The sequence below is a fragment of the Ziziphus jujuba genome, chromosome 7, assembly GCF_031755915.1.
Source record: "Ziziphus jujuba cultivar Dongzao chromosome 7, ASM3175591v1".
In the NCBI taxonomy this organism is placed as follows: domain Eukaryota; kingdom Viridiplantae; phylum Streptophyta; class Magnoliopsida; order Rosales; family Rhamnaceae; genus Ziziphus; species Ziziphus jujuba.
The window spans coordinates 8,833,553-8,905,641 of record NC_083385.1 but is presented as its reverse complement, the minus strand read 5'-3'; the positions used below and the strand labels follow the sequence as shown (position 1 = coordinate 8,905,641).

The window sequence follows — 72,089 nt, the reverse complement described above, 5'->3', positions numbered from 1 at the left end:
AGAACTTTGAGATAATTCATTGAGTGGAAAAAGGCAAGAGTGTGTGAGCTTAAAAGAGGGTAAAAGCCAAAACTAGTGAGCAAACACGAGTGTCGAGACCTTTGTTTGAGTGAAACACGTGAGGGAGTGAATATTGTGAGGATTCATTTTATTTTTGCAGTATTTTACTAACATGGCAGATTCTAGAATAAGAAGAGGAGATCCACCCGTGAGGATCAATGAGGAAGAGTCCGTAGCATTTCATGGCGATGACCGAGCTACCGGAAGTGGAGACCAAGTGGACTTGAGAACTATTTTGGAATCAATACAGCGGATAAGTGCTCAATTTGAGCATGTAAACCAAAGAGTGGGAAGATTAGAAGCCTCACAAGGAAGGCCGAATACAAGAAATAGGCAAGAATTCCATGGAGGACGAGGCCGAGGACGAGGAGGTCGCGAGAGGCCGAGAGAGGAATTTGATGAGGAGCCATTGGACGGTGACTTTGAGGAAGGTATGGACGAAACCTTTGCTGTCCAAGATAGAGCTGGCCGTGGGAGATATAGGAGGGAGGATACAGATGAAGATTTGGGAAATATCAAGGTTAATATCCCACCTTTTATGGGTAAAAGTGATCCTGAAGCTTATTTGGAGTGGGAAGAGAAAATGGAGATGATTTTTGACTGCCACAACTATTCGGAAGGTAAGAAGGTGAAGATGGCAGCAATGGAGTTTGGCCATTATGCACTCCAATGGTGGATAAATGAGCAAAGCACCCGAAGAAGAGTTGGTGATGACTTAATTACAACGTGGCGACAAATGAAAGGAGCCATGAGGAAGCGGTTTGTGCCATCCCATTACCATAGGTTGCTGCATCAACGGCTTCAATCTTTGTCTCAAGGAAGTAGGTCCTTGGAAGACTATTACAAAGAGATGGAGATGTTAATGATGAGGCTGAATATGAGGGAGGATAGAGAGGCAACAATGGTAAGATTTCTTGGAGGGTTAAACCGTGACATTGCCAACCAACTTGAATTACAACAATACTTGGAATTGGAGGAGATGTTGCATGTAGCCATTAAACTTGAGAACCAATTCAAGAGGAGGGGTGTTAGTACATGGTTTGGAGGAGTTTCTAGCAGTGGAAGGACAAGTTCAAGTGGCTGGAAAAACAATTCCACTTATGAAAACAAGTTGAGGCCGAAATTAGGAGAAGAATCAACCAACCGGCCAAGAAGGGAGGTCAAGACCGAATCTGTCCAAGCACTTAGAGGTGAGATAAAATCTGATCCTAAACCTCAAAAATCTAGAGAAATAATTTGTTTTAAGTGCCAAGGAAGAGGACACATATCCAGCCAATGCCCAAATAGAAGAATCATGGTATTAAAGGGTGATGGTGAGCTGGAATCCGCAAGTGAAGAAAGTGGCGCTGAAACCGAGCAAGAGGAGGAATGTAATGAAGATGAAACCGAACCTGTAGATACATCTAAGGCCGAGTTGAGATTGGTTTCAAGGAGAGTACTTGCTGTCTACAAAGATGAAGAGCAGATACAAAGAGAAAACATCTTCCACACTCGCTGCGAAATACAAGGTAAAATTTGTAGCATGATTATAGATAGTGGGAGTTGTACTAATGTGATAAGTAATCTTGTAGTTGATAAATTAGGTTTGAAAACAATTAAACATCCAGAACCTTATAGATTACAATGGCTTAATGATAGTGGTGAGATGAAAGTAAACAAACAAGCCAAAGTAAAATTTAATATAGGTAGATATGAGGATGTAGTTTTATGTGATATTGTACCTATGATTGCTGGACATATACTATTAGGCAGACCATGGCAATTTGATAAAGATGCTACTCATTTTGGTCGAGAAAATAGTATTGTTTTCAGGTTTAAAGGGAAGAAGATCAAGCTGGAACCATTATCTCCTAAAGAGGTTTACAAGGACCAATTACAAATGCAACAAAGGAGAGAAGCCGAAAAGCTCAAGGAAAAAGCAAGCATGGCACCAACGGCTTCACCATCCATTCAAGAAGGTAAGATTGAGGTTGCTGACCAAGGTAAGGTTTCTAAGGTTCATATTGAGTGGAAAGACCAAGAAAAATCTGAGAGAGAGGTGAGAAAAGTGAGCAAACCCGAGAGCATAAAAAAACTGGAAATTTCCGCCAATGAGAGCCAAACCGAGGAAGGAAAAAGAAAAGAAAGAAAAGAGAGGAAAAACCAGAATTTTTATTTGAGTTTAGGGGATATTAATAAGGTTATTGAGTGTAAGAAACCTTTGCTGGTCATGCTTTACAAACAAAATTATTTTAATGATCAAACTAATTTTGAAGAACTTGAATTGCCAAGTTCAATGATTTCTCCTTTGAAGGAATTTGGAGATGTCTTCCCAAGTGAAATTCCAAGTGGACTACCACCTATTCGAGGGATAGAACATCAAATTGACTTTGTTCCAGGGGCTGCCATACCAAATAAACCAGCTTATAGGAGCAATCCCGAAGAAACAAAGGAGCTGCAAAAACAGGTAAGTGATTTGCTTGATAAAGGATATATTCGTGAGAGTTTAAGTCCATGTGCTGTTCCTGTTTTGTTGGTACCTAAAAAGGATGGTTCTTGGAGAATGTGTGTTGATTGTAGAGCTATAAATAATATTACCATCAAATATAGACATCCCATTCCTAGATTAGATGATATGCTTGATGAATTGCATGGTGCTTGCATGTTTACAAAAATTGATCTTAGGAGTGGTTATCACCAAATTAGGATGAAAGAAGGTGATGAATGGAAAACCGCATTCAAAACTAAATATGGACTGTATGAATGGTTAGTTATGCCTTTTGGATTATCCAATGCACCTAGTACTTTCATGAGGCTTATGAATAATGTAATGCGTCCATTTATTGGTAAATTTGTGGTTGTTTATTTTGATGACATTTTAATATATAGCCGAAATTTAGATGACCATGTGGATCAACTTAGGCAAGTTTTGCAAGTTCTTAGAAAGGAAAGATTATTTGCTAACATTAAAAAATGTGACTTTTGCAAAGAAGAGCTTGTGTTTCTAGGTTTTGTAGTAAGTGCTGCAGGAATCAAAGTTGATCAAGCTAAGGTGAAGGCAATCCAAGAGTGGCCGGTTCCTACTTCCATTACCCAAGTGAGGAGCTTTCATGGCTTGGCAAGCTTTTACCGAAGATTTATCAAGGATTTTAGTACCATAGCAGCACCATTGAATGAAGTTGTCAAGAAGAATGTTGGCTTCAAATGGGGGGAAGTACAAGAAAAATCTTTTAATTTGTTGAAAGAAAAATTGTGTAATGCACCTTTGTTAGTTTTGCCAAATTTTTCTAAGACTTTTGAAATTGAGTGTGATGCTTCGGGTGCAGGTATTGGAGCTGTTTTAATGCAAGAAGGAAGGCCCATAGCCTACTTTAGTGAAAAATTGAATGGAGCTGCCCTAAACTACCCGACTTATGACAAGGAGATGTATGCTTTGGTGAGGGCTTTGGAGACGTGGCAGCATTATCTTATGCCAAAGGAGTTTGTGATTCATACGGATCATGGGTCTTTGAAGCATATCAAGGGTCAAGGAAAGCTCAACCGAAGGCATGCTAAGTGGATTGAGTTTATTGAAACATTTCCATATGTGATCCGCTACAAAAAAGGTAAGGAAAATGTGGTTGCCGATGCATTATCCCGAAGGTATGTGCTCTTTTCTACTTTAGATGTTAGATTGCTTGGATTTGAACAATTGAAAGAACTTTATGAGCATGATAGTGACTTTGGAGAAATTTTTAGAACCTGTTTGAAACATGGATTTAATAAATTTTACATATTTGAGGGATATTTGTTTAAGGAAAACAAACTTTGTGTGCCTAATTGTAGTATTAGGGAATTATTGGTTCGGGAAGGACATGGGGGTGGTTTAATGGGTCATTTTGGTATTTTAAAGAATTTATCCTTGCTGCAAGAACATTTTTATTGGCCTAACATGAGGAGAGATGTTGAGAGAATTTGTGAAAGATGTGTGAAGTGCCGAAAAACAAAATCAACATTGAAACCGCATGGATTGTATAAGCCTTTGCCGATTCCTACCTATCCTTGGATAGATTTGTCTATGGATTTTATTCTTGGGTTGCCTAGGTCAAGGACAGGTAAGGATTCAATATTTGTTGTAGTAGATAGGTTTTCTAAGATGGCACATTTTATTGCATGTAATAAAACTGATGATGCATCCAACATTGCTAATTTATTTTTCAAGGAAATTGTGAGGTTGCATGGAATGCCAAAAACTATTGTGTCGGATAGGGATGCTAAGTTCTTAAGCTATTTTTGGAAAACATTGTGGGCTAAATTAGGTACTAAGCTTTTATTTTCAACTACTTGTCATCCACAAACTGATGGACAAACCGAAGTAGTAAATAGAACCTTGTCTGCATTGTTGAGAGCATTAATTAGTAGAAATTTAAGGACTTGGGAAGAATGTTTGCCACATGTTGAATTTGCATATAATAGGTCTTTACATTCAGCAACTAAATTTACTCCATTTGAAATTGTTTATGGTTTTAATCCTTTGACTCCATTAGATTTAACACCTTTGCCTTTAAGTGAGCGTGCTAATCTAGATGGAAAACAAAAAGCTGATTTTGTAAAGCAGATTCATGAGAAAACCCGAGCAAACATTGAGAGGAGGACCGAGCAATATGCAAGGGTGGCTAATCAAGGCCGAAAATCAATGGTGTTTGAACCTGGAGATTGGGTGTGGCTGCATTTAAGGAAAGAAAGATTCCCCGAACAAAGGAAATCAAAACTCATGCCGAGGGGTGATGGACCTTTTCAAGTTTTGGAGAGGATAAACGACAATGCTTACAAGCTTGATCTACCGGGTGAGTATAATGTTAGTGCTTCCTTTAATGTTCCTGATTTATCTCCTTTTGCTGCAGGTGATGATTTCGATTTGAGGACAAATCCTTTTCAAGAGGAGGGGAATGATGCGAATCCACCCGAGACAGCTCGACCAACAACCCGCTGGGGTGCTGACCCATTACAAATGAAGGTGGGGCCGATCACTAGGACCCAAGCCAAGAAGTTCAAGGACAATCTTGCTGTCTTCATACAAGGAATAAGTCATAGTCAAGAGGGGTTGGCCATATCTAAAGAACAAAGGCCTGTTTTACTCATACAAGCAATAGAGGCCAAAACGGGGTCGGGTGACGTTTTTGGTAACAATAAAGAGGCCGGGTTGTATGAATTGGAACCCCATCTTTATGGGTTTAATTTATATGGGGGATGAGTCATAGAAACCAGCCAAAGCAGCTTCAAAGCCGACCAACAAGGAGGTTTGCGCACAAGGAGAAGGAAAGGCCGGATTTGCTGTATTCTTCGCGGGCTTTACTGTATTTTACTGTATTAGCCTTTTCTCTTACTTCCAAGCAAGGGCAACGTGAGGAACTTCACAATAAGCTTATTTGGCATCCTACAAAGCATATTGAAGCTGATTTGGAGCTCACTTGAGTCAAAGAATTGGTCAAAGTCAATGTAGTCAAAAAGCTAGTATTTTAGTTTCCTAATTTTATTCTACTTTTTGTTTTAGGAAACTACCATTATTTTTAGTTTCTATTTATTTATTTTCTGGACAAATAAGATTAGGAAAGTTATTATTTTATTATTTTCTTTGTAAATTAATTAATTCCTAATTCAAAATAAAGGAATTAATTAATCCAAATTAGATTAGGAAAAGGAAAGTTTCGGCCAAGGTAGAATTCTTCATTGAGTGGCCGGTTTTTCCTAGGGTTTTTAGGGTTTATTTTGTTTCTTTCAAAGCCTATTTAAAGGCTTATTTTTCATTAATAATATAACTTTAAAACTTTGATTTGATTAAAAAAATACTTGTGAGATTAATTATCTTTTTGTTCTTTGAGAACACCTAAAACACCATTAGAGAATTGGTTGTTTTAGCTTGACTTATCAATAGGTTTTCCATCCCCTATTGTGGCGTCTACATTATACCAAGGTTTCTAACCACAAGTTGGTTAGGGGTTGAGGTCCATTCCATTAGAACTTGAACTTAATTAAAGATCCGGGCTAATATAATACGGGTTTAGGAGCAGGTCGTCCTAGGTTCGTATCATTCAGTAAAGTGGTTAGTCCTTGAATTTAGAAAGAATATAGAAAAATAATACAGAAATACAATAAGAAAGAGTGCACTTCAAATTTATTTTTTTTTTTTAAAAAAAAGAAATTTCGTTTTATGATTGTTCCATGTTCATTGAACGAAGAAACTTCAGTTAAGTTGTGCTATATAAGAAAAAATATTCTTGAGTTTTCATTTTTTCCCTCTTGCTAGGAAAGCTGTCATTCTTCAGTTCTTGTTTCAAAATACTTCAACTGGTACACGCAAGAAATAGGCCAATTCGGTAGTTTTTTGCTCAATTTTTCATAGAGTCAAATTCTCATCAGTACGAGTCAAGCGAATGGACCCCTGGCCTCTGTTTTCCATATAAAGGGCATGAAGAGCATAAATACCCTCTTTAACTTCTATTATGATGGATTGAATGTCTTTCATAAGGAATCCGAGGAAGATGCGATGATTTTTTTCCAGGAAATCCCCAACGAAAAATACACATTGTTCTTTCTTTTATATTGAATCGATCATAACCACTACCTACATTCTGAAAGGATTAGGGCAAGGTTAATCTAAAGAGAACAAGGTTTTCAAAGTTTGAAATTGATTTGGAGTTTAGATGTACTCAGCTTGTTTGAATAAGTTGCTGGAAAATTTTCCAGTTTTGGCCGGTTTGTGTTTCTCTTGGTTTCAAAATGTAAACTAAGGTATTTTCTCCATAAATTTAATACTATATATTCATTAAGATGTAATACATATTTATAGCATACAAAAAAGGTGTGAAAGCATGCCATGGCCGGTTTTAGCACCAATACAAAACAAGTCCTTCATGGTGAAGCAAACCACATGTGCAAGGTAACTTTTCACCATGCTTCTTAATTTGTTGACAAGTGTTGCTGCCTCATTAGATGCTTCATGTTGAAGTAGTCCTCATGCATGATGACACATGTCCTTTCATGCATTGGATGAGAGAGAGGCCGAATGGTTGAGCTCCATGTCACCAAGTAGCTTTTATGTCACCATCCTTGTCACCAAGGTGCTTCATTTCCCTAAACTTCCTAAAACCCTAATTTGGCTAATACATTTTAATTGTACATTTTGGTATCTTTGTGCACCAACTTATCAAGCCTAGATTACACAAAAATGGCTTTCATAAAATACAAAAACAAACATGAAAGTGACCCTCGGCCAAGGCACCTTGCTTGGTCTCGGGTTTGGTGTGTTCATGGCTAACAATGCCATGATTCTCTAACACATTCCAAGAAATTGTGCACCACAAATAAGAACTAATAAAAAGACCTGCGATTTCGTAGAAAGACACCATGATCCTTTATGGAAAAAAAATTATTTGCTGAGAGGGAACTAAAGATATAAAATTCCTACCAAAATAACCGGAAGTTCCAAACAATAAAAATCCTAATGAACCTAAAAAAGGGATAAAGGCCAGCAGAAATTACTCATTTTTTGAGACTCCGTTATAAGTTCTATCCATATACGGTCTGATCGCCAACTCATACTGTACTAGATCTAGTTGCATTTTATTGGAATTGGGGCATAACCAAAAAAAAATTTTACTTTCATTTTTTTGTTTCCGAAGTAACTCTCATCAACTAGCACTGTTTTGATGTGACTTTTAGGAGTAATTCATCGAATTGCCTAGATCTAAACTAAAATATGAAAATCCCTTTCATATTAATGCGAATCCGCTCGAACCAGTACAACCGACAACCTGTTGGGGTGCCGATTCGTTACGAATGAAGGTGGGACCAATCACTAGAGCACAAGCCAAGAATTTCAAGGATAACCTTGCTGTGTTTATTCAAAGGATGAATCATAATCAAGAAGGAATGATCATGACCAAAGAACCAAGACCTTTTTGCTGATACAAGCACTGGAGACTGGTACGAACCCGGGTGACGGTTTTGGTACATTTTTGGAGTCTGGGAAGCATGAAATGGTTCCAATGATTTATGGGTTCAATACATATGCATAAGAGGTCATGGAATCAATTTAAAGCAACCTCAAATGCAATAAAAAAGGGCTTGTACGGACAGCTTCAACAATTTGGCCGAATTTGTTGTATTGCTTGCTGGCTTTACTGTATTTTACTGTATTAGCCTTTTCTTATTTTTCCAAGCATGGGCAACGTACGGGCCTTCATATTCAGATTATTTGGCATCCTACAAAGCATCTAGAAGCTTATTTGGAGCTCAAAGAAGTCAAAGATTGATCAAAGTCAACTTGATCAAAAAGGCTAGCATTTTAGTTTCCTAATTTGTTTTTACTTTTTGTTTTAGGAAACTACCATTACTTTTTTCCTTTTATTATTTTATTTTCTGGAAAAATAACTTTAGGAAGGTTTTTATTTTATTCTTTCCATTATAAATTAATTAATTCCTAATTTAATATAAAGAAATTAATTAATCAAACTTAGATTAAAAAAGGAAGTATAGTTTCGGCCAACTAGGTTTCTTTATGTGTAGTGGCCGGTTTTCTTTATGTTCTAGGGTTTTTAAGTTGTCTTTTCAAAACCTATTTAAAGGCTTAGTTATCAATAAGAATTAACTTTGATTTGATTGAGAAAACACTTGTGAGATTAATTATCTCTTTGTTCTTTAAGAACACCTAAAACACCATTAGAGAATTGGTTGTTTTAGCTTGACTTATCAATAGGTTTTCCATCCCCTATTGTGGTGTCTACATTATACCAAGGTTTCTAACCACAGGTTGGTTCAGGGTTGAGGTCCATTCCATTAAAACTTGAACTTAATTAAGATCCGGGCTAATATAATACGGGTTTAGGAGCAGGTCGTCCTAGGTTCGTATCACATATGATATTTTATAGATATCCACATACATATATTTACTTTACATTTCAAAAATTCAGCCCGATATCGATCCATTTGAAAATAGCTCTAATTCAGTTACTCATTTATCATATTTACACATTCATACGAGCTTATGCTTGGAAGAAGCCACACGTTATACCATATTCTAATAAATAGATATCCGTGCTATGATTCATGTAAGTCTTAAAAAAAAAAAATAGATAAGATTTTGCGCCATCGTATCTAAAAAAATTTGTTTTTTTGAACATGAAGAGATAAAGAAATCATTGCAATTGCCGGAAACACTAAACCCACTAAAGGCACAAAAATAGAGGGTAAGGTGTTAAGAATTGTCATAGAATGGGTACTAATATTTGATTTGTACCTGTTATTTATTCTTATATTAATGTTTTAACTGTTATAAAGATATCTTATAATTCATATAATAATTATTCTATTATATCGAGTATACCCAAGTGATATATACACTAATTAATATTAATTATTAATAAAGGGTATACAATGTAGATATACTAAGATATAATAAAATAAGATAATAAAATAAGGATATATTAAGGAGTCTATAATATAAGAGTCTATAGACTAATATATATATATATTAAAAAATTATTTAATATATATTAAATAAATAAAAAAATATTATAAGCCTGTAAGGTATCTAATAGACCAGAATATACTAAGTACGTATATAATATAATTAATGTAAATCAAAAGTGTAAATATGTAAATAAAATAAGTAAATAAATGGGCTTATTCATCTTTCTACATGCAATATATGTATGATAATTCACTTTTTCATTATGTTCATTATTTATTTTTATTATTCTTCATTTTTATTTTTCCCTTCGCGAAAAATTTCATTATAATACGATCCGAAAAAAAAGATTCTTAGTAAAATTGGGGATTCTTGAGGGATATAGAAAGATGCAAGACACCCTCACATAATTTCATGGACGAAAGAGATAGAATTCACTCTTTTTATTTTATTTGATAGAGATTTCCTGACTTGATTAGTAATCAGGGCTATCAATAAAAAAAAAAGCATCCACATGATTCTTTTTCCAATTTAATCTTATGTTACCAAAGAAAAATCCATTCTTGGAATTTTGACTTTGCTTCCTATAAACTAAATAACTACTTGGTTACCACAAAACAAGTAATAAATTTTGGAATTTATTAAATATTAAATTAAGGATAAAAGAAAGAACGCATGGAGCTGAAATAACTCACTTAGAACGCCTTTTAAAGGATTACGTGGTACGATTGGATTGAATAAGTCTTCATGGAATGAATATTCAGCCGTTTGTGCACCCTCGGGTACTGTCTTATTCAATGTTTGTTCAATTGCTCTTTTACCCACAAATGCAACGTAGACATTTGGTTTGGCAATAATGATATCTCCCAACATACCAAAACTAGCTGTCACCCCACCCGTAGTAGGAGATGAAAGGAATGACACAGAGAATAACTTATTATTTGATTGATAATAATATAATGCAGTAGATATTTTAGCCATTTGCATCAAGCTCAAACTTCCTTCTTGCATACGTGCTCCTCCGGAAGCACACAAGAGCTAAAAAATTATTGGTAGCATGTTCGATCAAATGTGTGATTTTCTCGCCCACTACCAATCCCATACTACCCCCCATAAATTGAAAATCCATAACCTCGATTGCTACAGGAATACCATTTGAACAGCATAAGTTAATCCTGTCATTCTTTGATTAAAATCAATACGATCTTTATAAGGTTCCTCTTGCGAATGAAATTTTATGGGATCCCTAGAGACCATGTCTTCATCTAAAGGCTTCTAACTACCTGGATCAACCAAACTTACAATTCTATCTAAACTAGTCATCTTCAAATGACGTCCACAATGTTCATAAATATTCATTTGAAATTTAAAAAATTTCTTATAATTTAATCCATAACAATTTTCGCATTGCACCCACAAATATTTGTGTTTTTTAGTTATCTCTAAATCACTTTTTCTATCTCTTATTTGTATTTGATTTAAAGAAAACGCTAAATCATTTTTTCTTAGTTATCTCTAAATGACTTTTTCTATCTCTTATTTGTATTTGATTTAGAGAAAATGCTAAATCATTTTTTCTTTCTCTTATTTTAGCTAGAGCTTTCTTTAATTTATTTTCTTTTAAAATTTTATTTAATTTTAATTTGTTTTCTTTTAGTTGAGTTAGAGCTCTCTCTAAATCCCTTTTTCTTTTTCTTATTTCAATTAAGCTCTCTCGAACTCTCTTTTTCTTAGAGTTTTTGCACTATTATCCGTACTAGTTCATATACTGGAACTCTCGCTTTTACTACTCTTAATGCTTTTGCCACGAATGTAACTATAAATGTAACTATCATTGGAATTGACACCACTACTTATAATATAACGATTAATACTGATTTGAAAACGAAGATAACTGTCAATGCAACTAGTAACGTGATTATTCCAACTACCTTTAGTATCATACATGTAATGATAATAGTGAGGATCGTCACTCTTAGATACATTATTTGGATAACTAGAATTTTGATAACTATAAAAAGAACTTTTTGGTGCACTTAGAAAAGAACGATCGGTGTCAGTCTAAAATATTCGATTTCAATATCAAAATATATGGAGTAATGGTCCCTATTACTATCCCTAAAAAAAAAAGTTTGATCAGATATGAAATTTCGAATGTACCTCCTGACACCGACTAAATGATCAACATTACTGTAACTATAATTGTTACTCTCAATCCCATTAGGAATTTTTTTATTCATATGATTTATAATCGGATTTTTATTTACACTGGTATTTTCATTTTCAATAGGACCACCAAAACTATCCATTGATTTACTTAACCCACACCTCTATTCTAACCCCCTCCTAAACAACATCGAATCAAACCGACATTTTTCCATAGAGCTTTCTTGCCCCTATTTACATGAAAAGACAATAAATGAATAGTAATTTGATAAAAATCATTTGAATATTCCGATTAGAATTTAGAATCAGAATAAGCATATAAATCCAATCGCTAGGATTATTAGCTAATAACAAGTAGATACTGAAAAAAAAAAAAAAAAGTGATTGTCCCTTGCGAGAATTTGGAGTATCTCTTCTCTATATATGATAAAATAGGATGAGATCTTTTTTCAATTCAAAATAATTGAAAAAGTTTTTTATTATTATAAATAGCAAATAGCGAGTTCCTCCATGTTGTGTCAAATTCACATCGAAAAAAGAAAAAGTTGTTTTCTCATATGAATATGAAGAACCTTTTTTTTGTAAAATCTCTCCTATAATCAGTTTTTATTCCAACATAGAATGAAAAGGATAATATACAAGATGGGTAGAAGAAATTGTGACACTCGACTCGATCCCTGATCCGAAACGGCAAGATATAATAATATATAAAATAAAAATATAATTATAAAAATGATAATTAAAATATATAATATAAAAAATAAAAAAATACACCAATCCTAAGGATCCATAGGATTAATTGTGGATCCAACACAACAATAGAAAATGCTAATATAATAGAAACGAACTATCTTTTTTGTATATTTTCCGTGGTTCCATTGCTACCGCAGGCTTTATGCAATCAATCGGATCATATAGATATCCCTTCAACACAACATAGGTCATCGAAAAGATCTCGGAGACCCATCAAAGCATGAAAGTCAGGATCTTTTAGAAAATGGATTCCTATTTGAAGAGTGCATAACCGCATGGATAAGTTCACACTAACCCGTCAATTTGGGGTTTTCCTTGGGAGGTATCGACAAGGAATTGGAATGTAATAATATCAATTTATATAGATACATTTATACAGAGGAAAAGGGTCTTTGTTGATTCAAATGCTGTACCGATGGGATAGGGATAGAGAAAGAGAAAAAAATCGAAGATTTCACATAATATAGTACTTTTGATCATAAAATGAATCTGATTTATTTCATACGTTTCGCTCAATGAGAAAATGAGTCAGATTCTGCAGGATCAAACCTCTAGCACTTAAGCAATGATGGAAAGGAATAAAATAAAAAAAAGAAATAAAAAAAGAAAAGAAAAGAAAAATAATAAAAAAATAAGTAAAGTAGAAGAGCCCAGATTCCAAATGAATGAAAACATGACTGAATTCATCCTAGTTACTCTTTGGAACGGAGTGGAAGAAGGGAAGAGATTCTTGAATGAGGAAAAGGATCCAATGACTTCAAAAGAATTAAATGAGGAGTTGTATGAATGGAGTGGTAGTAAGGGTGACTTATCTGTCAACTTTTCCACTATCACCCATAAAAAACCAAATTCTGCTTTACGTAAAATTGCCAAAGTACACTTAACCTTTGGATTTGAAATCATCGACAAGGATGTTCTAGTGCATTGTAGATTCTTATCCAAGACTTGTATCATTTGATGATGCCATGTGAATTGCTAGAAACATGTGAAGTGTATGGCTAACCCAATAATGAAAGTTTCGTAAGGGAACTGGAGCAGGCTACCATGAGACAAAAGATTTTCTTTCTAAAGAGATTCTATTCGGAACCATTATATGTCCAAGGTCCATTATTGAAATAATTTTAGAGGTTTTCCTTGACTTTGTCCCTGTCAACAAACAATTCAAAATGCATCGACTTTTTTAGAACAGGTCTGAGTCAAATAGTAATGATTCGAAGCACTTCTTTTTACACTATTTCGAAAACCCAAGGACTCAATCGTATGGATATGTAAACACAAGATTTCCAATCCTAGCAGGAAAAGGAAGGGAATGGATACTCAATTTAAAGTGAGTATATAGAATTGCATACTCGATCTCATAGATACATATAGAATTCTATGGAAAGTCGTATTCGATGAAAGTCGTATGTACGGTTTAGAGGGAGATCTTTCATATCTTTCGAGATCCACCCTACAATATGGGGTCAAAAAGCCAAAATAAATGATTTTAGCCCTTATAAAAAGAAAATTGATTCTTGAACCCTTTCCACGCTCTTGTCACATCGAGGTGTTGCAGAAGAAAAAACTGCAAAATCCAATCCAATTTATCGTAATCGATTAGTTAAGATGTTGGTTAACCGTATTCTGAAACATGGAAAAAATTCATTGGCTTATCAAATTACCTATCGAGCCATGAAAAAGATTCAACAAAAGACAGAAAAAAATGCACTATCTATTTTACATCAAGCAATACGTGGAGTAACTCCCGATATAGCTGTAAAAGTAAGACGTGTAGGTGGATCGACCCATCTAATGCCCATTGAAATAGGATCCACACAAGGAAAAGCACTTGCCATTCATTGGTTATTAGGGGCATCCTAAAAACATCTGGGTCAAAATATGTTTTCAAATTAAGTTCCGAATTAGCGGATGCTGCCAAAGGGAGTGGCGATGCCACGCAAAAAGGAAGAGACTCATAGAATGGCAGAGGCAAATAGAGTTTTTGCACATTTTTGTTAATCCATGAATAGGATCTATATAGACACATAGACCATGGACCCATACATCTCGATCGGAAAAGAATCAATAGAAAAATAAAGAATTAGAATTGATCGATATATTTCTTGAAACAAACGAAAAGGAAACGAAAGACGGAACATAAATTATGGATCAACTAAGCCCTCTCGAGGACTTGTTTATGAATAAGAAAGAGGAATCTCATGTAAACACCATGGAATAAGGTTTGATCCTACTCATGCAGATTCCGTAAAAATTCCATTCCAAAAAGTTTGGAACAATTGGGATTTTTTGGAGATTGGATGGAGTTACTAATTCATGATATATCATGTTCATAATGAAAAGTTCATTCTTAATTCTACGAGAATTTTTATGAAAGCCGTTCATTTGCTTCTCTTCGATGGAAGTTTTATTTTCTTAGAATGTATCCTAATTTTTGGCAAAATTCTTCTTCTGATGGTCGATTCAACCTCTGATCAAAAAGATATACCTTGGTTGTATTTCATCTCTTCAATAAGTTTAGTAATGAGCATAACGGCCTTATTGTTCCGATGGAGAGAAGAACCTATGATTAGCTTTTTGGGAAGTTTCCAAACGAACAATTTCAATGAAATCTTTCAATTTCTTATTTTACTATGTTCAACTTTATGTATTCCTCTATCCATAGAGTACATTGAATGTATAGAAATGGCTATAACAGTGTTTCTGTTATTCGTATTAACAGCTACTCTAGGAGGAATGTTTTATGCGGTGTTAACGATTTAATAACTATCTTTGTAGCTCAAAAATTTTTCAGTTTATGCTCTTACCTATTATCTGGATATACCATGAAAGATGCTACTATGAAATATTTAGTCATGGATGGGCCAAGCTATTCTATTTTGGTTCATGGTTTCTCTTCACTATATGGTTCATCTGGGGTAGAGATCGAGCTTCAAGAAATAGTGAATGGTCTTATCAATACACAAATGTATAACTCCCCAGGAATTTCAATTTCACTTATATTCATCACTGCAGGAATTGGGTTCAAGCTTTCCCCAGCCCCTTCTCGTCAATGGACTCCTGACATATATGAAGGAGTGCGGTTCATTCGATAAATTCCTACCTCTCTATCTATCCTTGAGATGTTTGGATTTTTCAGAACTCCATGGACATGCAGAAGAGAAATGCTATCCCCACTCGGACCAAGACATAACTTTTACTTATTCAAAAAACAATTAAGGTGAAGTAGGGTCAGGAACAACGAATCTCTTTATGATAAAGAGATCATTTTGCAAGTTCGTTATTACGGGTAGTGCCTACAAAGCATCGGACTAATGACATATACAATACTTGAATTCTCGATGTAAGTGCTACATAATTGGTTTTCATTCTTCAAAGACTACGAGTGTAATAGGAGCATTTATTGACAAAAGGATCACCCTAAGATGATCATCTCATGGCTATTAAGAACGAATCAAATCAGATGGTTCTGTTTCTCAATCTTTCTGACTTGCTCCTACGGAACCAAGGTTGAAAAGATTGAGAAAAATCAGTCATTCACAACCACTGATGAGATTCCTTAAAAATTTAAGGATTAGTAATCCTTTTTAGAAATTGAATGGGTTCTGTCTTATACATATGCGAGGAAGGTAATCAAAAAAGAAAGAAGATAAGTTCTTCTTTCTTTTATCACTTAGGAGCCGTGTGAGATGAAAGTCTCATGCAAGGATTTGAATGAGAGAAAGAAGTGAGGAATCCTATTTTTGACTCAGACTCTCCCACTCCAGTTGTTGCTTTTCTTTCTGTTACTTTGAAAGTAGCTGCTTTAGCTTCAGCCACTCGAATTTTTGATACTCCTTTTTATTTCTCATCAAACAAATGGCATCATCTTCTGGAAATCCTAGCTATTCTTAGCATGATATTGGGGAATCTCATTGCTATTACTCAAACAAGCATGAAACGTATGCTTGCGTATTCGTCCATAGGTCAAATTGGATATGTAATTATTGGAATAATTGTTGGAGACTCAAATGGTGGATATGTAAGCATGAGAACTTATATGCTGTTTTATATCTCCATGAATTTAGGAACTTTTACTCGCATTGTATCATTTGGTCTACATATCGAAATTGATAACATTCGAGATTATGCAGGATTATACACGAAAGATCCTTTTTTGGCTATCTTTTTAGCCCTATATCTCTTATCCTTAGGAGGTCTTCCTCCACTAGCAGTTTTTTTCGAAAAACTTCATTTATTCTGGTGTGGATGGCAGGCAGGCCTATATTTCTTGCTTTCAATAGGACTCCTTACGAGTGTTGTTTATAGCTACTATTAGCTAAAAATAATCAAGTTATTAATGACTAGACGAAACCAAGAAATAACCCCTCACTTGCAAAATTATAGAAGATCCCCTTTTAGATCAAACAATTCCATCGAATTGGGTATGATTGTATGTGTGATAGCATCTACTATACCAGGAATATCAATGAACCCGATTATTGAAATTGCTCAGGATACCCTTTTTTAGATTCTAGAATCTATTTCTTAGTTCAAGATTCCTCTTACTAACTGAAATCAAAGAATTAGTAGATCTGTTCCGCCTAAAATGAGATTGGGCTAAGGTTATGAACTTATAATCTATAATCTGATGATCAAGTCAATTCCATGATTATAAGTTCATTCCATACGAGACCAGACTGGAATAGGGTTATATAAATTCTAATTATGAGAAGGGGTCATTCGAATGTATCTAAATAGATACTATGTTTACATATGGATCCCTACATCGTTACATTCCCTTTAAGATTAGGAATAGGTGTAATCGGACCTACTTTTTACGTATCTCTCGTTATTTGGGACCCTATTCACCTTACCTCTTTGGGCTTCTATTGAATCGAGAAATAGGTTTGATTGTCCATCTTTTTGATATAATATATAAATATAAGATAAGGGACCTTCTGGATAATTCAAATCGAAGCAATTGGGTGTCCGATTCGAGCCTATATGACATGACCGATCAATAGAAATACTCTAACACTCCACCTTTGTCATATATTCCATACATCACATTGGAGAGAAATCATATTCATGGAATACTATTCACTTTCAAGATGCCTTGGTGGTGAAATGGTAGACATGCAAGACTCAAAATCTCGTGCTAAAGAGCACGGAGATTCAAGTCCTCTTCAAGGCATGATATTGAATATAAAGAATGCTCAATGAATTGGAATAAGTTCGGCAGCGGATCATAAAATCTTGGTGATCTTCTCTATCTAATGAATGGGGAGTCGGCTTTGAAATCGTTCATCCTACACCCACCCCACCCCCAGAGTATATGCTTCAATAGGAATCGCACAAGGGTAGATTGATACAATAGAAACCTCTGGTAAAATGCCCCCCCTGGTAACCCAGCAGATAAAGTACATTACATAGTCCATTTTTAGGATTGGCGACTTACCCATTTAGTGACTTTGACACTAGACATTCCCAAAATGGGTACTATCCGGTCCGGTGAATTCAATAATAGATGCCTGTTGACATTCCAGCCTTCCTTCTCCTTTCATGGACCATCCAAAAGAGAATCCAGTAATTCTTGGTCATGAATATCTGAATAGGATGAACCGCTTTGTGGATTGCTTTGAAACAATTAGAATTAGTCAGTCAACTAGAATGTGTATTATCCATCCGGAATTTATACTATCCATATAGGGGTCAATTGAGAATATCCGTTGACCTGAAACGAAGAGAAATGTCTATCTATTTTATTTAGTTATTCAGTTAAACCAATGATTAGTTATTGTAGCAGTTAGCAGCAACCATTTCATCCAACATGAGTATTTTTTATTTTCCAATGGATTTCCATCTTTCATTAATGGAAATTTTTTGATGTAATAAGTAATAGCTCTGGTTGTTTGCTGTTCAAGAATTCTTGTTTAGGCAGTTCATACCATCCGTCCTTAATGTTTTGATCTAAGATTTCAATTCTTCCATGTTTCAGCAGTAGTATATTGTTCCACGGAGCTGAGGTCCACAATATGGAAGAAACACGTGTTTCCACGACTATATCACTTGGTCAATTCTTTTCCACTTAATCCCTATTTCATGGCCACATATCTTTCCGGCTAAGAAATGGAAAACCTTTCTCTTGTTACATGAGTCCAATTTTCATTTCATCCGGGAAAAAGCCATCTTTTTCTCAACAATGTCTTTGTCATTTGATCCAACAGCGTTCCATTAGATAGGAACAGCTTTGATAAATACTGATAACTCTTGGATGGAGTATTAGAATGGAAAAATCCATTAGATAATGAACTAGTGGTTCTAAGCCATCTTTGGCAATGAATCAATAATTCGAAGTACTTTTCTTGTGTATTCTCGATAAACCAGCGTTTATATGTAGATGCAAGAAGATCTATTTGGGAAGTAAGAAGCCCCTTTGACATCTCTTCATCTGTAAAGAATTCTCGATATGAAAACATAAAGACAACGGGCTGATCTTTGAACAGGAAAAAAGGTGGATCTGCAGGGTCCCAAATGAATTGGCTTATTCAAAAAAAGCCTTGTTCTTTGGAAGATCTATCCATGTCTGGTACTGCAAGGTTCCACTCTGCAAGAACTCCGAATCATTCTCTTGAAGCCCATCCTTTTCATCATAAATGATCTGCTTGCCCTGAAATGACCTGGCCCAATAGGAAAATCCAAATTCATTGGGCCTTTCGATACAATCAAATAGAAAGCCCCAAGGGCACCATATTCTAAGAGCTCAAACTATGTGATTGAATAAATCCTTCTTTATCCGTTGCGGGTCGAGGAATCCTTCTCCTTCCCTTTCTTTAAATTCTGATTTGTATTGTTCATAGAGAAATCTTTGATCAACGATAGAACAAGATCCATTTTGCATCATATGTAAGGGATTCCTTGGTTTAGGCTGAAGGAGCAATGTCACTCAATCATTATCAAACTAGCTGCAATCTTTTTCTGTCTATGAGGATCCCACCAGAGCACCTTCTACTTCTAATAGGCCATGAACTAGATCAGAATCATTCTCAAAGAGTCCATAAGAAGCGATCCCATTTTTTTCATCGAGTCCGGGTAGAGACCAAAGGTCTTGAGCGATCGATCCAGTAGAACAACTCAAAAGATAAAGTTGTATCTTCGTGCTCATTCCAAGTTCAAAGTACGTTTGTACAAATAAGAATCCCCTTCGTCACATGATTTCTTCTTCATATAAATAGATATAGGATCTGTGGAGAAACTACTTAGAAGTACATTTTGTGCAACAACCCTTCCTATATGATAAAAAAGAATCCCATGATCTTGAACTGATCTCACCTGGGATCGCAAATTCCAAGTTTGTCTATGAAGAGCAGATCTAATTATATTAGTGCCTATAATTGATTTCTTCTATGTAATTCTAATCAACAGGGCCTCATTTGTAAGTGCTACAAAATCTCGTACATTGGAACCCATGGTTATGGACCCAAATCAATTAGTATGGAACATTTTCTTTTCCAAGTGAAATCCCCTAGTATATGAAAGAGTGAAAAAGTGCTTTTGTTATTGTGGAATAAGAAGTCTTCATATCTTAATGCATGTATTTAATTTATTCGGAGCTATTAGAGCGGGATCCACTTTTTAGGGAATATGCGTCAAAACAATAACAAAAATATTTCTAGTGCGACATCCTTCACAATCCCTGGAGAGATAGTTTACTAATAGACTGAGGGATAAGTAATTCGACTCATTCACATCCAGATCATGAATGTTTGGAATCCATATTATGCAAGGAGACATTGCTTTTGCTAATTCGAATTGAAGGGTGATATAAAATTGGTCTATTTCCAGCATCATATCCATAGTTAGCGCAGTCATCATAGTGAGAAGCTCCAGCTCTGTATTAAGGTCACGGTCGATGTCATCACTACCATTAATATCGTCACTATCATCAATAAGAAAACCCTGTTTATCCAAGAACTTATTCAGAAATACTGTAATGAATGGAACATAGGAGTTTGTCGCTAGGTATTTGACCAAATAGAATCATCCAGTTCCTGTAGAACCTTAAAATAACCCTAGAGATGGATAGGGCTAAGCAGAGCAAAAAAGGTTTTCCATGAGATGGGAAATGAAAACTATTAGCCCCATACGAGGTTTGTGAATAAGTGATTGTCTGATAATGAGCAAGGAATATCCGTTTTTCTACTAAACAGGATATATTGAACTCATAACTCATTAGATAATTTTTTATGAATGTCAACTAAGTATCTTAAGTAAATTGCTCCCGGTTGTTCAATCATTTGATAACCAGAGTCATTCTTTGATAAGTGATCACTATGAGTCAGACTTAATAGAATTTGATCAATCCTTTCTTCTGTCGTTAAAGTGGAGAACTGAACCAAGAGTTCTCTTTCTTTATCATCAATCGAATCACTGTTCAAAATCCAGGATTCTATTTTATCATCAATCCAATCACCGTTCATGGTTTTTCTTTTTCTTATCAATGAATAGATCTCTTTACTTGTATGACTTAGATGTCTCCTATTTCTCGAAAAAGTGATTTGATTGATGGGATTTGGTATGATACTTATGAAATCGATGATATTGATGAGATTGATATACAAATATTTCTTTTTAGAACGTATTGATTTGACCCCATAAGCGAGACCACCACCTCATAGCATGTTGCTGCCAGAAGCAGAACCCTGTATTTCTTTTAGAGAATCTCCTAATTATTCTAGAGCAATTAGAAAGAGATTCTTTAACTAGATAGAATTCAGTTTAGATGTAGGATACCTATGCAGAAGTTTTCGCAACTCAATCATGTATGATTGAATCGTCAAATATTTGACCCTTTCGAACTCTATCTGTAACTCATTATAGGCTGGAGAAACAAAGAGAAGGTGTGTCTGAATGAGATATCCAGCAACAAGAAGAAGGAAAAGGATTGAATAGAGGAACCCCTGAACATTTGGTGATCTCAGATGTGTCAATATCAATGGAGACTCATTATTTCAATGAATCATTTCTTTGGACAGAAGAAGATTATGTAAACACTTACTCGAAATCTCACTTATCAGATTCCATTGTGGAAGACATAGTTTTTTCTGAAGAATTCACCATGATATATCTAATCCACACATAATATCATGAAAAATGGATACAAATTTTTGGCTGCTAATTAGTATCGGCAATAGGTCTGAAAAAGTATCTAAAAATATCAAATTTAGATATTTGTATCTTGTCGAAGTAAGGAACCATGGCATATATGTTTGGAATATATTCCATTTTGATAGAGTTGAAAAAGTACTATCTCGTTGAAAGGTTCTATAATCCGCCCTTTCTCAAGGCATTTCTTTAGACAAAGACCTCATTTTTTCCTCTTTTCGGATGGTAAATATTTCTCAGAACATGGAGTGTGAATCAAACCCATGTTTAAATTGAAATTGAGATATTGATGCAAGTTCTTCCCTTTTGAATCAGACAGATTCATATCTAAAAAAGGTTGACGATAAGTTCTTTCAAAATTGACTTTTGTCCCTCTATTAGAAGTGTTCTAGAAATGCCTGCGATTGATAAATAGCTCTACGAACGAATGGATCAGATCAAATTGGAAAATGGAAAGATTTGTACAAGTTATACTTTTCATCACCATTTTGTGGAAAATCGTTAGGTATGAATAAGTTAGACAACTGTAACTCGATTGGTGAAATAGTATCTCTCTCCAAAAATCATATTTTTTTTGGTACTACCACTCAAAGAAAATATATTGTTGCGAATGAACAAGATATTGAGGAATTGTCCATACGTAAAATCATAATTATTGATACGGGCCTTTTCCACATAAAAAGGGAATCCTTTGTTACAATAGAAGAAGAAATGATGTGGATTATTCAAGAATCAAAGTCGATTTGCTTTAAAAAAAGAAGATATCAATGAATTTCTATGAAATGGTTTCACAGGATTCAGACAATTGTCTTGATCGTGGGATATCACTGAGAAATAGGAATCCAAGTTATCAAAAGATTTCCTGTGATTATTTCTAGTATGGAATGAGTCAATCATCAACTTTGGTATCTTATTGAACAAAAATGGTGATATTGTTCCTCCATTGATCAAGAATTTCACTTTTTGGGAAGTATCATGATCATCTAATAAGAAGGGTTTCCGTTTTTTCAAACGAACAATTTGAAGACCTATTGATTCTAATAAATGAGTGCAGAGTTGATCATTCAGACCTTTCAATTCATGGAGGAATATTCCCAAAACTCACAAAGAAAAAAGGAAGTGAGTTAGACAAAAGGAGAAGAAACTTGGACAAAAAACAGAAGTAACTTGGACAAAACGAAAGGAAGTGACTTAGACAAATCTTTTTTTTTCGATAACCTTAAACCAATCAATCGAATATTGATTAATACTTAATCGATCAAACACTACTTGAAAATGAAAATGGCTCTTCTGCTTAGAAATGAAATGTTCCAAATGTTCCAGTAAATTCATGCTCCCATTGGACCATTTGTATCTATATGCATTAAGATCCCGATTCATGGATCTCTCGGTTTGAGAAATAAAAATAAAAGAATCGAACCGTTTCTTCTGACTCTTTTTCAAATTTGATAAATGTTGGTTGATCGTTTATTTCATTATAGTTCTATGATTCAGAGTATCATTTCCTGTTTGATCCATTTGAATTCCATATTCGAAGTTGGATCGAATCTATTCATTAAAAAGAATTGATTCAATACATTTCTCAATACATTTCTTATGTACCCATAGGTGCTATATTGGATTTGAATTAGATTTCAGATGAATCTATATTGATTGAATGCCTCCATTATGTTGTTGCTAGCAAATACCATTATTTTTGGTTTTGTATCTTCCAAATCATTCTTGCAGGAGGTCTGGACCCATTTTGTTCTGATCCTTCGATAAAAAGATTCATTTTCTTCAATAAAGATTTCTTTTTCGATTCATCCCTGGAGTTGAATACCTCATTTAAGAATTGTTTTTGATCCAATATGTAGGAATCAATAGAAAAGGCAAACCCCTTATGATACACTAGATCCGGCTCGGTTATTGATAGATGAATAGATCTGCCATTTCTTGAACTTCTGATTCAAAATCATGGTGTAACGTGTATCCCCCCTGTTTTGGTCATGGAATAGATGAAATAAATAAAAAAATGGATTTTTGTTCAAGAATGAAATCTTATTGGAACTATCCAGTTCATCCTTCGGAACCATATCACATTCCGAATCTGATGAAATAGGACGAATTGAAACAGTATTTTGTAAATACATAATTATCTTGAATATATTATCTATTTCTTTATTTTCCAATTGCCTAGAAAGGACAAAAGAAACATCTTGTTCTTTCTTCAATAATTTTTGATCTCTAGTGGACCTCTCAGTAGGATTCGAACCCAGACGTAGTTCTGATCATTTGTTAGAGAAAAAAGAACAAATGGATCTTGTAGGATTCCCAAGAAATTCTTCGATTTCTTCCAGAAGCAGGTGATTATTCATCTACTTCTCACATTCCATGAATAGCTAGGACATTGAGGAATATCCAGAAAGGCATTTAGGGAATCGGTCTGATTCTATCTCTGTTCGTTCCGTTTGAAGAAAGGAAGGATCCCAAAGAATCGATCTTTCTTTTAGTTATTGAATCTCTCTTTGATTGATTAATGTGGGATATTTTGAATCCTCATTACTAATGGAATCGAAATGATCTCTGGATCGATCAATAGATCCTTTCAATTGGCTAGAATCTGTTACTTGAACAAAACTAGATCTTGTGGACTCATATTGAATATTGGATGATACATTTCGTACCTTGCTAAAAAACCAATCCTTGTTTACCAACCACACATTGTCTAACCAAATCCAATTCTCTCTCGATATGTTCCTTAAAAAATCCGTATCGTGTAGATTTTTCCCCTAACTAAAGAAGAGATCTTGGCAGAATTGCCACATATGAAATTGAGAACAATTTTTCAAAGAAATAGCCCACTTATTTCTCAAGAAGAGATGGGAAACATGCTCAATATCATTTGATTGAATAGTTGACCCAGCTCCTTGTTATTTGAAGAAACCCTCCACTTCAATTAGTATTTTTTCACGAAAAGCAAACATGAGATAACAAATCCAGTCTTTCACTAAGATTTTGAATAGCTGTCCCGAATTCAAGTTGATTATGTTTTGCCTCTTCCTCAGAGAAAGGCGATCAAACAATTCCTAATCATGGTCTTTGCGGGTCAGATCATCCATAGAATATACAAAAAGAAACTCCAAATATTTGATATCTTTACCTTTAAATGAGATCTCAATTCCAGCGATGATTTTATTAGATATCTTACGACTAGAATCCATATTTTTATGATCTAGTTCCTCTACCACCGCGAACCCTAGTTAGATTTTGGCATGATACACTTTTTAGTTATTGGGAGAACCAAGTACCCTCTTTCGGATCCAAGAAACAGCACTTACAGATCTTTTTTCCTTTTGGAAGATATAGGAGCGAAACTGATATGAACCTAGGACGACCTGCTCCTAAACCCATATTATATTAGCCCGGATCTAATTATGTTCAAGTTTTATTGGTCACCTTAACCCCTAACCAACCTGTGATTAGAAACCTTGGTATATCGAAGGCACCACAATAGGTAATGGAAGTCCTATTGATAAGTCAAACTAAAATGCTCACTCTCTAATGGTGTTTAATGTCTTCAAGAGAACAAAGAGAATTCAATCTTCATTCTTATTGAAAAACAAGCCTTTAAATAGGCTACAAAGTCACAAAATAAAACCCTAAAATTAAGAGGGAAAACCGGCCATACAAAGTGGTTTCCTATGGTGGCCGAAATTCTCACTCCTTTCCTAATCTAATTTGGATTAATTAATTCCTTTATTTTGAATTAGGAACTAATTAATTTACAATGAAAAATAATAAAATAATAACTTTTCTAAACTTATTTCTCCAGCAAATAAATAAATAAAAACCAAAAAGTGTTAGTAATTTCCTATAACAAAAGTAGAATCAAATTAGCAAACTAAAATACTAGCTTTTTGACTAAGTTGGCTTTAACCATTCTTTGACCAATTTGAGCTCCAAATCAGCTTCAATATGCTGATCATGAAGTACCACACGTTGCCCTTGCTTGGAAGAAAGAGTAAAAGCCAACTCAGCACAATACAGTAAAGCGAGCACAAAATACAGCAAAACCCGGCAAATCTTGGACCCATGTGTACACCATCTGTTTGTTTGCCTTTGAAGCTGAATTTAATTGATTTCATGACTTCTTAGACATATGAATTGAATCCATAAAGATTTGGAACCATTTCATGCTTCCCGGACTCCTAAAAAGTACCAAAATTGCTACCCGGGCCCGTATCGGCTTCCACCACTTGTATGCTCAAAATAAGTCTTGGTTCTTTAGGAATAGACATGCCCTCTTGAGAATGGATTATGCCCTGGATAAATGCAGCAAGGTGATCTATAAACCGCTTAGCTTGACCTCTAGTGATTGGTCCGGTTTTCATCCGTATCGGGTCGGTACCCCAGTGAGTTGTCGATTGTGCGGGTTCGGGTGGATTTGCATCATTCCCCTCCTCTTGAAAAAGATTTTCCCTCAAAGTAAAGTCATCACCTGCAGAAAAAGGAGACAAATCAGCAACGTTGAATGTACCACTAACATTATACTCACCCAGTAAATCAAATTTGTAAGCATTGTCATTTATCCGCTCCAAAACTTGAAAAGGTCCATCTCCTCTCGGCATCAATTTTGATTTCCGCTGTTCGGGAAACCACTCCTTCCTCAAGTGCAACCAAAACCAATCCCTAGGTTCAAATACAACTTATTTTTAGCCTTAGTTAGTATTCTTTACATATTGCTCGATCCTCCTCTCAATATTTGCCTTAGTCTTCTCGTGAATCTGCTTTACAAAGTTAGCTTTTTGTTTTCCATCCAGATTAGCACGTTCATTTAAAGGCAAAAGTGTTAGATCTAATGGAGTCAAAGGACTAAAGCCATAAAAAATTTCAAAAGGAGTAAATTTAGTTGCTGAATGCAAAGATCTATTATAAACAAATTCAACATGTGGCAAACAATCCTCCCAGGTTCTTAAATTTCTACTAATTAATGCTCTTAACAATGCAGACAAAGTTCTATTCACTATTTCGGTTTGTCCATCAGTTTGTGGATGAAAAGGAGTTGAAAATAAAAGCTTAGTTCTTAACTTAGCCCATAAATTTTTCCAAAAATAACTTAAGAACTTAGCATCCCTATCCGAAACAATAGTCCTAGGCATTCCATGTAACCTCACAATTTCTTTAAAAAATAAATTAGCAACATTAGATGCATCATCAGTTTTATTGCATGCAATAAAATATAACATCTTAGAAAATCTATCCACAACAACAAAAATTTAATCCTTACCTGTCCTTGACCTAGGCAAACCAAGAATAAAATCCATAAACAAATTTACCCAAGTGATGCGAATCCGCCCGAGCTCGCACAACCGACAACTCACTGGGGTACTAATCTGATACGGATGAAGACTGGATTGATCACTAGGGCTCAAGCTAAGAGGTTTAAGGACAACCTTACTGCCTTTATCCAGAAAGTAATTCATTCTCAAAAGGGCTTGTCCATACCTGAAGATAAAAGACCTGTTTTAAGCATCCAAGTGGTGGAGGCTGATACATCGGACACCCGTACATCGGACATTTTATATCGGCCACCCATACCTCGGACATCTGACCTCAGACTTCGAACATTAGACATAACTTAGTTTGGACATCAGGCATACATAAGTTAGCTCGGACAAACATAAGTTAGCTTGGACATCAGACATAAGTCAGCTTAGTTGTCAAACTAGTCAATTCGTTTTCTAATTTGCATTTGACTTTTTTTGGGTTTTTATTTATTTATTTGCTGGACACATAAGTTTAGGAAAGTTTTTATTTTATTATTTTGTTTGTAAATTAATTAATTCCTAATTGAAAATAAAGGAATTAATTAATTAGATTAGGAAAAGGAAAGATTCGGTCAAGCTAGAACTCTTCATTGTGTGGCCGATTTTTCCTAGGGTTTTTAGGGTTTATTTTGTTTCTTTCAAAGCCTATTTAAAGGCTTATTTTTCAATAAGAATACAACTTTGATTTGATTGAGAAAATACTTGTGAGATTAATTATCTCTTTGTTCTTTGAGAACACCTAAAACACCATTAGAGAATTGGTTGTTTTAGCTTGACTTATCAATAGGTTTTCAATCCCCTATTGTGGCGTTTACATTATACCAAGGTTTCTAATCACAGGTTGGTTAGGGTTTGAGGTTAATTCCATTAGAACTTGAACTTAATTAAGATCTGGACTAATATAATACAGGTTTAGGAGCAAGTCGTCCTAGGTTCGTATCACCAAGGATGTGAAGGAATCGATAAAGGTTGGTACAATCCGTGCGGCTTCAATGTGGACTTAGTCTTTCGGCATTTCAAGCACCTTTCACATATTTTCTCAACATCTCTTCATTTTAGGCTAATAAAAATGTTCTTGCATTAAGGATAAAGTTTTAAAAATACCAAAATGTCCCATTAGACCACCCCCATGACCTTCCCGAACTAGTAACTCCCGAATGCTACAATTAGGCACACAAAGTTTGTTTTCCTTAAACAAATGCCCCTCAAATATGTAAAATTTATTAAATCCATGTTTCAAATAGGTTCTAAATATTTCCCCAAAGTCACTATCATACTCATAAAGTTCCTTTAATTGTTCAAAACCAAGCAATCTAGCTTCTAAGGTAGAAAAAAGAATATACCTTTGGGATAATGCATCGGCAACCACATTTTCCTTACCTTTTTTGTAGCGGATCACATATGGAAAGGTCTCAATAAATTCAATCCACTTGGCACGCCTTTGGTTGAGCTTCCCTTGACCTTTAATGTGCTTAAAAGATTTATGATCCGTATGAATCACAAATTCTTTTGGCATGAGGTAGTGCTGCCACTTTTCCTAAGCCCTCACCAAAGTATACATCTCCTTGTCATATGTTGGGTAGTTTAGTGCAGCTCCATTTAATTTCTCACTAAAGTAGGCTATGGGCCTTCCTTCTTGTATTAATACAGCTCCAATACCTACACCCAAAGCAACACATTCAATTTCAAAAGTCTTAGAAAAATTTGGCAAAACTAATAAAGGTGCATTACATAATTTTTCTTTCAACAAATTAAAAGATTTTTCTTGTACATTCCCCCATTTAAAGCCAACATTCTTCTTTACAACTTCATTCAAAGGTGCTGCGATGGTGCTAAAGTCCTTGACATATCTTCGATAGAAACTAGCCAAACCATGAAAGCTGCTCACTTGGGTGATAGATGTTGGTGTCGGCCACTCCTTGATTGCTTGAACTTTAGATTTGTCAAGTTTAATTCCTACAGCAGTTACTACAAATCCTAGGAAAACAAGCTCATCTTTGCAAAAGTCACACTTTTTCATGTTAGTAAACAACCTTTCTTTCCTAAGGATATTTAAAACTTGCCTAAGATGGTCTACATGCTCATCCAAATTTCGGCTATACACTAAAATATCATCAAAGTACACAACCATAAATTTACCAATAAATGGATGCATAACATGATTCATAAGCCTCATAAAAGTACTAGGTGCATTAGTTAAACCAAAAAGCATGACTAACCACTCATACAGCCCATATTTAGTTTTAAATGCGGTCTTCCATTCATCACCTTCTTTCGTCCTAATTTGGTGGTATCCACTCCTAAGATCAATTTTAGTAAACATGCAAGCACCATGCAATTCATCAAGCATATCATCTAATCTAGGAATTGGATGTCTATATTTAATGGTGATATTATTTATAGCCTTACAATCAACATACATTCTCTAAGAACTATCTTTTTTAGGCACTAGTAAAACAGGAACAACACATGGACTCATACTATCACGAATATAACCTTTATCAAGTAACTCACTTACCTGTTTTTGTAGCTCCTTTGTTTCTTCGGGATTGCTTCTATATGCAGATCTATTTGGTATGCCAGCCCCTGGAACAAAGTCAATTTGATGATCAATCCCTCTAATTGGTGGTAATCCCTTTGGAATATCATCTGGAAAGACATCTTCAAAATCTTGCAAAAGAGAAAGAATTGAACTTGGTAATTCAAGTTCTTCAAGGTTAGCCTGATTATTAAAATAATTATCTTTATAAATCATGACCAGTAATGGTTTCTTACTCATGATATCTTTATTTACATCTCCAAAACTCAAATAAAATTTTTTATTCTTTCTTTCTTTCCTTTCTTTCCCTATCTCCCTCTCGGCCACAACACACTTTTCCTCCTTCAAGGGTTTCTTGTTATAGCTCTCGGGTTTCTCATTTTTTTTCACTTTAATTTCGGCCTTCTCTTGGTTTTTACACTCAATTTGGGTTTTAGAACACTTACCTGGTTGGTCTTGCACGGCTTGAACTCTTTGGATGGGTGCTGTTGCTGTGGGGGCCATACTAGTCCTTTCCTTGAGTTGTTCGGCCATCCTCCTTTGTTGTATTTGAATTTGATCTTTGTACACCTCTTTAGGAGTTAATGCCTCCAGCTTGACCTTTTTACCTTTAAATCTAAAAACAATACTATTCTCTCTACCATAATGAATAGCATCTCTATCAAATTACCAAGGCCTACCAAGTAAAATATGTCCCACATGCATAGGCACAACATCACACAAAACCACATCCAAATATTTATCAATGCTGAATTTTACTTTGGCTTGTCTATTTACTTTCATCTCACCACTATCATTTACACATTGTAATCTATATGGTTCTGGATGTTTAATAGTTGTTAAGCCTAATTTAAGCCTAATTTATCAACCACAATGTTACTAATTACATTAGTACAACTTCCACTATCAATAATCATACTACAAATCTTACCTTGGATCTCACATTGGGTGTGGAAGATGTTCTCTCTTTGAATTTCATCCTCATCTTTTTATTTAGCTAGCACTCTCCTAGAAACCAAGCTTAATTCAACATGGGTAGCATTCAAGGTTTCGGTTTCACCTTCAAGCTCTTCCTCTTCCTCTTGCTCGGTTTCAAACTCACTTTCTTCACTTTCCTACTCTAGCTCACCATTGCCTTTTAACAACATGATCCTTCTATTCGGGAATTGGCTAGTGATATTTCCTTGTCTCTGGTACTTAAAACAAATAATTTCTCATGATCTTGAAGGTTTAGGATAAGATTTTACCTCATTTTTATGTGCTTGGACAGATTCAGCTTTAAGCTCCTTCCTTGGCCGGTTGGTGCTTTCTTCCCCCAACTTCAGCTTTGGCTTGCTTTCATAGGTTGGATTGCTTCTCTAGCCACATGGAATTGATCTTCCACTGTTGGAAACTCCTCCAAACCATGAACCTACACCCCTCCTCTTGAATTGATGCTCCAATTTAAAAGCCACATTCAACATCTCCTCCAATTCCACATATTGTTACAATTCTAGTTGGTTGGCTATCTCACGATTCAAACCATCAAGGAATCTTGCCATGGTTGCTTCTCTATCCTCATTCATGTTTAACCTCATCATGAGCATCTCCATCTCCTTGTAGTAATCCTCCACGGACCTACTTCCTTGAGATAGGGATTGAAGCCTTTGATGCAGCAACCTATGATAATGTGATGGTACGAACCGCTTCCTCATGGCTCCTTTCATTTGTCGCTATGTAGTGATCAAGTCATCACCAACTCCCCTTCGGGTGTTTTGATCATTGGTCCACCATTTGAGTGCATAATGACCAAACTTCATTGCTACCAACTTCACCTTCTTGGCTTCCGAATAATTATGACAATAAAAAATCATCTCCATTCTCTCCTTCCATTCCAAATATGCCTCCGGATCAATTTTTCCCATGAAATGTGGAATGTTTACCTTGATATTCCTGATATCATCATCTTCATTCCTTGCTGGTCTCCCATGGATTGGCCTTTCTTGAGGTTCAAAAATTTCATCAAACCCCTCCTTCAAGTCATCTCCATAGTTACTTCCCCCGAATTCCTCTCTTGGTCGCCCTCGGCCTCCTTGACCTCGACCTCATCCTCCATGAGCATCTAACCTTATATTCGACACTCCTTGGGATGTTTCTAACCTATCCATCCTATGATTTAAATGGTCAAATTGAGTATTCATCCGCTGTAGTTGCTCCAAGATAGCCCTCATGTCCGTTTGCTCTCCACTCCCTGAAGCTCGGGAACCACCATGGAATCCTACGGACTCTTCTTCATTAATTCTTAAAGATGGATCTCTTCTTCTCACCCTTGAATCTGCCATGTTAGTATAAATAAAGAAAAATAAAATAAATTCTCACCAAAAGTCACTCCCTCATGTGTTTCACTCAATCAAGGTCTTGACACTCGTGTTTTCACACTAGTTTCGGCTTTTACCCTCTTTTAAGCTCACACTCTTGCCTTTTTCCACTTGATGAATTATCTCAAAGTTCTAATTAAAACACTCAAAAAACAGTAATTAGATCACAAGTATGTTTTAATTAAACTTACCAACAAAACAGTATCAAAAAGTAAGCAATACCGAAGGAATTAACAAATCCTAGTTTTCGACTTTTCTAGGCAAAATAAGGCAAATCAATGAGAAAAATTTGGAATTTTGAAGAACTGGACCAGATGGTAAGAGTTTAAGGATTCAAGAATAAAATTTAGGAAAAAGAATTTCAAACTCAAACAAGAATCAATTCGAACAAAAATAAGGAATAGTGTTGGTTGTTGTTCTCGTAATTCTAGTTTTGTATCAATTCCTTTGTCTAATTTTAATTCAAATAATTTAAGCACCCAAAATCCAAATATCCAGCAGCAAAAATAATTCTCCAGCAACTCCAAATATGTAACAAATAGTCAACAATGCAGTAGTTCAAAGAAATTTTCAGCAAACACCAAATTCAACAAATCGAAATTTTTTTTTATTCGGCTTTTTCTTCCCTTTATTTTTTTTTCACTAACAGAACTTAAAACAACTGCTAGTAGCAAATATCAACACTAAAAATTGCAATTCCACACCAAAATTCCACCAAACCTGTGGCCTCCAACAAAAACAAAAGTGCAGTTTTTTTTTTTTTGTTTTTTTTTTATATATATGTTGCCGCAAACCCTTCTCTTTTTTTTTTCTTTTTTTTTTTTTGAATATATGAATGTAAATATTTAAGACTAAAAACAGCAAATAAAAATTAACAAAACCAAAATTAACAAGAACAATGATGAAAAGCAACCAACAAACTAGGAAACAAAAATACGATAAAACTAGGAAATCCTAATTTAACTAGGAATGAATTTTTATTTTTATTTTTTTTTTAAGATGCAGAACATCTATGGATGGATGAAACCTGAACCTAATGCTAAAATTGCAGAATAACACAAAAACAAATAAAGCAAATAAAGATGGATCAAACCTGAACAAAATTTGGCTCTGATACCAAATGATACAAACCTAGTATGACTTGCTCCTAAACCCGTATTATATTAGCCCAGATCTAAATATGTTCAAGTTTTAGTGGTCACCTCAACCCCTAACCAACCTGTGATTAGAAACCTTGGTATATCGAAGACGCCACAATAGGTGATGGAAGTCCTATTAATAAGTCAAACTAAAACACTCACTCTCTAATGGTGTTTTAGGTGTTCAAAGAGAACAAAGAGAATTCAATCTCACAAATAATTTTCTGTATAAAATTCAAGCTTCATTCTTATTGAAAAAGAACCGTTTAAATAGGCTACAAAGTGACAAAATAAAACCCTATAATCAAAAGGGAAAACCGACCACACAAAGGGTTTCCTATGGTGGCCGAAATTCTCATTCATTTCCTAATCTAATTTGGATTAATTAATTCCCTTATTTTGAATTAGGAATTAATTAATTTACAATGAAAAATAGTAAAATAATAACTTTTCTAAACTTATTTCTCGAGTAAATAAATAAATAAAAACAAAAAAGTATTGGTAATTTCCTAAACAAAAAAGTATTGAATCCATAAATATTTGGAACCATTTCATGCTGCCTAGACTCTAAAAAGTACCAAAACTGCTACCCGGGCCCGTATCGGCTTCTACCACTTGTATGCTCAAAACAGGTCATGGTTCTTCACGAATAGACATGCCCTCTTGAGAATGGATTATGCCCTGGATAAATTCAGTAAGGTGATCCCTAAACCTCTTAGCTTGAGCTTTAGTGATTGGCCCGGTCTTCATCTGTATCGGGTCGGTATCCCAGTGGATTGTCGGTTGTGCGGGTTCAGGTGGATTCGCATCAGAAACAATCAACCTATTGATATTGGAAGACCCCAAAAGATTCTTCTAATGTATCATTTCTGGGTCCAATGAAATTCATAGGTATAGGAAGAAGCCCTGTCAAATAGAGATTTTTTTCTTTCGACCATCTTTCGATTGTTAATACGATATCTAAGGACCGTTACTATAAATAGTACTACACCTTTGTTCGTGAAATATCGATTGCTTGTTGAACCATGTAAATGTAAATTTCGTGAAAGTAGGATAGTCCAAATTTGGGAGTCTAAGAGTTTTACAAAACGTTCTTGATGGAAAAAAAATGTGAATGAAAGATCCCACTGAATTCAATTGGGTCTATGAATCTAAGAAATAATGAGAATTCTTGATCTCTCTCAATATCTCTTTTAATTTGAAAATCTAGGATTTGAATTGATGTCCTTTTATTGAGTCCTCCTAAATTGCATTGATTTATCCTAAAGATTTCATTTGAATTGGAATTTGGTTATTCACCATATACGAGGATCTCCGCTAAGCATCCATGGCTGAATGGCTATAATTGGCGAATTTGTAGGTTCAATTCCTACAGCATGCAAGCCAATAGGACCCTCCAATAAAATAAGTCTATTGGAATTGGCTCTGTATCAATGGAATCTCATCATCCATACATAATGAATTGGTGTGGTATATTCATATCATAACATATGATCAGTAAGAACTAGCATTCTTATTGAGATTAGAATTCATAGGGAAGAAAATAGATTTATGGATGGAATCAAATATGCAGTATTTACAGACAAAAGTATTCAGTTATTGTTGAAAAATCAATATACTTCTAACGTCGAATCAGGATCACCTTGGACAGAAATAAAGCATTGGGTCAAACTCTTCTTTGGTGTCAAGGTAATAGCTATGAACAGTCATCGACTCCCGGGAAACAGTAGAAGAATGGGACCTATTATGGGACATACAATGCATTACAGATGTATGATCATTACTCTTCAACCGGGTTTTTCTATTCCACCTATTAGAAAGAAAAGAACTTATATCAAAATACTTAATAGCATGGCAATACATTTATACAAAACTTCTACCCCGAGCACACGCAAAGGAGCCATAGACAGTCAAGTGAAATCCAATCCACGAAATAATTTGATCTATGGGCAACATCATTGTGGTAAAGTTTATAATGACAGAGGAATCGTTACCACAGAGCATAAAGGGGAAGGTCATAAGCGTCTATACTGTAAAATCGATTTTTGATGGAATGAAAAAGACATATATGGTAGAATCGTAACTCTAGAATACGATGCTAATCGTAATGCATCCATTTGTCTCATACACTATGGGGATAGTGAGAAAAGATATATTTTACATCCCAAAGGGGCTATAATTGGAGATACCATTGTTTCTGGTACAGAAGTTCCTATAAAAAATGGAAAATGCCCTACCTTTGAGTGCAGTTTGAACTATTAATTTACGTAATTGGAAGTAACCAATTAGGTTTACGACGAAACCTAGAAATCGATCACTGATCCAATTTGAGTACCTTAACAGGATAGACCTCAACAAAAAACTGAAGAGTAACGATAGCAAGTGATTGAGTTTAGTAGTTCCTCATATAAAATTATTGACTCTAGAGATATAGTAACATGGAGAAAACAAAATTGTTTCAAGCACCGACAGAACTAGAAGCGGCCCTTGTTTAAAAGAGAGGAGGACGGGTTATTCAGATTTCATTTGATGGTCAGAGGTGAATTTAAAGCTAAGCAGTGGTAATTCTAAGGATTCTCAGGGGGAAAAATAGAGATGTCTTCTACGTTACCCGTAATATGTGGAAGTATTGACATAATTTCATAGAGTCATTCGGTCTGAATTCTACATGAAGAACATAAGCCATATGAAGGAATTGGAAAACCTAGGATGTAGAAGATCATAATATGAGTGATTTGGTAGATTTTGATTCATATATATCCACTCATGTGGTACTTCATTATATGATATATATATATATATATAAGAATTATATGGTATATATATAAGATCCATTTGTACAGATATCATCATCTACATCCAGAAAGCCGTATGCTTTGGAAGAAGCTTGTACAGTTTGGGAAGGGGTTTTGATTGATCAAAAAGAAGAATCTGCTTCAACCGATGTGCCCTTAGGCACAGCCATGCATAACATAGAAATCACACTTGGAAAGGGTGGACAATTAGCTAGAGCAGTAGGTGCTGTAGACTGCTCTAGCGAAACTGATTGCAAAAGAAGGGAAATCGGCCACATTAAAATTACCTTCTGGGGAGGTCCATTTGATACCCAAAAACTGCTCAGCAACAGTCGGACAAGTGGGGAATGTTGGGGTGAACCAAAAAAGTTTGGGTAGAGCCAAATCAAAATGTTGGCTAGGTAAGCGTCCTGTAGTAAGAGGAGTAGTTATGAACCCTGTAGACCATCCACATGGGGGTGGTGAAGAGAGGGCCCTAATTCGTAGAAAAAAACACGCAACCCCTTGGGGTTATCCTGCACTTGGAAGAAGAAGTAGAAAAAGGAATAAATATAGTGATAATTTGATTTTTCATCACTGTAGTAAATAGAATTTGTTTCTTGGTCTTTACAAAAAATAAAAAAAAAGAGTAATTAATTGTGACATGTTCACTAAAAAAGAAAAATCCTTTTGTAGTGAATCATTTATTAAGAAAAATAAATACACTTAACACAAAAGCAGAAAAAGAAATAATATGAATCATTTATTAAGAAAAATAAGTACACTTAACACAAAAACAGAAAAAGAAATAATAGTCACTTGGTCCCGAGCATCTACCATTATACCGACAATGATCGAGCATACTGTTGCTATCCATAATGGAAAGGAGCATTTGCCAATTTATATAATAGATCATATGGTAGGACATAAATTGGGAGAATTTTCACCTACTCTAAGTTTCCGAGGACATGTAAAAAAATGATAATAGATCTCATCGTTAATAATTTTTTTAATAAATACAAAAAGTGAATATAGATACTTATTGTTTATTAGTGAGAGGTAAACCTTATGAGAAAGAAGAAAAAGATGGACCGATATATAGAAGAATACGCTATAGGTGAATTTATAGATATGTTTACTCACAAAGTACGAAGAGTAATTGATCAGATTCATGGGCGTTCTTATGAAGAAACACTTCTGATACTCGAACTCATGCCCTATCGAGTATGTTCTCCCATTTTAAAATTGGTTTCTTTTGCAGAAGCAAATGCTAATCACAATAGAGGTTTCACCAAAACAAAGTTAAAAATTAGTAACGTGGAAGTTAACAAAGGCATTACTGTGAAAAAATTAAAACCTCAAGCTCGGGGATGAGGTTATCCAATAAAAAGACCCACTTGTCATATAACTATTGTACTGAAACATACAGCTGTACATTATTATACAAACTATTTAAAGAACAAAATTGTCTTTGAAGAATTTTAAGGTTAAATGAAAAATATTTTTTTATAATAAAAAGTACAAATAAAATACGCCATATTATGCTTAAAAAAACATGGATGAATAAAAAAAAGAAGTACATCAAAATGAGATGTCATGATATGTATAGTAGCAGGGGATTATGGGACAAAAAATAAATCCACTTGGTTTCAGACTTGGCATAACCCAAGGTCATCATTCACTTTGATTTGCACAACCAAAAAATTATTCGGAGGATCTACAAGAAGATCAAAAAATACAAAACTGTATCAAGAATTATGTACAAAAAAAATATGAAAATATCTTCTAGTGTCGAGGGAATTTCATGTATAGAAATTCAAAAACAAATCGATTTGATTCAAGTCATAATCAGCTCATCGTGAACTAATAACTATTATAAAACTAATAACCAGCTCATCGTTTCTCATTATCTAGATATAAAAAACTAGTCGAGATATGATATATTGGTCATATCAACGTAGCAACTGAAATCTTTTTTTCGTAAACAAACAACAAAAAAGAAAAAACTACTCTGAGTCTGAGTTGTAAAGAAAAAAAATATACGGATAAATGGAAGGGTGAGCGAAAGAGCAAACAAAAAAAAAATATATCAATGATATATGATTCCAATATGTAAGGTCTATGATTCATCTCATAACGAGGAATATAACAAAGCATTAATACTGATTGGTCTATAATTATACAAATATGTTCATAGAAAAGAATCAAGACCACGAGCTAAGGAATACTAAGATGATTGACTCGAGAACAAATCAAATTTCATTAGGGGCTCCGTTGGAGAAGTTAGGCTTAACCATTAATCGAGAAGCGATGGGAACGATAGAACCTGTGAATACATAAGATTATACTAAAAACGAATCTTAATGATTCATTGGGTAGGATGGCAGAACGAACCAAAAACCAATTCATTTATTCTAAAAGGTCATGTCATAGACTAATCCTACAACTGAATATTGAAAGAGTAAATATCCGCCGATGAAAATTTTGATTTTATTGGATTTCTAAATTTTAGCCGATCTGATATGATAATAAAAAGCAAAACAAAGTAAAGATTCGTTATAACCATATAACAAAATGACTTTATCTATACTATTATCTCTAAATGTATCTCTAAATAAAAATTCTCTATAAATCGAATCCATGTTTAGTTAGATATCAAAACAATATATACAAATTTCTAATAGATTAGATGCAATTTCCAAAAATCTCATGAATCAATATATTTTTTCAGTATATTATTCATTAAATACATAAATATAAATACATAGATATTATTTTTTAATCGTTTCAGTCGCGAGGAGCTGGATGAGAAGAAACTCTCTTGTCTAGTTCTGTAGTAGAGATGGAATTAATTAACAACCATCAACTATAACCCCAAAAAAACCAGATTCCATAAACATCATAAAGGAAGAATGAAAGGAATATCTTATCGAGGTAATCGTATTTGCTTCGGTAGATATGCTCTTCAAGCGCTTGAACCCGCTTAGATCACATCTCGACAAATTGAAGCCGATCAACGAGCAATGACACAAAACGTCAGCCGCGGTGGGAAAGTACGGGTACGTATATTTCCAGACAAACAAGTTACAATAAGACCTACAGAAACCTGTATGGGTTCGGGGAAAGGATCTTCCAAATATTGGGTAGCTGTCGTCAAACCTGATAGAATACTTTATGAAATGAGTGGAGTAGTAGAAAATATAGCCAGAAAGGCTATTTCACTAGCGTCATACGAACTCAATTCATTATTTCAGTATGGGAACGTAGAACCAAAAGAAAAGGTTGTTTGGATGAAAAAAAAAAAAAACAATTGCAAGTTTCCTTTTTTGTTCTGAACAAACAACATTTCTTTTTTTTTTTTTTTTTTTTTTTACTTTTCCCTTTTTGTTAATTGAAAAAACAGATAAAAAAATGATTCAACCTCAAAGCCATTTGAATGTAGTGGATAATAGCGGACCTGAGAATTAATGTTTATTCAAATCATCGAAGCTAGTAATCGACGATATGCTCATATTGGTGATGTATTGTTGCTGTAATCAAGGAATCAGTACCAAATACACCTCTAGAATGATCAAAAGTGATCAGAGCTATAATTGTACGTACTTGTAAAGAACTCAAACGTGAGAACGGTATGATCATACGATATGATGAAAATGTTGTGGGTGTTATTGAACAAGAAGGAATTCCAAAAGAAACTCGAATTTTTAGTGTGATCGCCTAGGAATTAAGACAGTTAAATTTCACTAAAATAGTTTCATTAGCACTCGAAGTATTATAAGAAGAGACCATAACATAATTAATATAATTAATTATAACATAATTAATATAATTAATATAGTTATAATATTTAACTGAAATTGATTAAGATTATTTAGTAAATTGAGATTTATTATTAGTAGTAGATTGGTTGTGTCTCACGTATATGCCTTTAAGAATTCATAATTAAAAAATAAAGAAAAATAGAAAAAGAGCATGTTGATTATATCAAAATTCGAGTACAACAATAATCTGAGTTTATCATGAATAAAGACACTATTGCTGACATAATAACCTCTATACAAAATGCTGACATGAATAAAAAAAGTACAGTTCGAATACCATCTACTAACATTATTGAAAACATTGTTAAAATCCTTTTACGTGAAGGTTTTATTGAAAGCATGCGGAAACATCAAGAAAACAACAAAGATTTTTTGGTTTTAACCCTACGACATGGAAGGAATAGGAAAGGACCATATAAAGCTGTTTTAAATTTAAAACGGACTAGTCGACTCGATCTATGAATATATTCTAACTATCAATGAATTCCGAGAATTTTAGGCAGAATGGGGATTGTAATTCTTTCTACTTCTCGGGGTATAATTACAACAAAGAGGCTCGATTAGAAGAAATTGGTGGAGAACTTTTGTGTTATATATGGTAATCCTTCTGATATGTGAATTATATGCGGAACTTTCATATTTGTGAAAAAAAAGAAAAAAAAAAAGAAAAGAGAGAGGGCGGTTTTCTAATATCACCTCTCCCGTATTAGTTGATACCTCAAGGAGTTTGACCTAAAATGAAAGAAAAAAAAAGGATTCATGAAGGTTGAATTACTGCATGACTGCCCAATGGTATAGTCTGAATTCATTTAGATAATAAAAATATGATTCTAGATTATGTTTCAGAAACAATTATAAGTAGTTTTTTTATGCGTATATGTTGTTATGATTCAACCAGTGGACGTATAGTTTATAGACTCCAAAAAAAGATTCCAATGATTAGATGGTTTTTTTCAATTTCAACATTCATTTTTGGGGTGTACAATTCAAAGTTAAAAATTTCAAGCAACTTATTTTCTTCCAATAAAGAAAGTTAGTATTAAGCTAAGGAATGATAAGTATGAAAACAAGAGCCTCTGCGCATAAAATTTATGAAAAATGTCGACTGATTCGTAGGCGGGGATGAATTATAGTAATTTGTTCCAACCTAAGACATAAACAAAGACAAGGATAATCTTCCTAAACAAAAAAAGACTATAAATCTAAAGGAACCGTTGTACAAATACAGAAACAAAGATAAAGGATATGTTTTGACATGAAATGGATATATCCATATATCTTTAACTTATATTTATGAGATGATAAAATATAGCAAAACCTATACCAAGAACTGGTTCATGTAAGAATAGACATACTGGTTCACGTAAAAATGCGCGTATAATATGAAAAGGAGTTATTCATGTTCAAGCAAGTTTCAACAATACTATTGTGACTATTACGGATGTAAAGGGTCGAGTAATTTTGTGGTCTTCTGCCGGTACTTGTGGATTCAAGGGTACAAGACAAGGGATGCCATTTGCTGCTCAAACCGCAGCGGGAACTGCTATTCGGACAGTAGTGGATCAAGGTATGCAATGGGCAGAAGTCATGATAAAAGGCCCCGGTCTTGGAAGAGATGCGGCATTAAGAGCTATTCATAATAAGTTTCATACGAGATGTAACCCTTATGCCACATAATGGCTGTAGACCTCCTAAAAAGAGACATGTATAAAAATAAACATTGAAGATATTTCAAGAGATATAAATAATTCAATGATCTGATCAAATAATATTACTATGGTTCACGAGAAGGTAACAGTTTCTACTCAGACACTGCAATGGAAGTGTGTTGAATCACAAATAGACAGTAAGCGTCTTTATTATGGATGCTTTATTCTAGCTCCACTTATGAAAGGCCAAGCCGATACAATAGGCATTGCGATGCGAAGAGCTTTGCTTGGAGAAATAGAAGGAACATGTATCACACGTGCAAAATTTGATGAAATACCACATGAATATTCTACCATAATAGGTATTCAAGAATCTGTACATGAAATTTTAATGAATTTGAAAGAAATTGTATTGAGAAGTAACCTTTATGGAACTCGTGATGAGTCTATTTGTGTCAAAGGTCCCCGATATGTAACTACTCAAGACATCATCTTACCACCTTTGGTGGAAATCGTTGATAATACACAGGCTATAGCGAACCTAACGGAACCAATTAATTTGTGTATTGAATTACAACTTGAAAGGCATCGCAGGTATTGTATAAAAATGCCAAATAAATTTCAAGATGGAAGTTATCCTATAGATGTTGTATTCATGCCTGTTCAAAATGCCAATCATATTATTCATTCTTATGCGAATGGGAATGAAAAACTATAGATACTTTTTCCCGAAATATGGACAAATGGAAGTTTAACTCCTAAATAAGCACTTCATGAGGCTTCCTGGAATTTGATTGATTTATTTATTCCCTTTTTATACGCAGAAGAAGAAAATTTCCATTTAGAAAAAAACCAACACAAAGTTACTTTACCCCTTTTTACTTTTCATGATAGATTGGCTAAACCACATAAAAATCAAAACGAAATAGCATTGAAATATATTTTTATTGACCAATTAGAATTGCATCCCAGGGTGTATAATTGCCTTAAAAGGTCCAATATACATACATTATCAGACCTTTTGAATAACGGTGAATAAGACCTTATGAAAATGAAACATTTTCGCATAGAAGATATAAAACATATATTGAACATTCTAGAAATAGAAAAGCATTTCGCATAGATTTTAATGGATTATTTCTTCTTTTTTTCTCTTAAAAAAAGATAAAAATGAGTTTTGAATCTTTAGCATATTCCATATACTAAGAATAGATCCAAAATTGAATTGAATAAATAAATGTATCTAGGGAGAATTCACTTTGAAGCGACTATTCCCTAGATACACACATTGATACGAACCTAGGACGACCTGCTCCTAAACCCGTATTATATTAGCCCGGATCTCAATTAAGTTCAAGTTCTAATGGAATGGACCTCAACCCCTAACCAACCTGTGGTTAGAAACCTTGGTATAATGTAGATGCCACAATAGGGGATGGAAAACCTATTGATAAGTCAAGCTAAAACAACCAATTCTCTAATGGTGTTTTAGGTGTTCTCAAAGAACAAAGAGATAATTAATCTCACAAGTATTTTCTTAATCAAATCAAAGTTGTATTCATATTGAAAAATAAGCCTTTAAATAGGCTACAAAGCCACGAAATAAAACCTTAAAAACCCTAGGAAAAACCGGCCACGCACATAAAGAAACCTATTTGGCCATAACTATACTTCCTTTCCTAGTCTAAGTTTGATTAATTAATTCCTTTATATTAAATTAGGAATTAATTAATTTACAATGGAAAGAATAAAATAAAAACCTTCCTAAAGTTATTTGTCCAGAAAATAAATAAATAAAAGCCAAAAAGTAATGGTAGTTTCCCAAAACAAAAAGTAAAAACAAATTAGGAAACTAAAAATGCTAGCCTTTTTGATCAAGTTGACTTTGATCAATCTTTGACCTCTTTGAGCTTCAAATCAGCTTCTAGATGATTTTAGGATGCCAAATAAGCTGAATAAGAAGTCCCACACGTTGCCCATGCTTGGAAAAATAAGAAAAGGCTAATACAGTAAAATACAGTAAAGCCAGCAAGCAATACAGCAAATTCGGCCAAATTGTTGAGGCTGTCCGTACAAGCCCTTTTTGATTGCATTTGAGGCTGATTTAACTTGATTCCATGACCTATTAGGCATATGTATTGAACCCATAAAGCATTGGAACAATTTCATGCTTCCCGGACTCCAAAAATGTACCAAAACCGTCACCCGGGTCCGTATCGGCTTCCACCACTTGGATGCTTAGAATAGGCTTTCTATCTTCAAGTATGGACAAGCTCTATTGAGATTGATTACCCCCTATATAAATACTCCCAGGTTGTCCTTAAATCTCTTAATTTGAGCTCTTGTGATTGGCCTAGTCTTCATCCATGTCGAGTCAGCACCCCAGCAGGTTATCGGTGGAGCGGGCTCGGGCGGAATCACATCATTCCCCTCCTCTTGAAAAGGATTTGTCCTCAAATCAAGATCATCACCAGCAGCAAAAGGAGTTAAATCAGCAACATTAAATGCAGCACTCATGTTATACTCACCCGGTAAATTAGGCTTGTAGGCATTCTTGTTATTCGGCTCCAAAACTTGAAAAAGTGCATCCATAGGCGGCATGAGCTTTGACTTTCTTTGTTTAGGTAACCTTTCCTTTCGTAAGTGCAACCAAACAAATTCTCTTGGGTCAAACACTATTACAAAAAAATCTAGAAATACATGCTCATTATGGTAAAAATTACAATTTTTAAAGTTAGCAAACAATATTTCCCAAAATTTCAAATTACCACTAAGTAAAGCTCTCAACAATGCAGATAAAGTTCGATGAAATAAAGATATCTTTAAATAAGTATCTTTAAAATTCATGGTCAGCAATGATTTCTTATTCATAATTACTTTATTAACATCACCAACGCTAAGATAAAAATTTATATTTTTCCTTTCTTGTCTTCCTTTTCCTTTCTCACTCACGGCCATCTCACCTTTCTCACTCTCGGCTTTTGCACCAAATTTCTCACTTGTGGTTTTATTAAAATTTTCCCACATAACCTGAGTATTAGAAGACTTACCTTGGACAACAAGCTCACCTTTTCCCTCTTGATTGGATGGTAGTCCACTTGGAATTTCATTTGGGAAGACATCTCCAAATTCCTTCAAAAGAGAAATCATTGAACTTGGCAATTCAAGTTCTTCAAAGTTAGTTTGATCATTAAAATAATTTTCTTTATAAATCATGACCAGCAAAGGTTTCTTACACTTAATAACCTTATTAATATCCCCTAAACTCAAATAAAAGTTGCTACTTGACCTTTCTTTTCTTTCTTTTTCTTTTTCCCCCTTGGATTGGCGCAAACCTTCGGATTTCCCTTCCTTCTCCAAGCTCTCGGGTTTGCCACTTTCTTTCCCCTCTCTTTCGATTTTTCTTTGATCTTTCCACTCAATATGAGTCTTAGAAACCTTACCTTGATCAGCAACCTCATTCTTACCTTCTTGAAAGGATGGTGAAGCCGTTGGTGCCATACTTGCTTTTTCCTTCAGCTTTTCGGCTTCTCTCCGTTGTTGCATTTGTAATTGGTCTTTGTAAACCTCTTTAGGAGATAATGGTTCCAGCTTGACCTTCTTCCCTTTAAACCTGAAAACAATACTATTTTGTCGACCAAAATGAGTAGCATCTTTATCAAATTGCCATGGCCTACCTAATAGTATATGTCCAGCAATCATGGGTACAATATCACATAAGACTACATCCTCATATCTACCTATACTAAATTTTACTTTGGCTTGTTTGTTTACTTTCATCTCACCACTATCATTAAGCCATTGTAATCTCTATGGTTTAGGATGTTTTATTGTTTTTAAGCCCAATTTATCAACTACAAGGTTACTTATTACATTACTACAACTTCTACTATCAATAATCATACTACAAATCTTACATTGAATTTCACATCGGGTGTGGAAGATGTTCTCTCTTTGAATTTCGTCCTCATCTTTGTATGCAGCAAGTACTCTCCTAGAAAGCAAGTTTAATTCAGCATTGGATGCTTGCAAGGTTTCGGGTTCATCCTCCAAGTCCTCCTCCTCTTGCTTGGCTTCATCCTCACTTTCTTTACTTTTCGATTCTAGCTTGTCATTGCCCTTTAACACCATGATTCTTCTATTCAGGCATTGGCTAGCGATGTGTCCTCCTCCCTGGCACTTAAAACACACAACATCATGAGTTCTAAAAGGTTTAGGATCTAATTTTACCTCATTCTTTGGTGCTTGGACAGATTCGGTTCTAGTCTCCTTCCTTGGCCAATTTGAACTTTCTTCTTTGACTTTCGGCTTTGGCTTGCTTTCATAGATGGGATTGTTCCTCCAGCCACTAGAATTGGATCTTCCACTGTTGGAAACACCTCCAAACCATGATCTTACACCCTTCCTCTTGAATTGATGCTCTAATTTAATAGCCACATGCAACATCTCCTCAAATTCCACATATTGTTGCAATTCTAGTTGATTGGCTATTTCACGATTCAAACCACCAAGAAACCTTGCCATGGTTGCTTTCCTATCTTCATTCAAGTTCAATCTCATCATAAGCATCTCCATCTCTTTGTAATAATCCTCCACAGATCCATGTCCTTGAGATAAAGATTGAAGTCTTTGATGCAGCAACCTATGATAGTGTGATGGTACGAATCGCTTCCGCATGGCTCCTTTCATTTGTCGCCATGTAGTAATCAAGTCATCACCAACTCTCCTTCGAGTGTTTTGCTCATTGGTCCACCATTGGAGTGCATAATGGCCAAACTCCATTGCTGCCAATTTCACCTTCTTAGCCTCCGAATAATTATGGCGGTCAAATTTCATCTCCATCTTTTCTTCCCACTCCAAATAAGCTTCGGGATCACTTTTACCCATAAAAAGTGGGATGTTAACCTTGATATTTCCCAAGTCATCATCTGTATCTTCCCTCCTATATCTCCCATGGCCAGCTCTATCTTGGACGGCAAAGGTTTCGTCTATACCTTCCTCAAAGTCTCCGTCGAATGGCTCCTCATCAAATTCCTCTCTCGGCCTCTCACGACCTCCTCGTCCTCGGCCTCGTCCTCCATGGAATTCTTGCCTATTTCTTGTATTCGGCCTTCCTTGTGAGGCTTCTAGTCTTCTCACTCTTTGATTTACATGCTCAACTTGAGCACTAACCCGCTGTATATCCAAAACAGCTCTCATGTCCACTTGGTCTCCACTCCTGGTAGCTTGGTCATCGCCATGGAATGCTACGAACGCTTCCTCATTGATCCTCAAGGGTGGATCCCCTCTTCTTATTCTAGAATCTGCCATGTTAGTAAAATACTGCAAAAATAAAATAAATCCTCACAATATTCACTCCCTCACGTGTTTCACTCAAACAAGGTCTCGACACTCGTGTTTGCACACTAGTTTCGGCTTTTACCCTCTTTTAAGTTCTCACACTCTTGCCTTCTTCCACTCAATGAATTATCTAAAAGTTCTAATTAAAACACCCACAAAACAGCAATTAGATCACTAGTATGTTTTAATTAAACTTATCAACAAAGCAGTAGCAAAAAGTAGGCAATACCGAAAGAATCCAACAAATCCTAATTTTTTGGCTTTCTAGACAAGAAAACACAAAATAATGGGAAGACGTTGGAATTTTTGAAAACTGCACCAGATGGTAGTAGATTATGAGTTCAAGAATAAAATTCCAGAAAAAGAAATTCAAATACGAACAAGAATCAAAGAGAACAAAATTATAGAAAAGTGTTGGTTGTTGTTCTTGTAATTCAAGTTTTGTATCAATTCCTTTATCTAATTTTAATCCAAATAATTTAAGCAACCAAAATCCAAATATCCAGCAGCAAAAGTAATTCTCCAGCAACTCAAATAATGAAATAAATAATATAAAACCAGCAACTCCAACAAATTTCCAGCAAACAAATCAAACTCCAACAAACCGAAATATTTTTTTTTTCTTCCTTTTTTTTTGTTTTGTTTTTTTTTTTATTCGGCTTTACCTTCTTTTTTTTTTTTTTCTCACAGAACATAAACAACTGCAGTAGCAAGAATAATTACCAAAATTACAATTCCAACTCCAAAACAAACACCAAACCCGTGACCTCCAAATAAACAAAATGTACAGTTTTTTTTTTTTTTTTTTTTAAATGTTGCCACAAACTTCTTTTTTTTTTTTTTTAAGATGCAGAACGTGTAGGGGATGGATGCAACCTTAACCTAATACTAAAATTGCAGAATAACACAAAAACAAATAAAACAAATAAAGATAGATCAAACCTGAACAAAATTTAGCTCTGATACCAAATGATACGAACCTAGGACGACCTGCTCCTAAACCCGTATTATATTAGCCCGGATCTCAATTAAGTTCAAGTTCTAATGGAATGGACCTCAACCCCTAACTAACCTGTGGTTAGAAACATTGGTATAATGTAGACGCCACAATAGGGGATGGAAAACCTATTGATAAGTCAAGCTAAAACAACCAATTCTCTAATGGTGTTTTAGGTGTTCTCAAAGAACAAAGAGATAACTAATCTCACAAGTATTTTCTTAATCAAATCAAAGTTGTATTCATATTGAAAAATAAGCCTTTAAATAGGCTACAAATCCACGAAATAAAACCCTAAAAAACCTAGGAAAAACCTGCCACACACACAAAGAAACCTAGTTGGCCATAACTATACTTCCTTTCCTAGTCTAAGTTTGATTAATTAATTTCTTTATATTAAATTAGGAATTAATTAATTTACAATGGAAAGAATAAAATAAAAACCTTCCTAAAGTTATTTGTCCAGAAAATAAATAAATAAAAGCCAAAAAGTAATGGTAGTTTCGTAAAACAAAAAGTAAAAACAAATTAGGAAACTAAAAATGCTAGCCTTTTTGATCAAGTTGACTTTGATCAATCTTTGACCTCTTTGAGATTCAAATAAGCTTCTACATGATTTTTAGGATGCCAAATAAGCTGAATATGAAGTCCCACACGTTGCCCATGCTTGGAAAAATAAGAAAGGCTAATACAGTAAAATACAGTAAAACAGCCCCTGCTTCCTCAGGTGGAACTCCAGGTTAAGGAGTTACTCGAAAAGCTGCCAAGATATCAGTATCTTTGGTTTCATAGTAAGGAGTGTAATAAGTCAATTTATAATCTTTAACACCGGCTTTGAATCCAACATTTGCTTTAGTCTCTGTTTGCGGTGACATAAGTCCTTCCGTACAACTCGTAAATTAAGAATTCTCGCAATAACAAGGTCTATTCGACATGAATTAGGAGTTAATGAAACATTTCATAGGAATCTTTCACAAAATTATCAACTAATCACAACGGTTCGTTATTAGACCGTGGTATTTAATTCGCCAAATACATCATTATTGTATACTCTTTCATATGTATGTCGCAACCCACTATTTTTCTTTCAAAGTTTCTAATCTCTTACCTTTTTTTTTATCGAGATATCTAAGAAATTTGCTCTTGACAGTAATATATGTTGTATATGTAAATCCCAGATTTAAAAATATGCAAAATTCATTCATCTGAAATAGGAAATAGGACATGTTATGCGAATCCGCCCGAACCCACTCAACCGACAACCCACTGGAGTGACGATCCGATACAGATGAAGACCGGGCCGATCACTTGGGCTTGTCTTTAAGGAAAATCTTGCTGTCTTTATCCAGAGAGTAATTCGTATTCAAAAGGGCTCATCCATATCTAAAGATCTAAGACCTATTTTGAGCATACAAGTGGTGGAAGCCGGTGCGAACTCGGGTAGTGATTTTGGTGCAATTATGGAGGGCGGAAAGCATGCAATGGTTCCAATGTTTCATTTATTCAATACATATGTCTAAGAGGACATGGAATCAAGTCAAAGCAGCTTCAAAGTCATCCAAAAAGGGGTTGTATGGACAGTTAGTAAATTTGGCCTGTTTTCGCTGTATTTTATGCTAGCTTTACTATATTGTGCTGAGTTAGCTTTTTCTCTTTCCTCCAAGCAAGGGCAACATATGGGAATCCATAATAAGCTTATTTGGAATCCTAAAAAGCATATAGAAGCTGATTTGGAGCTTAAAGAGGTTAAAGATTGGTCAAAGTCAACTTAGTCAAAAAGCTAGTATTTTAGTTTCCTAATTTGATTATACTTTTTGTTTTATGAAATTACCATTACTTTTTGGTTTTTATTTATTTATTTTCTGGAGAAATAAGTGTAGGAAAGTTATTATTTTATTATTTTCATTGTAAATTAATTAATTCCTAATTCAAAATAAAGGAATTAATTAATCCAAATTAGATTAGGAAATGAGTGAGAATTTCGACCACCATAGGAAACCACTTTGTATGGTCGGTTTTCCCTTTGTTTTTTAGGGTTTATTTCATGAATTTGTAGCCTATTTAAAGGGTTATTTTTCAATAAGAATTAAGCTTTAATTTTATATAGAAAATTATTTGTGAGATTGAATTCTCTTTGTTCTTTTGAACACCTAAAATACCATTAGTGAATAAGTGTTTTAGTTTGGCTTAACTATAGGCCTTCCATCACCTGTTGTGGCGTCTTCATTATATACCAAGGTTTCTAATCACAGGTTGGTTAGGGGTCAAGGTAACCATTAGAACTTGAACATAATTAGATCCGGGCTAATATAATACGGGTTTAAGAGCAGGTCGTCCTAGGCTCGTATCATTTGGTATCAGAGCCAAATTTTGTTCAGGTTTGATCTATATTTATTTGCTTTATTTTTTTTTGTGTTATTCTGCAATTTTAGCATTAGGTTAAGGTTTCTTCTATCATCATACACATTCTGTATCTTAAAAAAAAAAAAAAATTCATTCCTAGTCAAATTAGGTTTTCCTTGTCCTATCGTATTTTTGTTTCCTAGTTTGTTGGTTGTCTTTTATCATTGTTCTTGTTAATTTGGTTTTTTTATTTATTTTTAATTTCTGTTTTAGTCTTTAATATTTGCATTCATATATTCAAAAAAAGAAAAGAAAAGAAAAGAAAATTCGAACAGATATTAAAAAAAAAAAAACTGCACTTTTGTTTTTGTTGGAGGCCACGGGTTTGGTGGATTTTTGGTGTGGAATTGCAATTTATGGTGTTGATCTTTGCTACTGCAGTTGTTTTATGTTCTGTGAGTGAAAAAATAAATAAATAAAAAGAAGCAGAAAAAGCCGAATTAAAAAAAAAATTCGGTTTGTTGAATTTGGTATTTGCTGGAAATTTCCTTGAATTGCTGCGTTGTTGACTATTTGTTACATATTTGGAGTTTTTGGAGAATCATTTTTTCTGCTGGATATTTGGAATTTTGGGTGCTTAAATTATTGGATTAAAATTAGTTAAAGGATTTGATACAAAACCTTGAATTACAAGAACAACAACCAACACTATTCTATATTTTTGTTCGATTTGATTCTTGTTTGAGTTTGAAATTCTTTTTCCTAAATTTTATTCTTGAATCCTTAATCTCTTACCATCTGGCTCAGTTCTTAAAAATTCCAAAATTTTCTCATTGTTTTGCCTTATTTTGCCTAGAAAAGCTGAAAAATAGGATTTGTTAATTCCTTCGGTATTGCTTACCTTTTGCTACTGTTTTGTTGATAAGTTTAATTAAAATATACTTATGACCTAATTCCTGTTTTGTGGGTGTTTTAATTAGAACTTTGAGATAATTCATTGAGAGGAAAAAGGCAAGAGAGTGTGAGCTTCAAAGAGGGTAAAAGCCAAAACTAGTGTGCACACACGAGTGTCGAGTCCTTATTTAAGTGAAACACGTGAGGGAGAGAATTTGGTAAGGTCCTATTTATTTTTTTATTATTTATACTAACATGGCAGATTCAAGGGTGAGAAGAGTAGATCCACCTTTAAGGATTAATGAAGAAGAGTCCATAGGATTCCACAGCAGTTCCGGAGCTTCGGGAAGTGGTGAGCAAATGGACATGAGGGCTGTCTTGAAACAACTACAGCGGATGAATACTCAATTTGACCATTTAAATCAAAGGATGGATAGGTTAGAAACATCCCAAGGAGTGCCAAATATAAGGTTAGATGCTCATGGAGGTTGAGGTTGAGAAGGCTGAGGGCGACCAAGAGAGGAATTCGGGGAAATTAACTATGGAGATGACTTGGAGGAGGGGTTTGATGAAAATTTTGAACCTCAAGAAAGGCCAATCCGTGGGAGACCAGCAAGGAATGAAGATGATGATCTTGGAAACATCAAGGTAAACATTCAACCTTTCATGGGAAAAAGTGATCTGGAAGCTTATTTGGAATGGGAGGAAAGAATGGAGATGATTTTTTATTGTCATAATTATTCAGAGGCCAAGAAGGTGAAGTTGGTAGCAATGGAGTTTGGTCATTATGCACTCCAATGGTAGACCAATGAGCACAACACCTGAAGGAGAGTTGGTGATGACTTGATCACTACATGGCGACAAATGAAAGGAGCCATGAGGAAGCGGTTCGTACCATCACATTATCATAGGTTGCTGCATCAAAGGCTTCAATCCCTATCTCAAGGAAGTAGGTCCGTGGAGGATTATTACAAGGAGATGGAGATGCTCATGATGAGGTTAAACATGAATGAGGATAGAGAAGCAACCATGGCAAGATTTCTTGGTGGTTTGAATCGTGAGATAGCCAACCAATTAGAATTGCAACAATATATGGAACTGGAGGAGATGTTGCATGTGGCTATTAAATTGGAGCATCAATTCAAGAGAAGGAGTGTAGGCTCACAGTTTGGAGGAGTTTCCAACAGTGGAAGATCAAGTCCAAGTGGCTGGAGAAACAATCCTACCTTTGAAAACAACCCAAAGCCAAAAGTCGGAGAAGAAAGTTCAAATCGGCCAAGGAGAGACACTAGAACCGAATCTGTCCAGGCACACAAAAGAGAAGGTAAATATGATCCTAAGCCTTCTAAAACTCATGAAATTATGTGTTTTAAGTGCCAGGGATGAGGACACATCGCTAGCCAATGCCCAAATAGGAGGATTATGGTGTTGAAAGGTAATGGCAAACTAGAATCCGAAAGTGAAGAAAGTGATGCTGAAACTGAAATTGAAGATGGAGAAGTCGGAGATGATGAGCATGAGGAACCCGAAACACTCCAACCTTCAAGGGATGACTTGAGCTTAGTTGCAAGGAGGGTCCTTACTATATACAAAGATGAGGAACAAATTCAAAGAGAAAACATCTTCCACTCCCGATGTGAAATTTAAGGTAACATATGTAGTATGATTATAGATAGTGGAAGTTGTGCAAATGTAATTAGTAGAATGGTAGTTGATAAATTAGGCTTAACAACTATTAAACATCCAGAACCATATAGATTATAATGGCTTAATAATAATGGTGAGATGAAAGTTAATAAACAAGCCAAAGTTAAATTCAGCATTGATAAATATGTGGATATGGTTTTGTGTGATGTTTTGCCTATGCATGCGGGACATATTTTACTTGGTAGGCCTTGGCAATTTGATAGAGAAGCTATTCATTATGGTAGAGAGAATAGTATTGTTTTTAGATTTAAAGGTAAAAAGCTCAAGCTCAAGGCATTAACTCCTAAAGAGATGTACAAAGATCAAATTCAAATACAACAAAGGAGGATGGCCGAACAACTCAAGGAAAGGACTAGTATGGCCCCCACGGCAACAACACCCATCCAAGGAGTCCAAGGAGTCCAAGGAGTCCAAACCGTGCATGACCAACCAGGTAAGTTTTCTAAAACCCAACTTGAATGGAAAAACCAAGAGAAGGCCGAAATTGGAGTGAAAAAAATGAGAAACCCGAGAGCTATAGCAAGAAACCCATGAGTGAGGAAAAATGTGTTGTAGCCGAGAGAGAGAGAGGGAAAGAAAGGAAAGAAAGAAAGAATAAAAATATTTATTTGAGTTTTGGAGATGTAAATAAAGCTATCTTGAGTAAGAAACCATTGCTGGTCATGAATTTTAAAGATACTTATTTAAAGATGTTTTTGATGCATAGAACTTTATCTGCATTGTTGAAAGCTCTACTTAGTGGAAATTTGAAAATTTGGGAAAGATTATTTGCTAATATTAAAAGGTTTGATGAACTTGTATTTTTAGTATTTTTTGTGATAATGTTTGAACCGAGGTATTGGTTTTGGTTTCAACAAAGGAAGGAGAGGATTCCCGAACAAAGAAAGTCCAAGCTTATGCCGCTAGGAGATGGATATTTTCAAGTTTTGGAAAGGATCAATGAAAATGCCTACAAGCTTGATTTACAGGGTGAGTATAATATGAGTGCTACATTTAATGTTCCTGATTTGTCTCCTTTTGTTGCAGGTGATGACTCTGATTTTAGGGCAAATCCTTTTCAAGAGGAGGGGAATGATGCGAATCCGCCCGAACCCACTCAACCGACAACCCGTTGGGGTGCCGATCTGATACGGATGAAGACCGGGCTGAACACTTGGGCTTGTATTTAAGGATAATCTTGCTTTTTTTATCCAGGGAGTAATTTATACTCAAAAGGGCTTGTCCATACCCGAAGATCTAAGACCTATTTTGAGCATACAAGTGGTGGAAGTCGGTACGGACCCGGTAGCGGTTTTGGTGCAATTATGGAGGCCGAGAAGCATGAAATGGTTCCAATGTTTCATGGATTCAATAAATATGTCCAAGAGGACATGGAATCAAGTCAAAGCAGCTTCAAAATCGTCCAAAAAGGGGTTGTACGGACAGTTACTAAATTTGGCCTATTTTCGCTGTATTTTGTGCTGGCTTTACTGTATTGTGCTGAGTTGGTTTTTTCACTTTCCTCCAAGCAAGGGAAACGTGTGGGACTCCATAATAAGCTTATTTTGCATCCTAAAAAGCATATAGAAGCTGATTTGGAGCGCAAAGAGGTTAAAGATTGGTCAAAGTCAACTTTGATAAAAAAGCTAGTATTTTAGTTTCCTAATTTGATTCTACTTTTTGTTTTAGGAAATTACCATTACTTTTATTTATTTATTTATTTATTTTCTGGAGAAATAAGTTTAGGAAAGTTATTATTTTATTATTTTCATTGTAAATTAATTAATTCCTAATTCAAAAGAAAGGAATTAATTAATCTAAATTAGATTAGGAAAGGAGTGAGAATTTCGGCCACTACAGGAAACCACTTCTATGGTCGGTTTTCCCTTTTTTTTTTAGGGTTTATTTTGTGACTTTGTAGCCTATTTAAAGGCTTATTTTTCAATAAGAATTAAGCTTGAATTTTATACAGAAAATTATTTGTGAGATTGAATTCTCTTTGTTCTTTTGAACACCTAAAACACCATTAGTGAATGAGTGTTTTAGTTTGACTTATCAATAGGCCTTCCATCACCTATTGTGGCGTCTTCATTATATACCAAGGTTTCTAATCACAGGTTGGTTAGGGATCAAGGTAACCATTAGAACTTAAACATAATTAGATCTAGGCTAATATAATACGGGGTTTAGGAGTAGGTCGTCCTAGGTTTGTATTAACATGAAATAAGGGCCAATGAGATAGAAAAAAGGAGTCATAAATAGAATAGAGTTCAGCCTCAAATTCCATAGATTATATGGTTCGTATTGTCTATAATGATAGGCAAATGAAAGACTTTCTTAAGATTTTTATTGATATACTTCATATGTTGAAAATGGATTTCGGTTGAACTTGAAAATTCACTCATTGAAATTGAATAAGTAAACAATTGGATTGCATTCGGTTGGAAGGCCCCAACAAAGTGGAGTGCTAGTGCCCATTTTTGATTTATGATTGAAATATTGAATTAATCGATTAACTTAACTTACTATTGAACATTTATTTTTTATTTCAATAATTTTCACAAAAAATTTTGACATCTTTTTATTTTATTATGAGAATCAATCTTACTACTTATAGTCCTTGGGTTCCCATGCTTGAAAAAAACAACCTAGGGCATATTGCTCAAATCATTGATCCAGTATTGGATGTAGCTTTTCCGCCAGGCAAAATGCCTAATATTTACAACGCTCTAGTTGTTAAGGCCAAGATATTGTTGGTCAAAAAATTAATGTGACTTGTGAAGTACAGTAATTATTAGGAAATATTCAAGTTAGAGCGGTAGCTATGAGTGCTATAGATGGTCTAACGAGAGGAATGGAAGTGATTGACATAGGAGCTCCTCTAAGTGTTCCAGTCAGTGGAGCAACGCTAGGATGAATTTTCAACATGCTTGGAGAGCCTGTTGATAATTTAGGTCCTGTAGATACTCGCACAACATCTCCTATTCATAGATCTTTGCCTGCCTTTATACAGATAGATTCAAAATTATCAATTTTTGAAATAGGAATTAAAGTAGTAGATCTTTTAGCCCTTTATCACCGTGGAGGAAAAATAGAACTATTCGGGGGAGTGGCAGTGGGCAAAAAAGTACTCATTATGGAATTGATCAACAACATTGCCAAAGGTCGTGGGGGCATATCCGTATTTGGTGGAGTAGGTGAACGTACTCGTGAAGGCAATGATCTTTACATAGAATTAAAAGAATCTAGAGTAATTAATGAAAAAAATATTTCAGAATCAAAAGTAGCTCTGGTCTATGGTCAGATGAATGAACCGCTGGGAGCTCGTATGAGAGTTGGTTTAACTGCCTTAACTATGGCAGAATATTTTCGAGATGTTAATGAACAAGACGTACTTCTATTTGTTGACAATATCTTTTGTTTTGTCCAAGCGGGATCCAAAGTATCGGCCTTGTTGGGTATAATGCCCTCCAATGTGGGATATCAACCCATTCTTAGTACCGAAATAGGTTCTTTACAAGAAAGAATTACTTCTACCAAAGTGGGGTCCATAACTTCTATTCAAGCAGTTTATGTACTCGTGGACGATTTAACTGATCCCACTCCAGCCACAACATTTGCTCATTTAGATGCTACTACTATACTATTAAAAGGATTGGCTGCCAAAGATATCTATCCAGTAGTAGATCCTTTAGATTCAACGTCAACTATGCTCCAACCTCAGATCGTTCGTGAAGAACATTACAAAACTGTGCAAAGAGTTAAACAAACTTTACAGTGTTACAAAGAACTTCAGGACATTATACCTATCCTTGGGTTGGATGAATTATCCGAAGAAGATCACTTAACCGTAGCAAGAGCACAAAAAATTGAGCGTTTCCTATCACAACCCTTTTTCGTAGTAGAAGTATTACTGATTCACTAGGGAGATATGTTGGTCTAGCAGAAACAATTAGAGGATTTAAATTGATCCTTTCTGGCGAATTAGATGGTCTCCCTGAATAGGCTTTTTATTTGAAAGGTAACATCGATGAAGCTACTACGAAGGCTACGAACTTAGAAATGGAGAGCAAATTGAAGAAATGACCTTAAATCTTTGTGTACTGACCCTGAAATGAATTGTTTGGGATTCAGAAGTGAAAGAAATATTTTATCTACTAATAGTGGACAAATCGAAGTACTACCAAACCACGAGCTTATTGCCGCAGCTGTAGATATCGGTATTTTGAGAATATGCCTTAACGACCAATGGTTAATGATGGCTCTAATGGGTGGTTTTGCTAGAATATGTAATAATGAGATAACTGTTTTAGAAAGTGATGAGGAGAAGGGTAGTGACATTGATCCACAAGAAGCTCAACAAACTCTTGAAATATCAGAAGCTAACTTGAGTAAAGCCGAAGGCAAAAAACAAACAATTGAAGCAAATCTCGCTCTCATACGAGCTAGGACATGAATAGAGGCTATCAATGTGATATTGTAACTAGGTGGTTGGTCCGAATAAGCAAAATAAGGTATACACCTTATTTTGTTTGCTTCTGCTGATTGAAATTGAATAAGAATCAAATATGATCAAGTAGAATTGACTTTTAGTGAAACAAAAAAATATTTAATTCAAAATTAAATAGATAAATAAAGTAGGATGAAAAAGATACAAAATCAATAAAAGAGCAAAAGTAGAAAAATGCATTAGAGACTATTCATGCTGGTATCGAATAAGTTCTACCTACTATTGGATTTGAACCAATGACTCCCACCGTATAAAAGCAATACTCTAACCACTGAGTTAAGTAGGTCATTTATCATCACAAAGAGAAACAAGTGTGATCTATCACATTGATAGATTATAAATGGAATATTGTTTATAAGCAATATCGAATCAAACGAATCAAAGAGATATGATGTTGGATCATGTAATATTCATCTTGACAAGAAATTTGATATGAACCTGGGACGACCTAGGCCTAAACCCGTATAATATTAGCCCGGATCAAATTATGTTCAAGTTCTAATGGTCACCTTGACCCCTAACTAACTTGTGATTAGAAGCCTTGGTATAATGAAGATGCCACAATAGATTATGGATATCCTATTGATAAGTCAAACTAAACACTCATTCACTAATGGTGTTTTAGGTGTTAAAAAAAACAAAGAGAAATTCAATCTCACAAAATAAATTCTGAATATTATTAATGGTGTATTCTTCCTAAAAAACAAGCCATTTTATAGGCTAAGAGAAAACAAAATAAAACCCTAAAAATAAAATGGAAAACCGGCGAATAGGATTAGGAAACTAGCATGGCCGAATTTTCTCTCTCATTTCCTAAACTAATTTTGATTAATTAATTCCTTTATTTTGAATTAGGAATTAATTAATTTACAATGAAAATAATAAAATAGTAACTTACCTAAACTTATTTGTCCAGCAAATAAACAAATAAAAACCAAAAGTAAAGGTAATTTCCTAAAACAAAAAGTAGAAATCAAATTAGGAAACTAAAATACTATCTTTTTGACTAAGTTGATTTTGACCAATCTTTGATCAATTTAAGCTCAAAATCAGCTTCCTTTTTAGGATGCCAAATAAGGTGATCATGAGTTCCCACACGTTGCCCTTGCTTGGAGGAAAGAGAAAAAGCCAACTCAGCAAAATACAGCAAAGTCAGCGGGTAATATAGCAAAACCGGCCAAATTGTCATGTTGTGCGCACAGCCCCTTTTTGGATGCCTTTGAAGCTGCCTTGAATTGATTCCATGTCATCTTAGACATACTTATTGAATTCATGAAGCATTGGAACCATTTCATGCTGCTCGAACTCCATAAATGCACCAAAACCGCTATGCAAGTCCGTATCAGCTTCCACCACTTGTATGCTCAAAATAGGTCTTGGATCTTCGGGTATGGACAAGCCCTCTTGAGTATGAATTACTCCTTGGATAAAGGCAGCAAGGTTTTCCTGAACCTTTTAGCTTGAGCCCTAGTGATCGGCCTCGTCTTCATCTGTATCGGGTCAGGACCCCGGCGGGTTGTCGGTTGTGTGGGCACGGGCGGATTTGCATCATTCCCCTCCTCTTGAAAAGGATTTACCCTCAAATCAAAATCATCACCTGCAGAAAAAGGAGACAAATTAGTAACATTAAATGTATCACTAACATTATACTCACCTGGCAAATTAAGTTTGTAATCATTGTCATTTATTCGCTCCAAAACTTGAAAAGGTCCATCTCCACACGGCATAAGCTTGGACTTCCTTTGCTCGGGAAACCTTTCCTTTCTTAGGTGCAACCAAACCGAATCTCCAGGTTCAAAGACAACTTGTTTTCAGCCTTGATTAGCATTCCTTGCATATTGCTCGGTCCTTCTCTCAATATTTGCCTTATTCTTTTCATGAATCTGCTTCACAAAATCAGCTTTTTATTTTCCATCTAGGTTAGCACGTTCACTTAAAGGTAAAGGTGTTAAATCTAATAAAGTCAAAGGATTAAACCCATAAGCAATTTTGAAAGGAGTAAATTTAGTCGCTAAATGCAAAGATCTATTACAAGTAAATTCAACATGTGGCAAACATTCCTCCCAAGTTCTCAAATTTCTACTAATTAATGCTCTCAACAATGTAGACAAAGTTCTATTCACTACTTCGGTTTGTCCATCAGTTTATGGATGACAAGTAGTTGAAAATAAAAGTTTAGTATGTAATTAGCCCACAATTGTTTCCAAAAATAACTTAAAAACTTAGCATCCCTATTCGAAACAATAGTCCTAGGCATTCCATGCAATCTCACAATTTCTTTGAAAAATAAATTAGTAACATTAGATGCATTGTCAGTTTTATTACATGCAATAAAATGTGACATCTTAGAAAATCTATCCACAACAACAAAAATTGAATCCTTACCTGTCCTTGACCTAGGTAAACCAAGAATAGAATCCATAGACAAATCTACCCAAGGATAAGAAGGAATCGGCAAAGGATGGTACAACCCATGCGGTTTCAACGTGGACTTGGTCTTTTGGCATTTCAAGCATCTTTCACATATTTTCTCAAAATCCCTTTTCATGTTAGGCCAATAAAAATATTTTTGCAGCAAGGATAAAGTTTTAAGAACACCAAAATGACCCATTAAACCACCCCCATGACCTTCCCGAACTAGTAACTCGCTAATGCTCTAATTAGGCACACAAAGTTTGTTTTCTCTAAACAAATATCCCTTAAATATGTAAAATTTATTAAATCCATGTTTTAAACAAATTCTAAATATTTCTCCAAAGTCACTATCATGCTCATAAAGTTCCTTTAATTGTTCAAAACCAAGCAATCTAGCATCTAAGGTAGAAAAGAGAACATACCTTTGGGATAATGCATCGGCAACCACATTTCCCTTACGTTTCTTATAGCGGATCACATATGGAAAGGTCTCAATAAATTCAATCCACTTGGCATGCCTTTGATTGAGCTTCCCTTGACCTTTAATATGCTTCAAAGATTCATGATCTGTATGAATCACAAATTCTTTTGGCATGAGATAGTGCTGCCACATTTCCAAAGCCCTCACCAAAGCATACATTTCCTTGTCATATGTCAGGTAGCTTAGTGCAGCTCCATTTAATTTATCACTAAAGTAGACTATGGGCCTTCCTTCTTGCATTAAAACAGCTCCAATACCTACACCTAACACATCACACCCAACAAATTAAAAGATTTTTCTTGTACTTCCCCCTATTTAAAGCCAACATGCTTCTTTACAACTTCATTCAAAGGTGCTGCGATGGTGCTAAAGTCCTTGGCAAATCTTTGTAGAAACTTGCCAAACCATGAAAGCTCCTCAATTGCGTGATAGATGTTGGTGTCGGCCACTCCATGATTGCTTGAACTTTAGATTGATCAACTTTGATTCCTGTAGCACTTACTACAAATCCTAGAAAAACAAGTTCATTTTGTAAAAGTCACACTTTTTCATGCTAGCAAGCAACTTTTCTTTCCTAAGAATATTTAAAACTTGTCTAAGATGTTCTACATGCTCATCTAAGTTTCGGTTATACACTAAAATATCATCAAAGTACACAACCACAAATTTACCAATAAATGGACACATAATATGATTCATAAGCCTCATGAAAGTACTAGGTGCCTTAGTTAATCCAAAAGGCATGACTAACCATTCATATAGCCCATATTTAGTCTTAAATGCGGTCTTCCATTCATCACATTCTTTCATCCTAATTTGATATCCACTCCTAAGATAAATTTTAGTAAACATGCAAGCACCATGCAATTCATCAAGCATATCATTTAATCTAGGAATTGGATGTCTATATTTTATGGTGATATTATTTATGGCCCTACAATCAACACATATTGTCTAAGAACCATCTTTTTTTAGGCATTAATAAAACAAGAATAGGACATGGACTCATACTCTCATGAATGTACCCTTTGTCAAGTAACTCACTTACCTGCCTTTGTAGCTCCTTTGTTTCTTCAGGATTACTTCTATATGCAGGTCTATTTGGTATGGCAGCCTTGGGACAAAGTCAATTTGATGTTCAATCCCTCTAATAGGTTGTAATCCATTTGGAATTTCATCCGGAAAAACATCTCCAAAATCTTGCAAAAGAGAAAGAATTGAACTTGGCAATTCAAGTTCTTCAAAGTTAGCTTGATCATTAAAATAATTATCTTTATAAATCATGATCAGCAATGGTTTCTTACTCAAGACAGATTTGTTAACATCCCCAAAACTCAAATAAAAATTTTTATTTTTCCTTTCTCCTTTTTCTTTTCCTTTCTCTCTTTAGGCCACCACACACCTTTCCTCTCTCTTGGGTTTCTCACTATGGCTCTCGAGTTTCTCTATTTTTCTCACTCCACTTTCAGCTTTCTCGTGGTTTTTCCACTCAATTTGTGTTTTACAATGCTTACTGATGTGATTCTGCCCAAGTTCCCTCCATTTGAAATAGGTCTTTACATTCAGCAACTAAATTTACTCCATTTCAAATTGTTTATGGTTTTAATCCTTTGACTCCATTAGATTTAACACCTTTGCCTTTAAGTGAGCGTGCTAATCTAGATGGAAAACAAAAAGCTGATTTTGTAAAGCAGATTCATGAGAAAACCCGAGCAAACATTGAGAGGAGGACCGAGCAATATGCAAGGGTGGCTAATCAAGGCCGAAAATCAATGGTGTTTGAACCTGGAGATTGGGTGTGGCTACATTTAAGGAAAGAAAGATTCCCCGAACAAAGGAAATCAAAACTCATGCCGAGGGGTGATGGACCTTTTCAAGTTTTGGAGAGGATAAACGACAATGCTTACAAGCTTGATCTACCGGGTGAGTATAATGTTAGTGCTTCCTTTAATGTTGCTGATTTATCTCCTTTTGTTGCAGGTGATGATTTCGATTTGAGGACAAATCCTTTTCAAGAGGAGGGGAATGATGCGAATCCACCCGAGACAGCTCGACCAACAACCCGCTGGGGTGCTGACCCATTACAAATGAAGGTGGGGCCGATCACTAGGGCCCAAGCCAAGAAGTTCAAGGACAATCTTGCTGTCTTCATACAAGGAATAAGTCATAGTCAAGAGGGGTTGGCCACATCTAAAGAACAAAGGCCTGTTTTACTCATACAAGCAATAGAGGCCAAAACGGGGTCGGGTGACGTTTTTGGTAACAATAAAGAGGCCGGGTTGTATGAATTGGAACCCCATCTTTATGGGTTTAATTTATATGGGGGATGAGTCATAGAAACCAGCCAAAGCAGCTTCAAAGCCGACCAACAAGGAGGTTTGCGCACAAGGAGAAGGAAAGGCCGGATTTGCTGTATTCTTCGCGGGCTTTACTGTATTAGCCTTTTCTCTTACTTCCAAGCAAGGGCAACGTGAGGAACTTCACAATAAGCTTATTTGGCATCCTACAAAGCATATTGAAGCTGATTTGGAGCTCACTTGAGTGAAAGAATTGGTCAAAGTCAATGTAGTCAAAAAGCTAGTATTTTAGTTTCCTAATTTTATTCTACTTTTTGTTTTAGGAAACTACCATTATTTTTAGTTTCTATTTATTTATTTTCTGGAAAAATAAGATTAGGAAAGTTATTATTTTATTATTTTCTTTGCAAATTAATTAATTCCTAATTCAAAATAAAGGAATTAATTAATCCAAATTAGATTAGGAAAAGGAAAGTTTCGGCCAAGGTAGAATTCTTCATTGAGTGGCCGGTTTTTCCTAGGGTTTTTAGGGTTTATTTTGTTTCTTTCAAAGCCTATTTAAAGGCTTATTTTTCATTAATAATATAACTTTAAACTTTGATTTGATTAAGAAAATACTTGTGAGATTAATTATCTCTTTGTTCTTTGAGAACTCCTAAAACACCATTAGAGAATTGGTTGTTTTAGCTTGACTTATCAATAGGTTTTCCATCCCCTATTGTGGCGTCTACATTATACCAAGGTTTCTAACCACAGGTTGGTTAGGGGTTGAGGTCCATTCCATTAGAACTTGAACTTAATTAAAGATCCGGGCTAATATAATACGGGTTTAGGAGCAGGTCGTCCTAGGTTCGTATCATTTGGTATCAGAGCTAAATTTTGTTCAGGTTTGATCTATCTTTATTTGCTTTATTTGTTTTGTGTTATTCTGCAATTTTAGCATTAGGTTAAGGTTGCTTCTATCACCATACACGTTCTGCATCTTAAAAAAAAAAAAAAAAAAAAATTCATTCCTAGTTGAATTAGGTTTCCTAGTTTTATCATATTTTTGTTTCCTAATTTGTTGGTTGTCTTTTATCATTGTTCTTGATAATTTTGGTTTTTGTTGATTTTCCTTTGCTGTTTTAGTCTTAGAAATTTGCATTCATATATTCAAAAAAAAAAAAAAAAAAAAAAGATTTTGCGGCAACATTAAAAAAGAAAATAAAAAAAAAATAAAAAACTGCACATTTGTGTTTATTTGGAGGTGATGGGTTTGGTGTTTGTTTTGGAGTTGGAATTGCAATTTTGGTAATTATTCTTGCTACTGCAGTTGTTTATGTTCTTTGAGTGAAAAAAAAAAAAAAAAAGAAAGAAAATTATTTCAGTTTGTTGGAGTTTGATTTGTTTGCTGGAAATTTGTTGGAGCTGCTGGTTTTTTGATTATTTATTCAATATTTGAGTTGCTGGGAAATTATTTTTGCTGCTGGATATTTGGATTTTGGGTGCTTAAATTTTTTGGATTAAAATTAGTTAAAGGAATTGATACAAAACTTGAATTACAAGAACAACAACCAACACTTTTCTATAATTTTGTTCTCTTTGATTCTTGTTCGTATTTGAATTTCTTTTCCTGGAATTTTATTCTTGAACTCATAATCTACTACCATCTGGTGCAGTTTTCAAAAATTCCAACGTTTTCCCATTATTTTGTGATTTCTTGTCTAGAAAGCCGAAAAATTAGGATTTGTTGGATTCTTTCGGTATTGCCTACTTTTTGCTACTGCTTTGTTGATAAGTTTAATTAAAACATACTAGTGATCTAATTGCTGTTTTGTGGGTGTTTTAATTAGAACTTTGAGATAATTCATTGAGTGGAAAAAGGCAAGAGTGTGTGAGCTTAAAAGAGGGTAAAAGCCAAAACTAGTGAGCAAACACGAGTGTCGAGACCTTTGTTTGAGTGAAACACGTGAGGGAGTGAATATTGTGAGGATTCATTTTATTTTTGCAGTATTTTACTAACATGGCAGATTCTAGAATAAGAAGAGGAGATCCACCCGTGAGGATCAATGAGGAAGAGTCCGTAGCATTTCATGGCGATGACCGAGCTATCGGAAGTGGAGACCAAGTGGACTTGAGAACTATTTTGGAATCAATACAGTGGATGAGTGCTCAATTTGAGCATGTAAACCAAAGAGTGGGAAGATTAGAAGCCTCACAAGGAAGGCCGAATACAAGAAATAGGCAAGAATTCCATGGAGGACGAGGCCGAGGACGAGGAGGTCACGAGAGGCCGAGAGAGGAATTTGATGAGGAGCCATTGGACGGTGACTTTGAGGAAGGTATGGACGAAACCTTTGCTGTCCAAGATAGAGCTGGCCATGGGAGATATAGGAGGGAGGATACAGATGAAGATTTGGGAAATATCAAGGTTAATATCCCACCTTTTATGGGTAAAAGTGATCCTGAAGCTTATTTGGAGTGGGAAGAGAAAATGGAGATGATTTTTGACTGCCACAACTATTCGGAAGGTAAGAAGGTGAAGATGGCAGCAATGGAGTTTGGCCATTATGCACTCCAATGGTGGATAAATGAGCAAAGCACCCGAAGAAGAGTTGGTGATGACTTAATTACAACATGGCGACAAATGAAAGGAGCCATGAGGAAGCGGTTTGTGCCATCCCATTACCATAGGTTGCTGCATCAACGGCTTCAATCTTTGTCTCAAGGAAGTAGGTCCGTGGAAGACTATTACAAAGAGATGGAGATGTTAATGATGAGGCTGAATATGAGGGAGGATAGAGAGGCAACAATGGCAAGATTTCTTGGAGGGTTAAACCGTGACATTGCCAACCAACTTGAATTACAACAATACTTGGAATTGGAGGAGATGTTGCATGTAGCCATTAAACTTGAGAACCAATTCAAGAGGAGGGGTGTTAGTACACGGTTTGGAGGAGTTTCTAGCAGTGGAAGGACAAGTTCAAGTGGCTGGAAAAACAATTCCACTTATGAAAACAAGTTGAGGCCGAAATTAGGAGAAGAATCAACCAATCGGCCAAGAAGGGAGGTTAAGGCCGAATCTGTCCAAGCACTTAGAGGTGAGATAAAATCTGATCCTAAACCTCAAAAATCTAGAGAAATAATTTGTTTTAAGTGCCAAGGAAGAGGACACATATCCAGCCAATGCCCAAATAGAAGAATCATGGTATTAAAGGATGATGGTGAGCTGGAATCCGCAAGTGAAGAAAGTGGCGCTGAAACCGAGCAAGAGGAGGAATGTAATGAAGATGAAACCGAACCTGTAGATACATCTAAGGCCGAGTTGAGCTTGGTTTCAAGGAGAGTACTTGTGGTCTACAAAGATGAAGAGCAGATACAAAGAGAAAACATCTTCCACACTCGCTGCGAAATACAAGGTAAAATTTGTAGCATGATTATAGATAGTGGGAGTTCTACTAATGTGATAAGTAATCTTGTAGTTGATAAATTAGGTTTGAAAACAATTAAACATCCAGAACCTTATAGATTACAATGGTTTAATGATAGTGGTGAGATGAAAGTAAACAAACAAGCCAAAGTAAAATTTAATATAGGTAGATATGAGGATGTAGTTTTATGTGATATTGTACCTATGATTGCTGGACATATACTATTAGGTAGACCATGGCAATTTGATAAAGATGCTACTCATTTTGGTTGAGAAAATAGTATTGTTTTCAGGTTTAAAGGGAAGAAGATCAAGCTGGAACCATTATCTCCTAAAAAGGTTTACAAGGACCAATTACAAATGCAACAAAGGAGAGAAGCCGAAAAGCTCAAGGAAAAAGCAAGCATGGCACCAACGGCTTCACCATCCATTCAAGAAGGTAAGATTGAGGTTGCTGACCAAGGTAAGGTTTCTAAGGTTCATATTGAGTGGAAAGACCAAGAAAAAGCCAAGAGAGAGGTGAGAAAAGAGAGCAAACCCGAGAGCAAAAAAAAACTGGAAATTTCCGCCAATGAGAGCCAAACCGAGGAAGGAAAAAGAAAAGAAAGAAAAGAGAGGAAAAACCAGAATTTTTATTTGAGTTTAGGGGATATTAATAAGGTTATTGAGTGTAAGAAACCTTTGCTGGTCATGCTTTACAAAGAAAATTATTTTAATGATCAAACTAATTTTGAAGAACTTGAATTGCCAAGTTCAATGATTTCTCTTTTGAAGGAATTTGGAGATGTCTTCCCAAGTGAAATTCCAAGTGGACTACCACCTATTCGAGGGATAGAACATCAAATTGACTTTGTTCCAGGGGCTGCCATACCAAATAGACCAGCTTATAGGAGCAATCCCGAAGAAACAAAGGAGCTGCAAAAACAGGTAAGTGATTTGCTTGATAAAGGATATATTCGTGAGAGTTTAAATCCATGTGCTGTTCCTGTTTTGTTAGTACCTAAAAAGGATGGTTCTTGGAGAATGTGTGTTGATTGTAGAGCTATAAATAATATTACCATCAAATATAGACATCCCATTCCTAGATTAGATGATATGCTTGATGAATTGCATGGTGCTTGCATGTTTACAAAAATTGATCTTAGGAGTGGTTATCACCAAATTAGGATGAAAGAAGGTGATGAATGGAAAACCGCATTCAAAACTAAATATGGACTGTATGAATGGTTAGTTTTGCCTTTTGGATTATCCAATGCACCTAGTACTTTCATGAGGCTTATGAATCATGTAATGCGTCCATTTATTGGTAAATTTGTGGTTGTTTATTTTGATGACATTTTAATATATAGCCGAAATTTAGATGACCATGTGGATCAACTTAGGCAAGCTTTGCAAGTTCTTAGAAAGGAAAGATTATTTGCTAACATTAAAAAATGTGACTTTTGCAAAGAAGAGCTTGTGTTTCTAGGTTTTGTAGTAAGTGCTGCAGGAATCAAAGTTGATCAAGCTAAGGTGAAGGCAATCAAAGAGTGGCCGGTTCCTACTTCCATTACCCAAGTGAGGAGCTTTCATGGCTTGGCAAGCTTTTACCGAAGATTTATCAAGGATTTTAGTACCATAGCAGCACCATTGAATGAAGTTGTCAAGAAGAATGTTGGCTTCAAAAGGGGTGAAGTACAAGAAAAATCTTTTAATTTGTTGAAAGAAAAATTGTGTAATGCACCTTTGTTAGTTTTGCCAAATTTTTCTAAGACTTTTGAAATTGAGTGTGATGCTTCGGGTGTAGGTATTGGAGCTGTTTTAATGCAAGAAGGAAGGCCCATAGCCTAATTTAGTGAAAAATTGAATGGAGCTGCCCTAAACTACCCGACTTATGACAAGGAGATGTATGCTTTGGTGAGGGCTTTGGAGACGTGGCAGCATTATCTTATGCCAAAGGAGTTTGTGATTCATACGGATCATGAGTCTTTGAAGCATATCAAGGGTCAAGGAAAGCTCAACCGAAGGCATGCTAAGTGGATTGAGTTTATTGAAACATTTCCATATGTGATCCGCTACAAAAAAGGTAAGGAAAATGTGGTTGCCGATGCATTATCCCGAAGGTATGTGCTCTTTTCTACTTTAGATGCTAGATTGCTTGGATTTGAACAATTGAAAGAACTTTATGAGCATGATAGTGACTTTGGAGAAATTTTTAGAACCTGTTTGAAACATGGATTTAATAAATTTTACATATTTGAGGGATATTTGTTTAAGGAAAACAAACTTTGTGTGCCTAATTGTAGTATTAGGGAATTATTGGTTCGGGAAGGACATGGGGGTGGTTTAATGGGTCATTTTGGTATTTTAAAGACTTTATCCTTGCTGCAAGAACATTTTTATTGGCCTAACATGAGGAGAGATGTTGAGAGAATTTGTGAAAGATGTGTGAAGTGCCGAAAAACAAAATCAACATTGAAACCGCATGGATTGTATAAGCCTTTGCCGATTCCTACCTATCCTTGGATAGATTTGTCTATGGATTTTATTCTTGGGTTGCCTAGGTCAAGGACAGGTAAGGATTCAATATTTGTTGTAGTAGATAGGTTTTCTAAGATGGCACATTTTATTGCATGTAATAAAACTGATGATGCATCCAACATTGCTAATTTATTTTTCAAGGAAATTGTGAGGTTGCATGGAATGCCAAAAACTATTATGTCGGATAGGGATGCTAAGTTCTTAAGCTATTTTTGGAAAACATTGTGGGCTAAATTAGGTACTAAGCTTTTATTTTCAACTACTTGTCATCCACAAACTGATGGACAAACCGAAGTAGTAAATAGAACCTTGTCTGCATTGTTGAGAGCATTAATTAGTAGAAATTTAAGGACTTGGGAAGAATGTTTGCCACATGTTGAATTTGCATATAATAGGTCTTTACATTCAGCAACTAAATTTACTCCATTTGAAATTGTTTATTGTTTTAATCCTTTGACTCCATTAGATTTAACACCTTTGCCTTTAAGTGAGCGTGCTAATCTAGATGGAAAACAAAAAGCTGATTTTGTAAAGCAGATTCATGAGAAAACCCGAGCAAACATTGAGAGGAGGACCGAGCAATATGCAAGGGTGGCTAATCAAGGCCGAAAATCAATGGTGTTTGAACCTGGAGATTGGGTGTGGCTGCATTTAAGGAAAGAAAGATTCCCCGAACAAAGGAAATCAAAACTCATGCCGAGGGGTGATGGACCTTTTCAAGTTTTGGAGAGGATAAACGACAATGCTTACAAGCTTGATCTACCGGGTGAGTATAATGTTAGTGCTTCCTTTAATGTTGCTGATTTATCTCCTTTTGCTGCAGGTGATGATTTCGATTTGAGGACAAATCCTTTTCAAGAGGAGGGGAATGATGCGAATCCACCCGAGACAGCTCGACCAACAACCCGCTGGGGTGCTGACCCATTACAAATGAAGGTGGGGCCGATCACTAGGGCCCAAGCCAAGAAGTTCAAGGACAATCTTGCTGTCTTCATACAAGGAATAAGTCATAGTCAAGAGGGGTTGGCCATATCTAAAGAACAAAGGCCTGTTTTACTCATACAAGCAATAGAGGCCAAAACGGGGTCGGGTGACGTTTTTGGTAGCAATAAAGAGGCCGGGTTGTATGAATTGGAACCCCATCTTTATGGGTTTAATTTATATGGGGGATGAGTCATAGAAACCAGCCAAAGCAGCTTCAAAGCCGACCAACAAGGGCAACGTGAGGAACTTCACAAGGAAAGGCCGGATTTGCTGTATTCTTCGCGGGCTTTACTGTATTTTACTGTATTAGCCTTTTCTCTTACTTCCAAGCAAGGGCAACGTGAGGAACTTCACAATAAGCTTATTTGGCATCCTACAAAGCATATTGAAGCTGATTTGGAGCTCACTTGAGTGAAAGAATTGGTCAAAGTCAATGTAGTGAAAAAGCTAGTATTTTAGTTTCCTAATTTTATTCTACTTTTTGTTTTAGGAAACTACCATTATTTTTAGTTTCTATTTATTTATTTTCTGGAAAAATAAGATTAGGAAAGTTATTATTTTATTATTTTCTTTGTAAATTAATTAATTCCTAATTCAAAATAAAGGAATTAATTAATCCAAATTAGATTAGGAAAAGGAAAGTTTCGGCCAAGGTAGAATTCTTCATTGAGTGGCCAGTTTTTCCTAGGGTTTTTAGGGTTTATTTTGTTTCTTTCAAAGCCTATTTAAAGGCTTATTTTTCATTAATAATATAACTTTAAACTTTGATTTGATTAAGAAAATACTTGTGAGATTAATTATCTCTTTGTTCTTTGAGAACACCTAAAACACCATTAGAGAATTGGTTGTTTTAGCTTGACTTATCAATAGGTTTTCCATCCCCTATTGTGGCGTCTACATTATACCAAGGTTTCTAACCACAGGTTGGTTAGGGGTTGAGGTCCATTCCATTAGAACTTGAACTTAATTAAAGATCCGGGCTAATATAATACGGGTTTAGGAGCAGGTCGTCCTAGGTTCGTATCACAATAATTTATGGGTTCAATACATATGCCTAAGAGGTCATGGAATCAAGTTAAATCAGCCTCAAATGCAATCAAAAAGGGCTTTTACGGACAGCTTCAACAATTTGGCCGAATTTGCTGTATTGCTTGCTGGCTTTACTGTATTTTACTGTATTAGCCTTTTCTTATTTTTCCAAGCATGGGCAACGTGTGGGACTTCATATTCAGCTTATTTGGCATCCTACAAAGCATCTAGAAGCTGATTTGAAGCTCAAAGAGGTCAAAGATTGATCAAAGTCATCTTAATCAAAAGGCTAGCATTTTTTGTTTCCTAATTTGTTTTTACTTTTTGTTATAGGAAACTACCATTACTTTTTGGCTTTTATTTATTTGTTTTCTGGAAAATTAACTTTAAGAAGGTTTTTATTTTATTCTTTCCATTGTAAATTAATTAATTCCTAATTTAATATAAAGGAATTAATTAATCAAACTTAGATTAGGAAAGGAAGTATAGTTTCGGCCAACTAGGTTTCTTTATGTGTGTGGCCGGTTTTTCCTTTGTTTTTAGGGTTTTATTTCGTGGCTTTGTAGCCTATTTAAAGGCTTATTTTTCAATAATAATAAAACTTTGATTTGATTGAGAAAATACTTGTGAGATTAATTATCTCTTTGTTCTTTGAGAACACCTAAAACACCATTAGAGAATTGGTTGTTTTAGCTTGACTTATCAATAGGTTTTCCATCCCCTATTGTGGCGTCTACGTTATACCAAGGTTTCTAACCACAGGTTGGTTAGGGGTTGAGGTCCATTCCATTAGAACTTGAACTTAATTAAAGATCCGAGCTAATATAATACGGGTTTAGGAGTAGGTCATCCTAGGTTCATATCACTTACCTTGGATAGAAAGCTCGGAGTTACCTTCTTGGATGGTTGGTGAAGCTGTTGGTGCCATACTAGCTTTGTCCTTGAATTTTTTGGCCTTCCTCTTTTGTTGTATTTGTAATTGGTCACTATACACTTCCTTGGGAGTCAATGGCTCTAGCTTGAGCTTCTTACCTTTAAATCTAAAAACAATACAATTCTCTCAACCATAATGAATAGCATCTTTATCAAATTGCCATGGCTTACCTAATAGAATATGTCTGTCATGCATAGGCACAACATCACACAAAACAACATCCATGATTCTTCTATTCGGGCATTGGATAGTGACGTGTCCTATCCCTGGCACTTAAAACAAATAATTTCTCTATATCTTGAAGGTTTAGGATCAGATTTTACCTCATTCTTTAGTGCTTGGACAGATTCGGTTCTAGCCTCTCTGTTCGGCCGATTTGAACTTTCTTCTCCAACTTTCGTCTTTGGCTTGTTTTCAAAGGTTGGATTGTTTCTCCAGCCACTTGGATTTGATCTTCCAGTATTGGAAAGACCTCCAAACCATGAGCCTACACCCCTCCTGTTGAATTGATGCTGTAATTTAATAGCCACATGCAACGTCTCCTCCAATTCCATATATTGTTGCAATTCTAGTTGATTGGCTATCTCACGATTCAATCCACCAAGAAACCTTGCCATGCTTGCTTCCCTATCTTCATTCATGCTTAACCTCATCATAAGCATCTCCATTTCCTTGTAATAATCCTCCATGGACCTACTTCCTTGAGATAAATATTGAAGCCTTTGATGCAGCAACCTATGATAGTGTGATGGTACAAATAGCTTCCTCAGGGCTCCTTTCATTTGTTGCCATGTAGTGATCCATTCGTCACCTACTCTCCTTCGAGTGTTTTGCTCATTAGTCCACCATTGGAGTGCATAATGTCCAAACTCCATTGCTGCCAATTTAACTTTCTTGACCTTCGAATAGTTGCGACAATAAAAAATCATCTCCATTCGCTCCTCCCATTCCAAGTATGCCTCCGGGTCACTTTTTCCCATGAAAGGTGGTATGTTTACCTTGATGTTGCCAATATCATCATCTACCTCCTCTCTCCTATGCCCACCATGGCCTATCCTCTCTTGGACCGCAAGCATTTCATTCATTCCTTCTTCAAAATCATCTCCAAAATT

General features: G+C 35.2%; 4 pseudogenes; 3 read left to right on the top strand and 1 right to left on the bottom strand.

The window, feature by feature from the left end:
• The first annotated feature begins 14,719 nt into the window (after positions 1-14,719).
• LOC125423942 (NAD(P)H-quinone oxidoreductase subunit 2 A, chloroplastic-like) lies at positions 14,720-16,913 on the top strand (annotated as a pseudogene).
• Positions 16,914-18,533: 1,620 nt separating this feature from the next.
• Positions 18,534-34,604, bottom strand: LOC125423799 (protein Ycf2-like; annotated as a pseudogene).
• Positions 34,605-34,745: 141 nt separating this feature from the next.
• LOC125420458 (large ribosomal subunit protein uL2cz/uL2cy-like) lies at positions 34,746-36,251 on the top strand (annotated as a pseudogene).
• An 18,738-nt stretch (positions 36,252-54,989) lies between these two features.
• LOC125420454 (ATP synthase subunit beta, chloroplastic-like) lies at positions 54,990-56,881 on the top strand (annotated as a pseudogene).
• The last annotated feature ends 15,208 nt before the right edge of the window (positions 56,882-72,089 follow it).